Below are 61,874 nucleotides of genomic sequence, written 5' to 3'. Positions count from 1 at the left end.
AATTATGAATAAAGCAGCAGGCATGGTGACCATGTGGAAGATCTAAAAAAAAGTTCAAGAGGTTGAGCGAGTTCAGTACTGGTGCTAGTCTAGGAAGCCAACATTCCTGCACTGGATTCTAGGGCAACGTGGTTCTGTAAAGGCCATTCACATTGATCAGTAATTTAGTCATAGGTAGTGTCTTCTCATTTACATCTGGCGTTTGGAGACAGCACATGGTCGATCTAGGGAGCAGAGACAATGACACAAAAAAACACAGTCAGTGAAGCTGAAATGGTCCCAGTCGAGGGTATTACAGGCATTTAACGCTGCCATGGAAAGTATTTGTTTGAAGCCTCTACGTTTTGGTTTGCTGCTCTTTATATCCGGCACGATTTATCGCTGTTTTGATTGCCCTTTCTGTTATCGGACCGGCAGTGTTTTCACTGGCCGTGAGGAATTTGAGCAGGAATGTGTTGATGTTACTGTAAAGCCCAACACGCATCTCATACTCAGCACCTCCATCTCAGAGCGATAACAGCCTCTATCAGATTGGAAAGAATGTAACTGGCACAACCCCCCAGATGTCTTGCTGTAGCCCATGAGAGTTAGGGGGCCCCTAATACAAATGCTCAAGGAGCTGATACAAACTTTGCAGATAAACCTTTTGAGTAATACAGAAACTCAAGTAAATCAAACCATCAAATGGGACCTTGAACCAAATTCAAGGCAGTAGGGAATGATGAAAAAAGCATGTGGACTGTTCAGCTGACTCTAATGCACTGTGCCAAGTGAGCTTTAAGATAAACACTTAACTGACTTGACTGATATTGAACATGTGATGTTTGGTGGGATTGAGTACGGTGCACCTGCAGTAGTCTTGGCCCCAATAGCGAGGGTTATCTATAAAGAGTTGCTGGGTCACTATCATGCTTTAGGTCTGTATTTAACACCCTTGCCTTGCACATCCACACATGCATGGACACAGGTTCCTTGTTGATGAAGCACAAAATACAAGTTGAACAGGTGAACTTTGCAGCAACGGTGTCCACAAGACCTCAGCTCTGCAGTTCATCTGAGAGCATATCGTCGTGTTTTGAACGCATCCAGACTCGAGAAGAGAAATGACATTCCAATTTCTCTGCAGGTTATTTGTCATGCTGCCACCTCCGCCTGCTGGCATCATAAATCAAGGCCTGCCATTGGAGGATGTCCATTCAGGTCGCTTTAATCTCCAGCCCCTTTTATCAAATAAAACCGTCCCTTTTCATGACAGTGAAGAGTCCCAGCACTGGGCTACTGCATCTCACCACATGCTTCAAGTTACAGCAGACGTCTAGCCACTGAGAGAACTTCTAACTTGCCGGCAGGGGAAACCGAGGCTAGTGTCGGGTGTCTCAGCTCCAGGTGTGATGTTCTTTTATTGGGGCCTCCTCCTTTCTTCTCTCTTGAACACTCTCTCTCTCTCTCTCTCTCTCTCTCTCTCTCTCTCTCTCTCTCTCTCTCTAAAGATGGGGTGCCTCTGGAGTGGTGTTTGTCTTGAGGTCACAGTACAAGCTGTTGTCTCCAAATGAGGCCGTAAAACACATGATGTAAAACATTCATCCTGTGTATCGCTCTGTCTCTACTCCTGCCAAGGCTGGGTGAGCTGTACCATAAAACATCAATGCTGTTGTCTGACTCATCGCATAAGGACATGGAAGAAATACACACACACACACACACACACACACAGTGATCACAGCCATATGTGTCTGTCCGTGTGTTACCGAAAACACATCCGACAATTATACACACGCCGTCTAAAAAGGTTGATAAATGATGTTGCATAAGAACAGGAAACATTGACCAAGTTTATAAGATTGCACTGAAGTTACATTAAGCAGATAACTGTTAGGATAAAAACATATGTTCAAATTTACAGTTAGCAAAATTTGTGTGACATGGAGGGAGAAAATGCATTTATCTTGATTTTTACAAAGGCAACGTAGTCATTTTGAATATAAATCTATGTAATTATCCAGTCGCTTGGGTTGAAAGTAAACTAAATTGCTGGTTGTAATAGGCTACAATGCTTGCCATGAGCTGATACCTGGGGAGGCTAAGCAGCAAAATAATTCTGTGGTGGCTCTTAATACTAGTTTTATACTTAATTTTAAGATTTTAATTAGGATGCTTTGCACAGTAATTTCAGGCCAGGTTATTGAATCACAATCCAAGTGGTATGCCTTCAGTTTTAACACATAGGGATGTTAAAAACCCATTTGTACTTTCATAATGTTTCAGTTTTCATTACCTGTCATAGATTTCCTTTCCCAGGATAATAATAATAATAAGGAAATGGTACAAGCTTGTAAAAAAGATATGTGGTGGGATAACCAGGATTAGTCCCGTGATTAATCCTGCTTTGACTAACTCCACTGGGAATTCCATCAAAAGGCCAGCGATTGTTTAATTGCCATCCCTGTTTTTCCCAATGCTTTACCTCCCTCCTTTCTGTCGGTGAGGGGGTCCTGCTGGAATCCGGCAGCCCCCACACACAGACCTAGAATTGCTTTCAGATGTGTATATCGGGTTTGGGAGAGGGGGATGCCAGTGTATCTAGTGTGTTTTAGGACCGGGTGAGTGCTCTTCAGAGCACCAGGGTTCAAGAGCCATGCCAAGGGCTAGAGAATGTGAACATATTGGTCCTGGGGAGAAGACCTTTGCATTTGTCCCCATGTCCCACTGCTGCTTCAGTCTGATCAAAGAGGCAGTGAGAACTGCAGATAAGACATACAGATTTGATTTCAGCTTTTCTTCAAACGGCAGGCTTTATCACGAGTCCCAAAACCATCAGACTAAACCCCTCACAGTGGTTCACCTCATTCATCTGGACTGCGTTAAAGATAAAGTCAATTTTAGGGCCATTCTACCCACTTTTTTACTGATGATCCACTGGGGGTGGGGAGCAGGATAACATCTTGTTTGTAGCTATTTGTAAACAGTCTTTCAGTGGCAATGTAACTGATGTGGGAGTCTGAAACCCACAGACATCAAACTACAGAAAACTGAAAGAATGATATCTCATCATGCCCCCCTCCACCCCCCACAGAGAGGCATGATGAGATATCCATCTTGCTTTTCTCTTTTCCAGATATCAAAGTGAGAAAAACTACATTGTGGATGAAAGGCTGCTACCATGTTGCCATAGATTGGATGCAACTGTAAAACTTGTCCAAAGATTGGCAACAGAGGAATAATCAACAGCCGGATCTTTTTTTCCTCCCCATTTTCATTTTTTATTAAACTTTTGATAAACATGATTACACTCATGATTGGGTAACATTACAAACTGGCAATTTAAAAATAATAATAATATCACAGATAAATATCAAACGACTAAGAGGGCAACATCTGTGACTAAAACCATGTTAAATTGCTTCACCACTTGTGGAGGACAATTGCAGAAAGTCAATGTAAGCTCTGGAAAGTAAAGGAGTATTAACAGTGTGTTAGCTGAAACAGCTTTAGTGGTGTATGGTATGAATCTTGTTATCCAAAACTGAGGTGTCAGATAATAATCAGCAAGACACCTGCTGAGCGTTCCCAAAAGCCCCTCTGCATGGGGCCAGCATTAAATCCATATAATAGTCAGTTTTCAAGTGAGACTGGAAGCAATTTCAGCTTCTGATAAAGCCAAGCATTCCTATAGGACGCATTTTTTAACGATTATTTAACAAGCATACATTAAGTAACAGGCTTTTAATCTGCCGGGTTCTTTGAAGAAGTTGTTCACAGTCAAAAAGAGCTCAGAATAGAAGCTGCTTCGGGTGCAGGTTAATTTGTTTACTGTTGTTTAACAGGAATTCAAGCAGTCGATATTCTCTCCTCTACAACTCCCGCCTAGCTGTTTGCTCTCACAACAGCCCAAAAATGATTCCTTTACACATTTTACTGCCAAATAGTTGCAGGAAAACAGTTTGCCAAAACACATTTGGCAGTGCAAAACACACACTCTAAAATGACAATAAAAATGTTTAAGATGCTCCTGAGAACCATTTTAGACTTCCCTTCCTCTACTCTCCACAAGTGCCAGTTCTTTGGGGCCAAAGGGCAAAAACAAACCCCACAAAAAGGCTTTTTGGCTACAGATCTGGACTGGTTTGAGTTTGAGTAGCAGCAGTGTGAAAAACAAACACATGCTGCTTCCTCACGAAATTAAACAGTATGAATGCCACAACACATATGGCCAAAAGCACAGAGCAACAGTTCTCTTCTACAGTGACCTTCTGCCAATTTTGATATTAAAAGAATGCACCAAGTTTATTGTAGTCAGCAAATACCTGCATGTTTTAAAATTGCACATCAAATTTTTCTTTCTTGAATTTTCTACTTTTGAGTTTATAAATAGTACATGATGAAATAAGATCATTTATAATAATCGGCAGACAGGCAGAGTATGAAACAAAAAAATATGTTCCATGATACACTGATAGTGTCAGATTACTTATACAGTACATTCAGAAATGTTTCTTTTTGTTTGTTTACTGGGCCTGCCAACAATTTCATTTGCAATGTATTTTTTAGATTTGCTGTAATTATTCAGATTTGTGATTAGGTTTACAAACATCACTGTTTTCTATTTTTACTTAGTACATTTTTCCTTAGAGACCAAGCCAGTGGGCCATCCTTATTGAACTGTGCACCCAGCACTTCTATCTGGGAGGTATTCCAGACAGCAGGTTATGCGTCATAGTCATTCCCAGCTATGATTAAGGATAAGTCAACGGATAACTCTCAGCCTTTGGCAGAACCGTTGGTTGAATGTATGATGCATAAGGCACACAAAATGGGAAACACTTTGGGAGTTTCAAAGTCGTCATCTGATTGGTTGAATCCTACGCCTGGAAACAAAGACGTTATGATGCCAGACCCTCTCATGGAAGAAGAAATATGTTGTGTTTACAACTGTGACAATTTATATATTTAGCATCAAACAAACAACATAACATTCTTGTTCACACTAATAAAAAGACTGTAAAATGATTGCACAACCACTCAGTAGATAGTGATATGTACTTGAATGTAAATCACCATTAAACACAAGACGAAGAAAGAAGAAGTATGGCACCAGAGATGGTGGCTGGCTTCAAAAGCTTAAAAAAATGCTGCCTTCGGATGATGCATTACAAGCTAGGAAGGCAACAAGGCACAAACGAATCCAGTGTTAACTTCACTTCATATCTCCTGAGATACCTTCATCTGATTGATTTTTGAAGGCATCATATATGTATTCCTCGCTGCCTTTAATATCCCACAATCCTGTGCATTCCATACATATAAACATGCATTGACCCACATATCAGTTATGGTAAATGGAAGCTCAAGCATGCTTGCTTGATGTGCGAGAACCAGTGAGGTTCTCTACAACTTAACCAGTGTAACATTTTATTAAAAGCCGTAAGAAAACTATGTTCATGTGAAGTCACATTGAGGCGGGGCAATTTGAAACTTCCATGCTACCTTCGGAGTCTGTTTGGTCCGATGCCTTTATGTGTATGACCTATTATAATGCCTACTATAACCAATGATCGAAGCACATGGCGTTTACGGCTCGTAAAGGTCATGTGCACTTTAACCAGTGTTAACTGTTAGTCTCAGATTTTGAGCATACATGAAAATGACATTTCCAAACAGGGGCAGATTGATGCATAGGTTATGGATCGAGATTAGTCTCAATAATAATTCACGCAAAAGACATGATGCACACATGCATAGCCAATTTCACATGCATGAAACCTAATTCACGTGCACAAAAATCAATTCACATGCACAAAAAAATAATAATTATATATTCACAAAAAGCAATTCATGAGCATAAAATAAAATAATATATTTATAAAATGCATTTCACAAACCATAAAACACAATTCACAGATGTACCATATGATAGGCTATATACCATATGATTTTAGATTCATAAACTCCATAGAAACATCACATGTTTTGAATAATGAGTGATGATGTATATAAATAGATGATAGAGAGACTATTTTTCAAGCTGTCTCTTGTAGTATTATGTAATGAGGATAGGAAAGTGCGGTCACAGCAGAGTGTTTTTACCTGTCCTGTCTACCACACATTCAACTGATGATGACAATGTATGTAATGACGTGCATACATTGGATTATGTTTTTATGTTTTGTTTTAAGCTGCATATATACAGTGTGTAGTTTTATTGTTTCAGATTTCTGAGGCCTATGAGGTATGAAGTTGCCTGTTACCTGTACCGACCTTACCATTCCTGCTTACATCCCCTGTCCCAATGCAACCCAATGCAAGTCATCTCAATGGCAAAAGGTGTCCAAATCACCCTGAATTCACCCCTATATAGTTTGAAAATGGTTTAGAGATTATAGAAATATGTAGGCTAATAGCAAACATACACCCCACAGGTAAGATGATGACAGAAATGCAATAAAACAGATATATTAATGTAGTTAATTCATGTTTTAAATGAATGTTTACTTGTGAATGGAGAATGTGGTTGAAATTAAAGAAGACATTAGTGTTTGATTTGGCATTTCCTCTTAGGATTGGTTGAAAGGTTTGAGAATTATCCCATTCCGGTACCGACAGCTGTTGTCTCTTTACAATAACAGGCCAGATAACATAACTGAGTGATGGATCACATGGCAAAAACACAACTGACTGTGGAGGGAAATACAGGTCAGCAGTGCAAATGGGAAGAAGGGACATATTTCTCTCTATTCAGTCAGTTGTACTATAAGATCTTGCATGTCATTTCAACTACTGTACACCTTCATTTAAGCAGGCGTTTATGTGAGCATGCACTGATCACTACAGTCATATATATATGTTATAATATATAACACACAGCACTCCCGCAAGGCTAGTTTTCTTTCAACGTAGTATGAAAACCTTTAGCGATAAATGATCAATGGAGACACACTGACCTGGTCAACAGATATCAGACGTTTTATTAGGCAGAGAGAAAGTGAATCTCACTCCAGCACCTCCAAAGGCAACATCTGGACCTTGTCAAAGATGAGAGATTAGTGTAAAAAAAAAAAAAAAAAAGGAGTCGGAAAAAAATAGGCGGAGGGAGACCAAAAAGGTTTCAATAGTTTATATGAAAAACATGTCATTCAGGTTTACCCCAAGGCTGTTGTTTTGTACAGCTGTGCCAAAATCCTCATCCCAAAATCAGGAGGTGCTGAACCGGCCATTGCGGAGATGAATGGACAAAACAATGTGGCTTATGTTAAGGGCCCTCAGTAGGACACAATTTCATTGTACAGACTTTGCTCCCCTGAACCGTGGCCTCTTCTACTGCTCATCTCAGGGAAGCAGCAGGTCTAGAGCTGCAGATTCTGAGAAAATTAGGCTTTTGTTTAAACAGAATTGGGTTGGCTCAGTTGCTTGGAGGCATAAATGTAACCACTAACCACATAATGATATAGCATGACTTGCAATGAAACCCATCGCTATAAATTCACTTAAAGAGTAGCTGACATGATTTTGTCATTTTTGGATCCTCTAAATATCTCTGGATCAAATCGCTATTTTGTAAACAGCGTTTATTTGTCTTAGTGTGTGATCCTCTGGCCGTGATTTGTTTGCCGTTGTTCTTGTTTCAGGGCTTGAATTTCAGAAGAACGCTTAGTCTGTAGAAATCCAATCTGTGATTAAAGCATACATTAACTTCACTAATATGGACATAATGGGTAGATGGTCATTATGATAAAAATAAAGATTCTCTGGCTGTGATCTCGCGTTGCCGATGCAGCGTGTAAATTACGAGACTGTATAAATAAATATTTAAACAGTATTGTCTGGTGATTACGGCTGCATTTAATTCTAAGAAATTAAAATGATGGAATATTATCTGACTTCAAGAAGTTAGATATTTTATTTCAGCCTACCATTCAGACCGTGTTTCACTTATCCAGTGTTTATGGCTGCATTTAATTCTGAGGAATTAAAATGATGAGCAGCGAACGCACGCTGCTCTGTCTGTCCCGCAGGCTTGCGGCCAGGCAGTGTTCCATCCGCACATCGAAAATCGTTTTCGATTTTTCCCTGCCGGTCCTCCGCTTCAGGGTGTCGAGAATGAAACCGAAAGAGCCTCCCCTCTGGGGAGCCCACAGGAAATCGATGTCTGTATCCCGCCATCAAGTGCACTTCGGGACACATCGGTTTCCAGCGAACGCATGCTGCTCTGTCTGCCCCACAGGCTTTCGGCCCCGTCAGCGCTCGCATCCCTACATCGAGAATCGTTTCGACCAAACCTGCCGGAGAGCCGCTTCAGGGGATCAAGAACGAATCTCGAATAATACCCGAAATTATTGAGAGAGGCTGGTTCCCTTAGTAGAATATTTCAAAGCATGGCAAGCCAAATATTTCTCCTTGGTTCCTGTGCACAAGAGAAGGGTTACAGGCTGCAGTACGATTCCGCCCACCGAAATTCAGCGGGGAGGTCGGTATTGGAACAGGAAGGAAACTCCCTGCTGGCAAAGGATGGGGGGTTGCACCAATTTTAGATCTAAGGCACTTGAATCGGTCGCTGAGGAGATTCAGGTTCAAGATGCTCACTATTCCCATTATCGTGAGTCAGATCAAATCTGAGGATTGGTTTGTCACGATAGATCTAAGGGACGCATACTTCCACATATCCATCATTCCATCTCACAGGAAGTTCCTGAGGTTCACAATTGTCTCCTACACAATTGCCTCCTGCACGGATCGAGTCCATCCTGGCCACGGTGACCACTAAAGCTATGCCAAGCCATCACTGTAAAACATTTTCAGAGAGTGTTAGGGCTCATGGCAGCAGCGTCCAACGTCATTCCATTCGGCCTGCTGCACATGAGGGCCCTGCAGTGGTTGAAAACCAAGGGGTTTTCCCTGAGGGGGAACCCATTCTGCATGATCAGGGTTACGCGCAGATGGTTTCTCTCCCAAGGCCCCGTGCTGGGATCGTCATGTTGCCGGAAAGCCGTTTCGACAGACGCCTCCCTCACAGGCTGGGGCATGGTCATGGATGGCAGGGCTCTGAGGAGCTTCCTCCCAGACCTCAAGAGTCACCACGTAGACAATGTGTCGGTGGTCTCCAACTTGATTCATCGGGGGGTTCTGAGATCGTGCCCTCTATCCAGATTGGTGTATCAGATCCTCCTGTGGTCCCAGGGGAAAATGTTATCTCTCAGAGCAATGCACGTCCCAGGGGACCAGAATCAGTGAGCAGACATCCTGTCAAGGCAGGGGCTTAGGTCCGGGGAATGGAGACTTCACACCGAGGTGGTGAAGTTGATTTTAAAGAGGTTCGGCCCAGTGAAAGTGGATTTGTTCGCGTCTCGAGGGACCTCCCACTGTCCACTGTGGTTTTCTCTCACCCATCCAGCCCCATTGGGGTTGGATACCATGGTACAGACGTGGCCGAGGCTACACCAGTACGCTTTTCCCCCTATCGCTCTGCTCTCTGAGGATGGACCTGCTTCCACAGGCCGGGGGCTCATTATTCACCCTCGACCAGACCTGTGGAAACCATGGGCCTGGCCCCAGAGGGGGCTCAGTACCTAGAGGCTGGCCTGTCGGCTGGAGTGGTTGAGACCATACTCAGTTCCAGAGCTCCTTCCACGAGGAGATTGTATGGCCTAAAGTGGAATGTGTTTCCACTTGGTGTAGAGAGCGTGAGGTGGACCCAGTTAACTGCCCGTTGGCTTCCGTGCTGGAGCTCCTCCAAAATCGCTTCTCAGCTGGTCTTACACCGTCCACACTAAAGATGTACATGGCTGCCTTTGCATATCTTGCATCTTGCATCCCAGGCCGGGCTATGTTCCTAAAGTGCCATCTAATGTGGCACGGCCTACAGTTCTGCAGGCTTTTCATCCTCCACCTCACATGACGGCGGATGAAGAAAGAATTTGACAGAGCTCTCAAGATTTATGTCCAGAGGTCTTCTTCATGGCGGAAGTCAGACCAGTTGATAGTGTGCTTCGGGTCGCCCAAGAAGGGGCTTCCCGCGTCCAAACAGACCATCAGTAACTGGATCGTTCAGGCTATATCTATGACCTATCAGGTGCGCAGCTTGCCTTCACCTTTGGCCATGAGGGCTCATTCAACCAGAGGCATGGCGTACTCTAGAGCAGTGTTTCCCAAAATTTTTTTCTGGGGACCCACATTTTAAAGTCGATAAATCCTTGTGACCCAATAAATATTAGGCCCATATAGTTCATATATCACGAAGAGAATTTATGCATTAACAAAATATGTATGACCATTTTTAAGGTCAGTTAAGCTTCCACTTAAGTATTTAAAAGAGATACAGATATTTGACAAAGCACAATTTTTTTTTATTTACCTGTTGTTGACAATAAGTAAAATGCAGAGGTGAAATGAGAAAGGAAGAGTTGACAGGGCATCTCATTGTTTTCATATTCTCATCATTACAGTGTACACAATTTACACTTAATGAGACAAATTCCCAAGGCGTCATATACTGACGCTTTTGACATTTCGTCCACATGCAACCACATGGCACCCTTTAGCGTCAATATGAGACGCAGATAGATATGGGCCAGAAGGCGCCTCCTAGCGGTCTAACCCTAACCCTACCCATAACCTGTGCGTCTCATATTGACGCTAAAGGGTGCCATGTGCGTTGCATGTGGACGAAATGTCAAAAGCGTCAGTATATGACGCCCTAGGATGAGAACGCGTTTATAGCACACTGAAAAATAGTGCTCGACTTGGCGACCCATACAAAATCTCCCGCGACCCACTTGTCTTGCCACTAGCCTGGACATTCGTTCTATGCCAGGCACTCTAGTGCTCTTATCTTAAAGGTCCCGTTATATGCCCCTTTTCACAAGATGTAAAATAAGTCTCTGATGTCTCCAGAGTGTGTATGTGAAGTTTGAGCTCAAAATACCCAACAGATCATTTTTTACAGCATGTTTAAATTGACATTTTTTGGGGCTCAGAAAAACGAGCTGTTTCAGTATGTGCCCTTTAAATGCAAATGAGCTGCTGCTGGACGACACAGGGGGCGGAGCTTCATGAGCTCGCGCTCAGTCTGTCAGGACAAATTCATCTCACAGAATGATGATAATATCAGAAACTCTCAGTAACGGCGTTCATTTCGAGTCGGACAATAATGCCTACAGAGTCAGAGTGCTGTATAGAGATGAAACAGGTATGGTTTAGCAGTTTAATTACGGTTATTATAACGTATTTGTCATCTGCTTGTATGTATCCATTATTTATTAACAGCCTACAAGTCTGCTGTTTCGGACCAGGTCCGAATGATCATCAAACATGTACTGATGAGTTTAATAAAGTTTATTGTACATCACACAAAAGATGAAGCGTCAGTTTTACTTCAGAAAATCACCGTAAGAGCTGAGTAAACACAGTAGCCTAAGTTCTAAGAAGTGCGCAAGTAGCCAGTAGAGTTGAGGGAGCATTCCTGTGGGCGGAGGTTAGTCTAAACACGGTTCTGGTGATGTCACTAAAGAAGGAAGTAGAGGGGTGTAGTCCAATCGAGCCGTTTTATGTAGTCAACTTCTGTTAAATAAAATATCTCGCTTGGCATTGAACTTTGAGCTTTATAATTTTACAGATATTATTTATACTCTAACAACAACATTACACACTAACTAAAGTTTGAAACATGGGATCACGTAGAACGGGACCTTTAAGTGTGCCTGTGCGCAGCTTCACACTGGGACAGACAGGGCTCGTTGTGGCATAGCGGGTACTCGTTCCCCAAAGTGTCGTATCGATGCAGTTCGAGTTCTCTCGAAAGGGAACGTCTCGGGTTACGACTGTAACCCTTGTTCCCTGAGAAGGGAACAAGACACAGCGTCCCTCCGCCACGCCTTCCCCTGCCTGGGAGCAACTTGCTTTATCGCAGAAGCTAACTCTGTTGTGTGCCGGCGTCCCTTTGTAGCTTCTGTGTATGTCGCCACATGTTACGTCATGATGCAGCACCGATCAGGATTGGATTAGTTTCATTCATACTTCAGATGCGGAAACACTAAGGGTGTTCCCCAAAATGTCATATCAACGCAGTGTCTCGTTTCCTTCTCAGGGAACCAGGGTTACATTCGTAACCCCGAGACGTTTTTTTTTTTCAGACTAGCTGAAAAAAACTGAAATCTGAGTGCAGAGACAAGCAAAGAAGAGTGTAGTAAGTATGGTTTAATCTCATATCACCTCTGTTATAGAGATTTTTGAATCAGGCCTAATGGAAGGTGATTCGGTCAATCTTGGAAGGAAAATGTTAGCAAGGTGTCCATTTCCACGTGGCTAATTTGTGCTTCCTTTGAGTCATTCATGTAAAAATCTGTTTATTGCTGCAAATAACTATCAGTGACTTTTTGATGGAACTCTGCTCACTGTAAGTGGTGTTGGGCTTCTTCTAATCTTATGTTCAGTGTAACTCACAGAGTGCTGTATAGTGACGACAGACAAGAGGATAAAAATGGACACTCATGTCTAGCTTGATGAGGATATAGTCAAAGCTTTGAAAGGTAAACTGAGAAGACAACGGAATTCTAATGCATATCTATGCAAATTATAATACACATATTCAAACATGGATACAAAAATGTTAATCATTGGTTCAATTTATATAAATTCTTCTTCCCTTTCACAGATCCTATGATAAAGCAGTCTTCTACAGTTGTGGAAATGCAAGTCGTACTCAAAGATGTGACCGTCCACTTGGAGATGAAGATGTGACATTTAAACTCATCTGTTTCTTTGGTTCAGCCGTTTATAGGCCTAAGTTTGTAAATAATGCATTATTCACTTCTGCATATTGTTTTCCCGTAACTTTTGTGATGCTTATTTAGTGATGTAATATTAATAGTTTTCAGTAATACAGGAATAACAGAAATGTTCTACAAAAAATGTATAAAAATAGTACTGCCATAGCATTTCACTGATCTTTCATGTATTATATTTTGTTTAAGTTGTTATATAGTTGCTATATATATATATATATATATATATATATACTCTTGGTATTTATTTTGCAATGTACGCAACAAGGTAGTATATCAAATTAAAGTGTTATTGATTTCAAAGTGTGTGTCTCAACATTTATATTAAATTATTTTTGTACTTTTAATATACCATTTTGAATACTTAAAAAAAACATCTTTATAATAAACTAGTAGTGTAATGCTAATACATTTCTAATGAGCTCAAATGCTATTGAAATGTTCTAGAAGCACATTTAAATGAACTGTACTTGAAGTGGTTCCATTTTAGCACAATTTAATATTTTAAAATATATTGCGAATATCTTAAAATTGATCTCAAGCATCACTTGAAATACACTTAATATCTTGAAGTTGATTCAAAATAATACATTTAATTGGCACTTAGTATGGTATAAAAAAGTACAATTTAAATATATTTCCTTTTCACCTGGGTATGCTTCAAACACTTGTTTGCAATGTAAATACACTGAATGCAAAAAAAAAAAATCTTGTTCGCCCCATGTGTTGGCATCACTGATGCGTATTTTTGAGAACGCTGCCCCCTTGTGGACTATAATAATGATCTTCACCTATGGCATCCAATTTGGCAACCAAACAGATATTTTTGAGGCATGCAGGCAGACGTTAACATTGTTTGCTCAGGGATAAATCACGACCTCATGGGGCGCCACAGTCTAGAACGCTTTCACTGTCATGCCCAGACACTTGCCATTTACCACATAGTTGTTTTGTTAAGGCAGCTCAGTTCTGCTGAAAGTGCTTCCCTTAAATCACAATGGGCAGAAGTGAAATGAAGATAAAGACTCTGGACACACTAATCGAGACTGCAGGAGGGATGCATGGGGACCAGGATGTCCCCTCTCCCAGCCCCCTGCTCCTCCTCACACAGCTCACTTTGGAAAAAAGTGACGCATCAGCACTTTTATAGGCTATGGACTCACGGAGTCTGCCATTGGGCCACAATCTGTTTCCTCAGCACCTTCCCAGCAGTCCAATAATTATGAGCATTCTGAAGCCCCCAAATCCACACCCCCCATCCAAAGCTTGGTCATCAATCTCTCACACCACTCTGGAATGGAGCCTTGGTTTGTTAAGGAGCTCGACAAAGCTATTTTGGTTTTGCGTAATTCCACCACTCCTGTATAAATTTTGCTTTTGATTTATTGCATGTGTTATTGCTTGTCACACTTATATGCAAATCAATCAGAAGTAATCAAGCAATAAAACGCATCAGGAATTCCCATAAGAGCATGGTTTGAGTGTGTCTCAGATATTTTTGTTGGCTCTTTATAAAGAGAATTACATTCTATGATATCATTACATCTGTCAGATTAAATGAGGACATTGACTGGATTTAATTAACGACTTGAAACATAAAGCATAATTGATTGGCGTAACTCAAAGAATGCAAGGCATTTTTCTGGCTGCAATAGTCTCAGCTATTAAGGAATTGTTTATTACCAGAACATTTCTCAGCTAGAAAAACCGGAAAGCTGTTATGGCTATAATCGTTTCTCAATGGTTTTTTGAGAACTTTATGGAATGCAGCCCCTCTAAACATTTAGGCTAGTATTTTCCTGAGATTGATCAAGTTAAAATATAACATGTTTCTGAAGTTTATATGACGTGAAACATTTCTTCCTGTGTGGCTACATTTCTCAGAGATTCCTTTTCCATGGCTAGAATAACTACCGAGATTCCTGAGTGGGAAAAATAATTGCCGTATCATTTCTGTGGATGCCAGAGCGAAATGTACATTTGGCACGTACTCAAACATAAAACTCAAACCAATTTTTATAGCTGCAAAAGCCGATTACTGAATATTTTAGGAATTAAAGGTGGAACATTACGTGCTTGTCATAATATTTGCAAACTGTGTCCAAAAAAATGATTCCGTTTACTAGTTTTCAGTTGACTGCAGGGGAAACCAGCTTGAGAAATTACACTTCATACGGCCTGTTGATTAAAGAGGCCGACACTAGTTTAGAATAAGATTATACTACCGATGTGTGCTTACACAGGCAAAACAAGACGGATTTAAAATCATTCTGATAATCATTTTTAAGAGCCAGATCAGGTTAAAAAAAAAAAAAAACTTAAAGTAACAGCATATAGGCCTAACGTTAGTGACTTATTATGCTTGTGATATTAAACCGCAGATACTTATGGCAGAGATGTTGTAACATCAACAGCAGACCAGCATCTATATTACATTCAGCAAAACACTACTTTTTATGCACAAGTTAGAATTACAATAATAATGAATGTAAACAACTTGCAGAGCTCTTACTTGTACCACCTGACTGCTGCAGATTCATTTCCGCGTTGATTTGTTGACATAGAACCGCATAAATCCGAGTCCATAAATAGAACGTCACGGGTTGCCATCTCGTAATTATGGTTATGACGGTGTGAATGCAGCAGCTTGTTGTTTTGGTTCAGGAGAAACTGTCAAAGGCGACTGCTGTTTGTTTGTGGCTCTCTGTGACTGTCTACAACTCTGCGCTGAAGATGTGATGTCTGCGCGAGTAGGGTGTGTGGAGGTATGGAAATACATACACTGATAGGCAGGTATTGACATCGTATCATTGCATTGACCGATCCAACATTTTTTGGTCCTCAGTTATCCACAAAAGATATACATGTTTGTAACATTTTGACCACTTCTATAATTGATTGCTATCAGGATGTAATGAGTTTCAACCAATAACAAAAAGTGTTTATGAAAAACAAATGCCTACCCTTCCTTTAACAAACACATTCTTTTTAATTATCTCTGTGTTTAACTTTAAATCATATTGAACAGCTTGATTGCACAAGTCTGTCACTAGCTGGTTCAAATAAATCAAGGTCTTGGGTGAGGTGGAGGCATTTAGTGCTAGAGCATTACGAGGTTGTCTGGAAAACATCTAAATTAGGGAGAAAAGGAGTTGTGTTTTTCTTGAGAGGACTGATGGTGGTTCAGACTGATAAGAAATCAGACGAAACCGAGGGCTGGACCATATAATGGAGAAATGAGCAGAGTACTACATCTGCTGAACATTATGATCCCCAGAAGCACATCTGAAAGAACAGACTTATGAAGACACTATGCTCTTTTTATTAAAGCTGAAGTGTGTAATTTTTGGGATGTTAAAATACTTTTCCCTCACAGTTTAATATGCAGAGACAACTACAAATAAGTCATTTAGGAGTTGATTTCGCCAAAGAGTATAAATAATGTCGCAATGTTATTAAAACATTGCTGTATCCCAATATGCATACTTCCCTGTAGTATGTTAAAAAAAAAGTATGTGAAAAGAGTAGTATGTCTGAATTCACAGTACTCATAAACAGGTGAGTCTTTTGATTCATTAGATGCTATAGGTAAATTACTAGAAGAATAACAAAGTGTAGTAAACGGTAAAACTATTTGCGCTACAAACCGGTATTTTTGTGATTACGATGGTAAATTTGCAATAGTTTGCACTATCAAGCAGCATAATGGACTGTTTTTGTGTAACGGTCACCAGCTGGAGTGCCCTTGAGAGCCACCAGAGGGCACTCCACAAAAGACTATTATCACTCACAAACTACATTTCCCATAACTCACTGCCTGGACTCATCATCACTTATCACTGATGACATTCACCTGTACCTCATTCACTGATTGCATTCACCTGTGTCTCATCATCCTGTTAGTCTCAGTCTATTTATACCATGTTCATTCATTCACTCACCGTGAAGTCTTGTTTAAGTGTTTCACTGCAATTCCGAGTGTTTTCCCTGGTTTCTTGCCTTTTGGTTTATTTGGATTTCTTGCCTTTTGGTTTATTTGGATTTCTTGCCTTTTGGTTTATTTGGATTTCTTGCCTTTTGGTTTATTTGGATTTCTTGCCTTTTGGTTTATTTGGATTTCTTGCCTTTTGGTTTATTTGGATTTCTTGCCCTGTTCCCTGGATTACTCTTTTGCCTCTGGTCCCTGCCTGTTTTGTTTGTTTCTTTGTTGGTTTGTTTGGACTGCCTACCTGTGTTTTGACCTTTTGCCTGTACACTGGATTACGCCTCTGGATTACCCACAATAAAGCTGCGTTTGGATCTTAACCCTCGTGTCTCGGAGCAGTTTCGTAACATTTTGGAGGACACAGAAAGCCCCACACATTCAAGTTATAATTGGCTGTACTCGCTCTTATGTTCTTATGCACCTGCTCATAAATTAACTCTTTCTCCGCCAGCTTTGGTTTTATTATATTTTATTTATTTATTTTAAAGTTGCCAGTCAGTGACCGCATTTACTTTTATCATTTTCACAAAAATTTCACGGCCCCCAGAATATTTTGTCATTTGAATTTCTCGACATGGGTCACACATGCATTCTTTTTTTTTATCAACACTTGAATGTTGTGTAAGTTTCATAGCAAAGCAACATTTTGAACAAAATGCTGAGAAAATTGTGTTTTTGTCAAAATCTATGTTTGGATCGGATTCAGAACAATGATTAAAAACATGAAGTAGACTGAGTCCATCAACACCCCCAAAACTTGCACAGTCCTATAACTCATACTTGGTCAATATTTCATTTGGTAACATTAAGCAGTTTTGATTCATAAGCTGTTGAATGTTTGATGATTGCGCTATTTTACATGTGCATAGGCAATGCTTCTATCGTTTTTTTTTCTGCTTTTTTTTTTCCCTGTGTTTTGATCTGTAGATTCTGTACTCGTTTAGAAGATGCGTAATAGCGCCCCCTATCATATAACAGTGAAAATTAATAGTAGCAAAGTAATTACTTTTCACAATACGCGATTTCGGACACTGACCAGAGTGTTCAGAAAACAGGCTGAATTCAGAATAGCATAATCTTACTCTGTCTGTCATATCTTTAATTAATAATACAGTATATATAATGGGAGAAGTGTTCTGAAATAAGCCAATGGGGTTAATTTGTAGTGGTGGAGAAATGAATTATGAATTCACCCCCCAAATTTTTTTAATGCTCTCATCGTTTACTCACCCTCGTGTTGTTTCAAACCTGTACAACTTGCTTTCCTCAGTGAAATGGAAAAAATATATGTATTTTGAAGAAGGTTTTAGCTGTTGTTGACACTTAGATTGTACTTGTTTTGCATCAAAGCTTGTTTGCATTTTCAATCATCTCAATGACAGTTTCTTAGCTGATGAATTGCAATGAAATAATATAACCACGCTAACCAGCCAAACCTTGTTCCATTGGCATTTGACTTGGCGTTGTGCTCCCTTATTATTATCCCCATAACAGAAAACAAAAACATCACACATCTCATAAAAGGGCTTGAATTCTGTGAATATAGTGTAAAGTGCTGCAGTGATTCATGCCAGGACTAGTAATCTTTGATAAATCTCTCAAAGCATTCCCTCTTTCTCATTACAGAGCTCTTAAAATGCAGTGCCACAACAACAACACTGTCAGCAATAGCAACAGGGTAAACAACATTGACTGTGTGACAACATAGATGAATGGCCTTCGAACAGCGAGATGGCGGATCAAAGAGGAGAGCGCATGGCAACACCAGAAAACATACAGCGTAGTGTGTTATCAGCTGTTTGAGGGGCTCTCCCAGAACTTATCTCCCCTTCTTCTGTGAATCTCCTCCATAAGCAAGGTAGATTACACTCATCACCTGCAAACACTTCAAAGGTGTATTTTCCCTGCATGTGCTTTAGCAACAGTCGTCAGTGAGAAAAGCGGTCATTGTCAGAGGTGTTGTGCAAAGAAATGCCCTTTTGTTGACTCGACTCCTGTCAGTGAGATCTGACCGCAAAACGAGCGCGTTATCCAGCGGCGGGATCCAGATCGGGCCCCGTCACGCCGAGCCCTGTGTAGTTCATCCAGGGGGAACTGGGCTGACATCCTGAAAAGGGAAAGGAAGAGGAAAGAGCTGGAACACTGGCAATGATAGTCACCTTCCCTCCCTGATTATCTTTCGTGATAAAGGAAACGTGCCTCGCTGCAGTCTGCACAGCCATACGCTGTCAACGGAGGAAAAAGTATTTAGTGCTCCATTGCAAAAAGCTCTTTTGTCTCATATCTGTTGTCAGGAAAAACCAGGGTGTTGGAGATATGGTAAAACAAACACAAAAACGCACACTCCATCCTGGCCTGTGCTAAGTTTATGTGCAACAATACTGGCTGAGGTAACAACCTGGCCAAAGGTTTAGTCATTTTTAATTCCAAGTGAGAGAGTGAACATTAATGTACTGCGGGCTCTTTGCAGAAATGAGGCCATAAAAGATTAAAACATGAGGAAAGTAATCTCACGTAAAGGGGCGCAAAAAAACGAGAGGGCTTTAAATCAGCACACTAGTCATATAAGAAAATAAAGCACATTAAATTGGTATGCTTAATAATTTATAGAAACGACATCAATGTGGAATGCTTTTGCTGTGCTCAAACCTATACATTTTTCATGCTGGACACACTGTTGATAAGTATGGATCGTGACAGATGATTTACAGGTAGGCAAACCTAACGCAACATGGGACGCATATGGTGCAAAGAGTCTGTGCTTTTTTTTCTCTTACTTTAAATTCAGTTTCTCTCCTCTGAGACAAACCATCAGGCTGGAAATGAAATGACAAATGGTAGTTATAAAGCTTCTGATAATGCTACACAGAGTTTGTCACCTTGTCGCAGGAATAGTGTTTGTGTTAAGCTTGCTTTTCTCCCATAAATGCATTGTACCAGCTTGATGGGTGTGATTGGGGAACAACGCAGCTATAAATCTTCAATCCGACCTCTCTGCAATGACCTTTTAGACCTCTGCTTAACATGCCAACCCTGTGCAGTTTGACTCAGAATATTTCAATGGTTCGTTATTTTTGTCTTTTCCATTTTTGCACATTTACTTCTGTGAACGCTTAAGCGATGGGCATGTGTGTTCGTATAATTAATGTGTTGCGGTAAACATGATCTTTACGAGTGTGGTGGCAGAAATGTTCTGACTTATCCTGGCAGGCCCAGTGCAGCAGGACTAGACTGGAAAAGTGTGGAGTATGAAGTCATAACTCTGACATTAGAGTATCTTTCAACACTCATTAAATAGGCCGGTCAGTTTGAGTGACCTCACTGCTTGGTGTAGGCTGGTATAATGGTTTTGTTTGGAGACGGAATATTTAAAATCAAAGTAATGATGCATCTCATTGCCTGTGATCCAGGTTTGTGAGTATTACTCTCATGGGAAACATAAAGGATAGGATGTCAAAATAACAAAAATGATGTCTTTACCTTAAAATCAGCAGTCTCACATCACCAGAGTTTTGAATTGTAGCATAAAATCTGCTCCACTTTGCCACTTATTGTGTCCAGAAAAGGTCTAATTAGATGGTCAGAAAATGACATAAAGTTACTTTTTTGTTGTTTTTACTCTGTGGGGGTAAGGTTTTCTAAAATAGCTGATATTGCAGAAATAGTCTAACCAACAAAAAAAAAACATTTCAATAATTGCACAGCAGTGTCAGTCAGCAGGCGGCTATAGGCAGAATACACCAATTAAAATAGTATAAATAGTATATAGTATTAATAGGCTTTGTCAATCTATAATAAGTACATTTCAAAAAAACTCAATGTACAGTTCTGTTTATTCTGCCTTAAACACATCTTTAAATGTGTTTCAAAGCATTGATGCCTCTAATCTCAGCAAATTTTGGTAAATACAGTGAGTTTTGTTTCTCAGAAATGCTATTTTTACATTTTAACGTTATTTATGTTAGGGAAAACACGATTTTTCTATTTATTTATTTTTAGCGCAATTTTCCCCCAGAAATTGCGCTTGTTAACTCATGATTTCTGTTCTGTGCGTCTGTGCGCACCAATCTTTCACTTCTATCTACTCCTCAACCAGACCACCTAGAGACTTCGGGTTTTCGGCATTATGTTAAGGAAGGTCTAATCTCGGGAACGCACAAAAAAAAATCCAGGAAAAGATTTGCTATCTCTTAGTGTTGTGATCCCATGAGGTGAGAAAATTGCGCTAAAACACTCACCGAGTTTTTATTACTTGTTTACATTTTTCTTCTTTTGACAAACTAAAAGACGTAAATGACATTTGTATGTATTCTAAATAAAAGATATAGATTTTACTGAATGTCAGCTTGCTTATTTGGCTCAAGATAAGGTTTTATTAAGTCCACATGTCATGCAAACAAGAAACTATGCTTCTAACCACAGGTCGAGAGCTGTCGTTCAGACCACAAACTTTGCGATGCTGTTTGTGAATGTTCGCTAGAACTATGTTTTCGGGAAACACCGACTCGTTAAACTTTGCTGATAACGAGGAACTTGCGACCATAGTTGGTTAACGATGCTTTTGGGAAACGCACCCCTGATTAGTTCCTGTCTCTATGAAGCCCCTCCTTTAGAAAACCACACTGTGCTCTGATTGGTCAGCTGGACCAGTGTGTTGTGATTGGTCAACAACTGCCGAGCGTGTTTCGCCCCTTACCGTAACCGCGAGTTTCAACACACTAATAAACCCAACTCAACCCCCCTCTTTTACGTATGTATTTGGCGGGAATTATTTAAATGAGGAATATTGTGACATTTTCATTCCCAGAAGAAAATTCAAGACCTGTCGAGGCATTTCAAGGAGTTCAGAAACAGTGCGCACTGATGTAGAGTGTCGACTGCATCTTGCAGTATACTACAAACATGACCCTAAAAAAGTACGCCCCAACTACAAGTTAGGTATGATTGACTTGAAGAGGCGTTAAGCAGACTGATCGGTTCCTGTGTAATTTCTTTTATGTTTTACTAATTGCTGTTATTTCATACTTCATAAGCCTTGCATTTCATACATAAAGAAAAATAAATGTACTTAAAAAGATTGTTTCACGCTTGTTTCTTTGCGGGAGGCGAAACTTGTAGTGGCTGTAACTTGTAGGGGTGTGGTTTGTAGTAATGTGGGATGCAGACAGACTTCATGTAGTGTCTACTTTGGACATTGGGGGGCACAGATTTTTTCCTGTTATTGTGTCGTTTGTTCTACCGTGTTTTTCCCTTCCAATGTACCTCAAGTACGTAAGTGGAAAAAAAATGAAAGGGAGAAAAAATTTGCAGAAAATTTTAAAATCTTAAAAAATCTTGAATTTTTGTTTTGTTTTTACACACAGCAGAAAAACTAATGTAGGAAATAGGCTCAAAAATCACAGTTTCCAATGAATGGACTGTAAAGGAGGGCCTTTGAGAAGATGTCATAATCATTTCATAATCATAATCATGTCAAAAGATTTCCAAGGTTTCAATCAAAACTCGAGACACACACAAATGCACAAGCAAGCAACACTTTCATGAGTTAAACAATGACACATGAACATGTGGAGTGTCCAACAGTTGCCCATTGTGTAGGATTGGAAGACGGTCAATGCGAGAGATACATGTGGCACGGTGTTTGAGCGGTGACTAAGAAACCCACACGGTTGTGATTACGGTGTGTATGACCGCTCATTGAGTTTGTTAACTCGGCGTGGCTGTACATAGTCATTTCTGGGTCGGCCAAGGTACCCTCCGGCTATGTTGAGCAGAATGTAATGCTTTTACAACTTGGCCTATTACAGTTTAATACAGGTTTATTTCCCCAGCTCATGGTAAATCTCTCCCCTTTCCTCAAAAGCCCCCTTTACCTAGCAGAGCCAGTTTTCTGGGTACCTGGTTTTATCCAACTCAGATACAGATGTGCGGGAGGAAGAGCACTATGGCTGACCGATGCGTTTTTATCTGTTCTCATTCTGCATTCTCTACTCTGAAAGGCTGAGGTCAAATGTGCTCACTGAGAAACTCCTTGAAAGGGACCTGAAAATTGTGCTGCCAACCGCTTTAGATTATTTGTGCCCTAAAAGTCCCGAAAAAGGAAAAAGGCTCAAACCACAGCAGAAATTACTGAATTCTTTCATAAATGCCTACATTCGTTCTTGCCTGCACCATTACGCAATAGTGGCTTGGCTAGTTGTTTCTTATGCTGCAGGACATCCATTTTCACCTTTAAATGAATATATTGCATAGCAACTGACCACCATGTCTTTAAACACACTTAGAATAGCTCAAATTTACATTCAATTTCAAAACTGAAGGACGTTAGTAGGATTGGTTTAAACATTTTGATTAAACATGCTTCTGAAAAATAATTTTATTATAAAATGGCGTTCAAAAGTCTGAGGCCATATTAAAAATGTAAATCAGAATCTAAATATAATCTAAAACCTGGACAGGTTTATGTAAAATACAATAAAATAAAATAAAAAACAAAGAAACTTTATGACTTAATAATACTTTATTCTGGTCAGTCCTAACATTCTGCAGTGAATATCTCCTATTCATCCTTCATGTTCACCTTGTCACTAGGCCTATTGTTTTGTATATTGCATGTAACAGAATATTATTTCTTAGTTGGAGCTTTAAAATAATATATCATACTGTTAAAAAATTTGGGCTTGATAAGATTTTTAAAAATGTTTTAGAAAGACTCTCAAGCTCACCAAGGCAGCATTTATTTGTTTAAAAATACAGAAAAAAAAATTTAATATTGTCAAATATGATTAAAATTAAAATAACTGTTTTCTATTTTAATATATTTTGAAATGTAATTTATTCCTTTGATGGCAAAGCAGAATTTTCTGCATCATTTACTCCAGTCTTCAGTGTCACATGATCCTTCAGAAATCATAATAATATGCTGATTTGATGCTCAAGAAACAGTTGTGATGATTAATATTTTTGTGGAAACCGTGATACTTTTTTCATGATTCTTAGATGATTAGAAGTTCAAAAGAACAGCATTTATTTGAAATAAAATCTTTTGTCACATTATAAATGTCTTTACTGTCACTTTTGATCAATTGAATGCATTCTTGCTGAATAAAAGTATTAATTTGTTTAAAAAAAAAACAAAAAAAAAAAACTGACTGACATGTAAAATTATAAAATAATTTCATTTTTGCATCGAGGTCCTGATCGCCCAGTTGGGGTTTATTTAATGAAAATATAATGAACGGCTGACTGCACATTATTCCTTACATATTTAAGATTGGTACGGAACAAACATATTTAATAGACGGATTTTCACCAGTACTCAGACTTTCAAACCCCACTCTATTTATTTGTTCATTCTTTTCTCCCCTCTATCTAGCGTTCCCTGATTTTATTAAAGAGAACATGTTTGTTAAAGCTGCCAAACCAATGTACGGCATGACATGCACGGCCATGTTTCCCTACAACCTAAATTTGGACTAAGAGACAGAGTGTTGTGCTGAATCTCGATTATACAATTAGACAAGGCAATAAACATGTAACTTATATAAGCAAAAGCCATGGCCAGCAGGCCAGCAATATTTTATTTGACATGGATACCCCTTAGCTGCAAATAAACCACAATTGCCTCACATCAACCCAGACTGCTCGTTCACATCATTCCGCCATGATTGCTGGCAAACTACCAATTAGCAGCTTATGGGACGCGGCTATGCAAATGTGGGCTGACTGGGCTTATACGCCAATCAATGGCGGGCTGAATCAAAATCAATGACACAGTTGACATGTTTTAATGGGCTCTGGGTGAAGCCAGGTGTCTCTGCCAGCCAAGAGATTATTTTTGCTTGTGGTAAAATAAAAATGAAGCCTTACTCTCAAACCCAACAACCCCTAACTCTTCCTGCCCCAGTTCTCTCTTTCACTTATGACCTACTTCCTATCTGACCAAGTCTTACTCACAAAGAAATCCCTCAGGTAAGGAAATTGTGAGCCAGGGATATTCTTCCAATCTTCAAGCACATCTTCACAGGAATCGAGACAGCCAGGAGGAGGTTGTGGACCGTGCCTCTGTCTGGCAGATGAATAAAAGGCAGCTGTTGATATATGTTCCAATACTGCAGTGCCAATCAATCTGAACACCCACCCCTGAGGAATGAGCTCTCTGTTTACTTGCTTTAGCGTCGGTCGCTTCTCATTCACTGATATTTGTGTGTGTGGGTGTAGCAGACGTAGGCCAATAAGAGCTGTGCATGTAAACCTCACTCCCCTGGCCTCAAGAGGTGTGCTAGTGACTGACACTAGCATCTGCAGTCTTTAGCGTCCTTGTTAGCGTGTGCGCTTCCCACGCCGGAGACCCCAGTTCGAATCCGTGTCGAGTAGTACTGGTTACATTTGATGCCGTTGACAAGGATGTAAATGAGATTTAGGGGGGTGAAATGTAATAGACGTAGGCCAGTAAGAGCTGTGCGTTTAAGCCTCACTCCCATGGCCTCAAGAGGCTGCAGTCTTTAGCGTCCTTGTTAGCGCGCCCGCCTCCCACGCCAGAGACCCTGATTTGAATCCCGCTTGGAGCGGGTCGAGTATGACCCGTTACATGGGCACACATATTATGACAAAATCAAATAGAACATGGAAATATCTACATTAACAACGACAGCCTGCTCAATATGAGGCTCTCGCTCTATGGATGGTGTTTATTTTGGGTGTTTCGAGGGACTTTATGTACCGCAAATTCATATGTATGAGTCTCTCTGTGTGTGTTTATACTGTATGTGGTATAGTGAAATACAGGGCAAGAACATGTGGGAGAGCTGGAACAAGCCCTGGAGTGCATTAGTCCAGGTTCTCTAGTTTTTTTTAAGTTGAACTTCAAAGGTAGCCAATTCTTTCTTGACTCATTGGACCTGGCGTACCCTCACAAAGAAAAAAAAAGAATAGGTTTCAGTCTATTGCCTGTTGCAGAGTATGAAAATCAGTGGAGCGTATGAAAATAAATGGACGATCATATTCCATAAACTTTTTTTATAAACATAAACCCCTGATAAAATGAATCACGACTCTTTTTGGTTCAGTTAATTAAGGAAAGGCTGCGGCTGCTTCCAAATGCTTTTACTTGCTCATACTGCCCCCTCCTGGTGAACACAGGAACATGGGATGTTTATTGTCATTCATTGGCTGTCAGGGTGAGACTTTTTACATAAATTGACCCCCTGGTGAGAAACTAATTTCCCAGTGCTCAAAGGACATAATGGTCAGCACTTCATATAAATGACAAAGGTGACTCATGCTGTTGGCTATCACACTACAAATGATGGGGATCATCAGGAGACAAAGGACTAAATTAGCCTCTTCTGGTGAGTGATTCACCCATACTCATTTTGAATGAATGATTCTAAATTAAAGAAAATATCCCCTCTTAAGGGATTTCTGTTTAACTTTGTCCAAAGACAGATGTTCCCACCAAATATTTACAGTATGTGGAGAGTGGTGTTATCATTACCAAAAGAAATCGGTCATTTCATGTCTTGTTGTTTAGGCCTGGAACGTAAAATCATTATATATTATACAGTATTTTTCTAATGTTAACTTTAAAAAGCTATTTTTTATCGCTCTACTCTTGTTTAGTGTTGACTGCATTGGTGGTTAGAGGACATAATGACAGGTTGCTGTTTCTGTGCTGTAGTTTGTTTGATAGGGTTTGGCTGTTATCTGTTGCCATAGAAGTGTAAAACTGACCTATAATGTGTGCGCAGCCTTCATTCTTGTGTGTTGAATTGCTCTTTCTCGGAAGAAGCTACAATTTACCTCACCAATATCAATAACCAGGAAACCACAGCGGTTCCAATCTGAGTTGGAATCAAACATGCATTCATGGAAGAGTTATGTGTGGAATGCACTAAATGTCAGACAATTAAATGTGTGCGTAGTCACGACTTTACCTCATTTTTTACTTTGCGTTAAATGTCATGGCTAGCCTGTCAACTGGATGCAAAATTAGACCTTTCTAAGAACAATTTAAGAAGATTTGTGGTGCTGTTGTAGGAAAAGTAAACTGTTTAGCATGTAAAGGTAACATTTTATAGCATTTTTTTCTGTCTGTAAGCCTTCTGTAAATAACAAGCAAGGCAGATGGAAAATGTGAAAAAAAAAAAAAAAACTGTGGTAAGATTGTCTGGTTTATGGGGCAGTAAGAGGACAGGCAAAAAATTCACACAAATTTTAACGGACTAAATTCCAAAATGTCGGTCACACTTTACAATAAGGTTCATTAGTTAACAAGTTAATGCATAGCTAACATGAACTAACGAGCAAAACATTTGTTACAGTATTTATTAATCTTTGTGACTGTTAGTTGATACAAATACAGCTGTTCACTGTTTGTTCATGTGAGTTCACAGTGCATGTTAACAAATACAACCTTTGATTTTAATTAACTAAGATTAATAAATGCTGAATAAGTATTGCTAATTCTTATTTCATATTAACTAAGGTAGTTAATTAATGTTAACTAATGAACCTTATTGTAAAGTGTTACCAAAATGTCTATGTTTTATTTTAGTGTTAACCCACACTAGTGGAGTCAGTGTATGTGGAAACAGCTCTTAAGTAAGCTATATTTGTTTATACATCTTACTGTATAGAAAAAAAACTCTATTTTTTAGTCGAGACTTAAGATATTAACCACGAGAAACATAGCCTATAGGCCTATATAAAATTAAAGCCTGAAATATAAAATTAAAACATTGCAAATATTACGAAAACGTTATTGAAAACCGAATTTGAGGTGTAGCCTACTTACATCTATTAGATTCCATAAGCACTGAGCTGTTTCCACTGATCTATATATAGAGTGATACGTCTAAAATGAAAGAGATCAGTAGCTGTTACCCAGGCGTCCACGCGATGTCTCTGTTTCCCAGTTAACCTTTACCATAACAACGTTATGTCTTCTGGTTTACCACTACTGCGTGGCTACTAACATTTCTAAGAAATCAACGCATCAGATGCCTCTCTGCAGCATTCATCCGATTTAATATGCGAATGAGAAAAACAATATGTCATATTTCTCATGACTAAGCCACTCGCGCGGAATGATCGGAATGCGTGACGCGGGGCCTTGCGCGTGAACCTGTTACTGAGCGCGAGGACCGTAAGAACAGGTGACATTAAAAGCAACATCAGTCAGTCTCGCTTTCGAGGTCGGCTTAAACTTGGCAGAGCGTTAAAGTGCTCGTAGATGCGATGTTTCTGTGTTCTACGTCCGAGGAATCTCCGCTGTAAACACATTACAGGTAAGAACACAGGTGAGATGCAAACGTGTAATACATTTAATGCTACATTCGAGATTTCAAACATAACTTTAAAGGGACAGCTCACTCAAAATGAAACTCCTGCCATTATTTACACAAGCTCATTTTGCTTCAATCCCGTGTGACTGACTTTCTTACGTGGAAAATTAAGATGACACATAATGACAGACAGTCAGTCACCATTTACTTTAATTGTATAGAAAAGGATTTATGAGCTGTAGGCTAACTCTTACACGAGGGTGTGAAAATAGTTGCATAATTTCTATTGTTGAGTGAACTATTTGTTTTACGATGTTTAATGTGGAATTTTGTATTATGTGACTAAGTGAGGATTAAGTGTGTGAGTTCACATTTTAAGTTTAACCAATTTAATTTATTTGCCTTTTTTTCTTGTTTGTTTTGTTATTACTATAGCCTATGTTAAATCTATACAGTGTACTTTTCTTATTGTTATGGAAATAAATGAACTGAGAAAATATACCACTTCACTTCCCACTTAAGGCTGCAGTCTGAGGTTTTGTGCAGTTGATATGACACCTTAAAGGTATAGACCACCCAAAAATGAAAATTCTTTCATTAATTACTCACCATGTCATTCCAAACCTGTCAATGGAGGGACAGAAAGCTCTCAGATTACACTGTAAGACTTTCGTTCACCTTCGGAACACAAATGAAGATCTTTTTGATGAAATCTGAGAGCTTCTCTCCCACCATTGACCGCTACGCAACTGACACTTTGACGCTTCATAAAGGGAAAGTAAAACTAATCCATATGAACAGAAACAGAAGCTCAAGCAAACCCACTTGACTCGCAAGAACGACCCTCTTGCAGAAGCTCAAAAGTGCTGCGTAACACGAGAATGAACCTCATTGGTTCTTGCTGAAGCTCAAATGTGCTGCAATCCATAAAAAAATAGGAAATGTCAATTTTGATTTCCTGATGACTTTAAACAAAGTTATCTAGGCTAATACTTATGTATGTACATTTATTATGAGTACTTTAAATTTGGCACATGTATCCATCTATTTTTATCTAAAGTGATGTGTAGTGCGTTTAAGGTATATGTTTTAAAGTCTTTTTTTATTGAACTGCAAAAAGCTTAAAACAAATGGAGATCTGTCTCTAAAAAAATGTATTTTTTAAATGTTCTTATACAATTCAATACTGCAATATACATCAGTATTTTTTTCCTCATTATTAATTACATTAACAGCATAACAATGGGAAGACAAGTTTGCTTGAAAAAAATTAACAAGCATTTCTTAATGTCTTATGGTGCGGTCAAATTTACCATTGTTCATCAAATTTTCACATTTCAATAGGAATCTACGCGATTAAGAATTTCGAATAAAGGTGAAATATTTCCGCACACAGATTTTGCACTAGGTTCAAGTTGGTCATGCGGATTTGCCTCTGTGACGAACAGAAAACAATGGGGTTTCAAACTTGTATAAGTGTTATGGTCTCAATTTGTGCAAATTTTAACCTAAAATCTTAATGTTAAAAACACTTTGTGTCCATTTACATCATGAAGAATGTGTCTAAAATAGTTGGCTTGATGGCTTTTGTTTTTTAACAGCTCTGACCTCTGACTCACTCAAGTTGGCGTGTTATTTCCTGGCCACATGGGGCTTTTGTTTACTGCATTTGCTGCACAGCTGAGTGTGTTGTACACCAGTTCTTGAACTCCTGCCATCCAATCAGCTTCATCCTGCGCTGGCGTCACTTCCTTCCCAATGGATACTGCAGTCAATCTGTGTATTCATTAAAGTGTGTGTCCTATCCGGGATCCCCACTGCTAAAATCCCACCTCCCAGCTGACCCACCCATCCCCCCTTCCCTCACACACCCGTGCCACATGAGGCCCTGCAGTGTGACTCAGTGGACAAACTTACACCAGTCTGAGAGTCTGGCCTGGGCTTTCCCCAGCTGCACACCTCATTTTTTCCAGCGCAAGAGACTCCAAGGGTTAGTTTTTCCCATTCTGTAAAGGTAATTATGCATTTGGTTATTTTTTGGGGATTGTTCTTGTAGTAAACCTGTCATTTCTTTAGTCCTTATGAACGGGTTTGCCATACTGCAGTGCACCACTGTTAAAGCTCTTAGTGTGCGAGCGTAAGCTCTGCGCTACATGCTGAGTTTGTGGTTTTCGCTTTGAGTGTGCTTGTCTTGAGCACTTGTTAGAAGTATGTTGTTTCCTTATTAATGGCTACGGATGTGGTGAAATTTGTTTGTATATAGATGTGCTTGCATATCCTCTATGTGCTTGTGGGTATAGCTGGAATTGTAACAGAGGTGTTGATGGTCTATGAACCTTTATTTATCTTCAGTGACTGCGCAAATATCATAAAAGTTTGACAAAGTCAGACTTTGTCCTCAGTTTTGAGTTTGTTTCTTTTTTGGATATGTACGTTTTATTACAATTGCAATCAAAAGCTGTCTTTGATAGCATCATCCGTGGAAGTCTTCAGACACATGGTGTTTCACCCCCTCTGGGAGGTGACAATACAGAGCACTCAGCCCTTTATGGGTGGTCCTTATAGTGTGATCGCCGAGTCTGGTTTATGTGTGTAATAGTCTTGATTGATGGTCAGCTTTAGCATAATTGTGATGAATGAGCTTAAAAGGGAAGTTCATGCAGTTCATACAATCCAAGATCAGCATTCTTTTAAGGGGCGTTTACACACTGACAACTAATTGCAACTAGAAAGCAATCGAAAGTCATTATTTTTTAGTGAGACTTGGCTATTTGAGTTCAAATTATTCAAATGCACAGTGACTGTCAGTGGGAGTGCAAGTATGTTTACATGTGTTACTACCTACTGTGGGTTTTAGCCTAATCAAGCGATTGTTAACTAAAATGATTTAAAATTTGTGAAAAGTAGGGCTGCATATCAAAATATTGCAAATGTACAGATCACGATATGTATATCATAACGGCTTGCAGTAACTTGTGTTATGAACAAAATCCCTCACTTGACCGAATAACTTTTGTAGCTTTAATAAAAATCAGTATGTATTTAATCCATACAGTGAAGACTAAGCAGTGTTTTATTTTTACATTTGGTTATTCAGTTTCTGAATAAAAAAAAACAGTTTCACACTAATGTTAAAATGACACTTACTACTTATGCTACAGTAAAACTGCTGTACACTTTCAGAAGTTGAAGGGATGCTTTCTACTGACAAAAATAATGTGAAACATGTATGTAGGTTGTATCATTTTAAATATAATTTAAGTTTTTTACACACTTTAAGCTGTATCGCATATCGAATATCGCATTATTAAATGAGTTGTCGCATATCACGTTTTTATCCAATATCGTGCATCCCTATTTAAGAACTTGGTAATTAAAATGAAGCTGAAATAAAATATAAATATTAGATGAAAAACTTTATTTCAGTTAGTTGCCAGGGCAAAATGGCTAATTTTTTTACTATAATTAAATAAAAACAAAGCAGAATGAACTTAATAAAATGGCAAAAACACATAACAGAATTACTAAAACGAAAGCTGAAAGTTACTTCAGAATATTAATATAAACTGTAACAGTGTATAAAAAAAACACAAAAATTACACTGAATCAAGCTACAGTCTTTATTTTACTGTCCAAGTACACAACACAGAATATCTTAAGGGTTATATACATATTGTGCATTACCATCGGACAGGTAAGCCGTAAAATGTAAAAGCTGTTAAACGACTTCTATATGCATTTTAGGCATTCCTGCTATGGCGAATTCGCTGAAGGCAAATGTAAGATTGATGGCAAAGGACGATATCATAGAGGAGAAGGAAGGAACTAAAGAAATGAACGACTCCCTGGAAGAGCCTGCAGAAGAGGAAGAGAATGAAGAAGAGAGAAAGGCACGGGCCGCAACAGAGACAGCAGCCAGAGAGAGGGACGCTCAGAGGCAGCTCATGTCTATAGATGAGCTGGTGCAGACTGAGAGGAACTACCTGAAACACATGCAGCTCTGTACAGTCACCATCAACAGCAACCTGCAGAAACTCCAGGTTCACAAGTTCTCTTGTAGTCACTTTCACTCATTAAATATCTGTTAAGGTGCCACACATCTGTTATTTACATTATGTATTGCTTCCACCACCACTGAAATACCATTGAAGCACTCTATCATTCCTACATGAACACATTAACAATCTAATCAGATAATACAACAATTAGCCTCTAAACTCTACTTTAAGTAACTGTGTTCTTACATTATTGATACATTATTAAAAACAAGAACTTATGACATGATCAAAAACCAAGCAAACATAAACAACAAACAATATACAAAGAAGTAATATTAAAGAAATAAGATAAATAAAAAATAATAATGAAATCATATAATAAGAATAATCAATCGAATTGGGATTATACTTATATTAATATTTGATTCAAACCAGGAGGGAATGGGCCATAAAGCATAAATGGCTCATAATTGGGACTAAATGATTTTGCTTCTCTCATATTTGAAATGTATAACCATTGTAGGTAAACAAGCTTTAATGATATCAGATATTATTGGGTCCCTTGCAGCCTCCTCCACCGAACCTAGAGAACATGTTCCAGCACATTGATGAAGTGATGGATGTTTCCAGCAGACTCCTGAGCCTCCTGGACCAGGCACAGATACCTCACAGCGACCCAAAATACCTGCAAACTCTCTGTGAGTACAGCCGGACAAACTGGAATTTCCAGTCCACTTTCGATTTCCTCAGTTCTTTTGCAGTCATGCTGTCTGTGTGTCATGCCCACATGCGGATTAACATATTTTTTCCTTGAGCTCATGGTTGAAGAATCTAGAACTTGAATTTCAAGATGAGCATAATGATGTTTGAGGTTTAGAATGTTATGTGTAAATTCCTTCTGTTTGGATCTCTCTTATGCTGACTAAGGCTACATTTATTTGAACAAAAAGGCAATAAAAACAGTAATATTGTGAAATATTATTTCATTGAAAAATAACTTTTCTGTTTTAACATATTTTAGAATTTCATTTTTTCTTTATAATGGCAAAGCTGATTATTTGTCATCATTACACCAGTCTTCGGTGTCACATGATCCTTCAGAAATCATTCTAATATGATGATTTGCTGCTCAAGAAGCATTTCTTATCATCAGTGTTAAAGACATTGATGCTTAATATTTTTGTGGAAACCATGAGACTTTTTTCAAGATTTTTTTTAAATGGAAATCTTCTGAAACATTATAAATGTCTTTTCTGTCACTTTTGATCAATTTAATGCATCCTCTCTTTAAAAAGAAAAAAATCATTCTCACCCCAAACTTTTGAACGGTAGTGTACTGTATGTTGTATGGAAAAGATGTAAATATTGTTTTATATTATAAAAATGTATAATTTTTAATTATTAAAGTATCTTATTCTTTCTTTCAGGTGACTCTTTCCTTAGTCTGTCTCAAGATATAGAGATGGCCTATAAGGAATATCTTGCCAACTACAACAACATCACTGCTCTAGAGAACAGCTACAAACAGAAAGAGGCCCTGTGGTTAGAAATGACCCGAATCATCAAGTCATCTGCGTAAGTTCATAAACAACAACCATGTTGTGTATGTCTCGAACAACTCCTTGAGAGCACAATGACTTCCTAGACAAATACACCAGTGTATTACCCAACATTCCTTCCATTTTTGACCCCTGATCCCATCTGTCTTCAGTCCTGATGTGAATGCGTCCACTCTGAGTTTCTTCCTGGTGATGCCGGTTCAGAGAATCGCCCGTTACCCCCTTCTGCTCCAGACCATCCAGAAGCACACAGACCCCCAACACCCAGCCTACGTAATCCTGGAGCACACCGCTCACACTGCGGTCCAGATTAACTGCAGGATCAATGAATACAAACGCTTCCGTGAAGTGGGTGAGAACATGCACGCAATTTAGACAGCAAAGCTTACCGAAGCAAAGTATGCAAATCCATTGTTAATAATAGCGTGAAACCATGAATGAAATGCTTGAGGTTTTGATTTGCTTGATTATTCTCATTCTCTGACTGTCACAGCTGACAAGTACAAGAAGACAGAGAACCTGACCATCAAGGACAAGATCAATCGACTCAGTGGCCACAGCATTGCCAAGAAGACGGCCCGGTTTAGCCAGTACATAAAGCATGAGACAGGAATGGTGCCAAAGGTAACTGACAAACAGTTAGGGTTGGGTATCGTTTGGGTTTTTTTCGATACTTTTAAAACAGTACCGGTTCCTGAACCGATACTTTAAAAAAAAGAGAGCCTCAAAATGATGGTGAATAACATTAAAGAATGGCTTTTTTATTGAAAAAAATATTTAATACAATTAAAAACAAAACACAACAAATTAACATAACAAATTCACAATAAAACCTAAGCCACCTAACCCAAATACAATAATTTAACACTAAATAACACTACAGTACTAATAACAGCAAAGTAGTCTGTATTTGGTATGCTACAAAACAGCTTTAGATTCAATTCTTTTTACAATTTTTTGCCTTCTCTGGCCAAATACGACACCTCACCTGACTGCACAAGGTGAGCATTTAAGTGGGTGGTGAAGTGTGAGAAGAACAGAGTAAATTTTATAGTTACCTACACAATGTGTAGCCTATCTAAACACGCCATCAATTTATAATTGAAAGGATTGTTATTACCGCTTCCATAGACATCAGTGTGTATTTTACAAACTATAAATGTTATTTACTAGTACTTATGTATATTTAAATGTCTGAAACCCATAATAAACCTTATGTGGTTGAAAACACTGAATAGTTGTGATATAATATGACAGCGCTGAGAGCGCCTGTCTATGGCTCAGCGCCAGCCAACGAGCAAACGCAAATTTGAATTTAGAACTTGATGTTTTAATCCCAACATTCTAATCCCACCGGTGTGAACGATCAAATGCGTCGAAGGGTTAACGGGTGATGATGCTTATGTCCGTTTCGGAGAACCAGAGGGCAAATATTTCAACCGACAGATGAGGCATTAAAGTTGCACCAAAATCTGCATTTTGATTCGGCCCGGTTACATACTACTGGTTACTTAGTTACTGGTTCCATATCGGTGCCTGGTTTCGGTACCCAACCCTACGATACTACACTGAAGAACAATGCTTGTCGTAAACAAAGGAACAGAAATGTTTGGCATGTTGAAAGAACCACATTGTTTCCATATAGCATCAGGCACCATTGCCACATAAGATGACTTTTTACAAATAATTCTTAAATGATGATTTGTAAATCAATCCCATCATAGGTAAAGGATGAAGAATATGATGCTCTTGCCGGCTTTTTCTTTGTCCTGGAGAGGGGCATCTCAGAGCTTCATTATAACATGGAGGCTTATCTCCACCATCTACAGGTTTGCTTTTACTGTTCTTTCTCTTAATGGCTATAGTTACAAATTAACTTAAAGATTTGATCTTCTCATTTGTTTTGGTGTTCCCTCAATGTGAAGCAAGTACGCCCATGGATCAAACTCTTCAACATTTTCCATTGATATTCCAGCTGGTGAATGAAAGGAAAATAATGTGTGAGGGTTGATCCCAGGGCAGATGGAAGGGGTTTCTGAAAATTGTGAAGTTGAGATTATGGCTGTGCGCTTGGAGTGTTTGTAAAGATTTATTTAACCATCTGAGCTCTGTTTCTGTGTACAGCGGTTCCTCAGCTGCAGACCAGAGGAAGCTGATCTTGATCTGGAAGGGGAGAAAACTGCCTTGTTCTCTAAAGAAATCACAGTAGCACTCAGACAGTGGATTTACCCCTCATATGTAAGACCTTAAGGAAATTACAGTTCACATCCTTCAGAGACATTCGGAGAGATTTAGTTCTTGTGAATCTTTCAAACTAAGTTGTGTTTTTTGGGAGGGAAACTTAAAATCCTTAGTGTACATCTTCAAGCGTTACAGTTTCTCTAGCGAAAATTAGTATAAGAGTTTTAATTTAATTGAGTATAAGTCATTTTATTTGGCATGAATGAAACAAGGATGTGAATGGACAAAATGGCTGTTCAATAAGTTGTACTGTACCTAAAAAAATTAAGTCTTAGGCCATGTTCATTTTTTTTCTTGGAGATTATAACTGAGCAATCAACACCCAGGTGCATGAGCTTAACACATATATTAATTTACACATATTGGTGTGGTACAGGGATGATGTAATTTTGTAGGCAAACCGGATATAAGCATCACAATAGGCCAAAGGATTTTCCCATTGACTTTTGGATAATTGCAGAAAATTAGCTCTGTGACCAACAACTGACATGTTTTGTTTAAGTACCGGTGCTTTCCAAGACAACAAACAAAAAAGCAAAAAAAAAAAAAAGCAATCTACCAAGAGCAGTGCAAATTAACATCTGGTTTAAGACATGCTTTTTTGTGAGTTAAATAAATAGTGCGCAAACACCAGTAAATTGGCGAGCGCAAGGTCAGGCACAAAAATAACTGTCCACGCATTTTCAGTGCTTATTTTTTATTGTGTGTCTTTAGTAAATCCTGACAGTAGTTTTTTAACGCCAAAAGAGGGTTTGTGCCGGTTTAGCCACTTGTTAGCACCTTTTTCAAGACACATAAGCCTTAAAAAATCATAAAGGGGGATTACTGATGTATTTTATGTTGTAAGATAAAACCTCAAAATATCTTGAGTTTGTGTGAACTACAGATCTTATTTCAGGCATTTAACAAAAAAAATTTGACTTTAGAACAATTGAACGGTAAGTAATGTTAACTCGTTTCCAGGTTTTTAGTACTCATTCCTGCAGCTCTCTGTTACACACTGTACCTCTATCCCTCACTGCCTCATTTTTGTACATGTCAACTTTATTTATATAGCGCTTTTCACAATACAGATTGTATCAAAGCAGCTTCACAGTATTAAATAAAATAGTACATCAGTGTTTGTTTCTGGTGTAAAACATCCACGTTTGGTAATGCAGATCAATAGCACTGTTGAATCGATTAATCAAATTAAGTATCCCCAACTGAGCAAGCCAAAGGCAACAGTGGCAAGGAACCGAAAAAACTCCATTAGGTGACCTAATGGAGAAAAAAAAACCTTGGGAGAACCCAGGCTCAGTCGGGGGCCAGTTCTCCTCTGGCGTTTATGAAGTAGAGACTGGATTTAACTGTAAGATTAAAATATTATATGAATGCCTGGCTGAAGAGATGCGTCTTTAATCTAGTTTTAAACTGGGAGAGCGAATCTGAGCAACGAACAGTATCAGGAAGGCTATTCCAGAGTTTTGGTGCTAAATGTGAAAATGCTCTCCCTCCTTTGGTGGATCTGGATATCCTAGGTATGACCAGAAGCCTCGAATTTAGTGATCTTAAAGAGCACATGTCAAATTAAATATGGCATCTTTTACTAGTCTGGATCACCAACATTTGTCATGACACCATATTTCTTCTCTGTGGTGCCTCTATTCGCCACTTTAGTTTTCTCCATTCATCAATGTCTAACCCTGCTAGAACCAATACAGCTGCAAAAACACCATGTATCATGTAGGGATACAAATTGTGCCAAGATCTTTTAACTGTTCACCAGCCATTGAAATTATGGTTGCACACAGCACCCTTTTTAGCAGAATGCTTCTTATTTGAGAGGAAGACAGTGGTTTATGCATTAAAGTGACGTGTAAAAAAAAAAAAAATAATAATTATATCATCGATCGGTTGTTGGTTATTGATTAAATTAACCATGTACATTTCTTGTACTGTATCTTGCCTCCTGAACTTAATTTGTACATCTATTTTCCTCCACTTTTGCTGCTACTTACAGGAGAGTCGTTTGAAGACACTAGTCTTTAAGCCCTTGAGCTCACTCCAAGAGCTGATGGCAGGACCACGAAACCTCATCCGCAAACGTCAAGACAAGCTCCTGGACTATGAGCTAATCGAGGAGAAGAGTAGCCTGAGTTTTGAGGAGCAAGCTATAGCTAACACCTACAAGACCATCAACACTCTGCTGTTGACCGAGCTGCCGCAGTTCAACGGGAAAGCCCTTCAGCTCCTGTGGGCCACGCTAGAGGCCTTCAGCTGCCTGCAGAGAGACCTGTCGGCGGATATGGAGCAGCTCGCCACCAGCTTTACCCATCAGGTACTTTTTACAGGAAAAGATAAACATACTCAGGTTTTACTAAAGGCTGAGGACAAAATACAGTGAGCTTTAGTTCACACTTATAGTTTGGTTCTTGTGGTTCTTTTGTTTCGGACCAGAAGACCAAATGATACATTTAGTCATTTTTAACACTGAATCTAAAATCGTACATTTTGGAACTTCCCGAACATCCAAAACAATGTTGCCTGCTGGGCTAAATGCAGTATTTTTACCAGTTGAGAACTCGTTAAGATCTTATAAAATGTGTAAAGGGGTCAAAACAGCACCAGGAATTCCTTCACACACTCAAACAAAGATCTGCTGCAAGGACAGGGCGTTTCTGACACCTGTACCAAACTATAGTGGGCAACATAGGTCCTATGATGAGAAAAACTATGATCAGAAACGCGTCTCCTCGCAGCAGATCTCCGTTTGTGTTTGTGATGGAGGATTTCCTGCCACTGTTTTGACTACTTTACACATTTTATAAGCTCTTCACGAGTTCTTAGCTCCATCATATACTATCATATGTATGCATATACACTCTCAGAAAAAAAGGTACAAAACCTGTCACTGGGACAGTACCCTTCTAATATGTACTGTTTAGGTACCAATATGTACCTTTAAGGTACTAATATGCATTTTTTAGGTACAAAGGTGTACCTTTTGAAAAATGACCACCCCAGTGACAGCTTTTGAACCTTTATTTCTAAGAGTGAACAGCAAGCGCATTTGAAACAACACACAGCATTGTTTTGGATGTTTGACAAGTTCCGTTGCGAAATATCCGTCTTTTTTTGTTGTTTTGTTTCTTTAGGTTAGGTGTTAAAAATGACAGTGTGAACGCCAAGCGAACCAGTACTAAATGTGTCATTTTCTTTTTTGGTCTGGTCCAAAAGAACCTAGAAAACCAAACTACAAGTGTGAACACCCTAAATCGAACCAAACCTGAACACACCCTTAGAGATTACCAAATGAATATTTAATTTCTACAGTGCCTAATTCCCAGGTGAATAATTTATAAATGAGCTTACTACTTTCAATTAGATCCATCATCCTATATTCATTTTTTTGATCAACCACAAAAACAAAAAAATAACAATATTAAATCAGCATAAATTAAATGCAGTACATATACTACTATGTACATTTACAAATTACAGAATTATTTTTTTTCACATGAAAATATCACAATACAAAAAATCTTAATGGTGCAAAACGTATTTTATTTTTTCGTCATGCAAAATATTATATAAAAATATATAATTTTTTTTTTTTTTTTGGAGTAAATTATAACCTGGACATGTTCTTCATAGGTTTCACGAGATTCACCTTCACAGTCATGTAGTTATTTCATCCTCATGATTGCACTTGAATACCTATCAATTTCAGGAACTGTTGAACGCTCTATCCACCACTGAACGACACTGCAAGCATGTGGTTGGAAAAGTGTTATTAAATTTAGCTTTTTGCAGGCTGGCAGTGTTTATGAATTGCTCTCTGTCTCCTGGCAGCTCCCACACAGTTATTTGGAAGCTGGTGAGTTCTGGAAGTGGGCAGAGACTTCGGTGCTGGAGGGTTCGAGGAGGATGGAGAGCCTGTGTCAGAGTGTTCAAGATGAGCTCAATGCTCCCATTGTGCAGGTCAGTTCCATCACAGAGACGCACTATTGTCTGTTGCCGGGTGGAGACGTCTTCCTACGGGACACTTTGTCCCCTTACTGCAGTTTAACGGTGCCTGTGGACAGTGTTGAATATAACCATAGCTAAATGCAGCCATTCATTCATCTTGATGTAATTTAGACCTCATGTGTTTTACATCAATTCATCCATTAATTTCGAACATACCGTAGTAAAATATGTCATGTCCTGGGGTTACTGAATTACGGGTGGCCCTAAACAGCTGCTTTTTATTTAGTCAAACGCAAATTACAGCAAAGATATACTACCGGTCAAAGTGGTAGTGTATTTGACCAAAATGTTGGGGCTTGATCATGCCTCAGAACTTGATTGGTTTGTGAAAACCGAGCTATGATATTTATGGGTCAAGATTAATTATCAGAAAAGAAAAGCTGTTTGAGAGGAGATGGAAGTTTCTTTCCTAATGTTCACTGATGAATTAAGGAAATTAAGACTAGAAGCATTTATTACATTAAATAGTCCATTATGATTTCATGTTGTGTAAATATTTTAATATCATCGTCTTTTGTCAAGGTAAGCAGAGACCACACCATTGTCACGTTTCATATTTCATTCTTCTCTGTCTGTGATGTCATGTCATAGGTATTAGACCATCACTACAGCGTTCAGGTTATAGTCAATCTGCCATCACTAAGAAATAGGGCTGCACGATGTATCGTTTTAGCATCGATATCGCGATGTGTGCATCCACCTATAGTCACATCGCAGGGTGTGCGATGTCAAGAATAGGCATCATAGTTGATCCGTGATTCATGATCCGTACGGGCCAATCGTGGATTAATTGCAAAGTGTGAACGTCAAAGAGTGAAAGTTTATCATTTGCATGTGTTTTTAAAGTCCTGTAAGTTTAAACATCAAGCGCATGTTTAAGACTGTAACTTGCGCGCTGTTTTCTGTGTCAGACACAAAGTTCGGTGCTCTTTCTCTTATTTCTGAGCTTGAACGGGCACGAGAATTCAAAATTAAGTTAGAATGCCCGTCTTGGTAAATATCTTTATAAACAAGTCAGTTATGTGTTATAAACAATTGAGAAAGAAAACGGATGCATATCATTCATTATATTGGATTCGTGCATTTGTCTTAATATACCCTATAATATACTCGCAGCTGTTTGTCACCAATGTTAATCAAACAACAAAATAGAAAGAAAAAATGACATTTGCTGCTTTAACAAAGATAATTAATTAAATTAATTATATTTAATTTATACAGTGAAGACTATGCTGTGTTATTTTACATTTGATTATTCAATGTCTGACTCTGCACCTAAATACAGTTGGATTTACCTGAAAAAATGAAAGCACTGTTTATTTCATTTATATCTTTGTTCTATTGTATTTATCTATGCGTGTAATTTGTTTATTACTTTCTATGCAGATGTACTCCATTACAAAATCACCCCAGTCATTCTAGAATGATTCATTCTTTCCTCATAGTGCTATTCAAGTCATCTGGTGAAATTGTTTTCATATCGCAATATATATTGCAAAATATCGCAATGTCATTTTTTCCAAATATCATATTAAAGGTGCAATATGCAAGAATTTTGCATTAAAATATCCCATAATCTCAAGGCCAGTGTTATATATTTTGTTAAGTTGATTACTTACAATATCCCAAATGTTTCCAACTATTTTTAAATCGTGAGAAAATTAAGATTTTAACCAAGGAAACGGGGCGTTAGAGCAGGGGGTAGCTGGGAGTTGCCAGTCAGTGGCGTCATATCCGCGTTACCCTTGGTTTCCGCTCGTACTGCGTGGAGTGGAGTCCTGGACAAATGCGGAAGTTGTAGTTGTAGCATCTATCAAGCAACAAACGTTAGCTTGTTTCGTGCAGTCGTTATGGAACACAATTATTCTTTACCGATTGCAGCTGGTTCTGTCGACAAAGCATGCTTAATTTTATATTTTCCAACTGTAGCATTCGGTAATAGTTATGTTTATGTAAGGGAAGTATTATTGCTTTATATTTGTGTTTAGTTTATTGATATAGTTTATCACGTCTGGTGTTTATGGCCATGTAAATAAATATAGCATGTGTTATACATAAAGATTAATCAGTATTTTGGCAAATGATGTGAGTATGTTCGAAATGTACTTTTACAACAATTGTTTAGAACATGTAAAACTGCACCGCGTTATCACAACAATGAATTCGACATACAGTAACATCTATGATAACCAATTTAGTATTAAACCTTACTTTTTCTTGCGGTTAATTCATTTTAATGAAATAAAAGTGTTATGAGGTTCAAGAGTCAGGAAGGAAGAAGACAGGGGTCGCGTGACTGGGACTCGTACTTTATTAAAATAAAGCAAAACAAACAAAAGTCGTGCACAACGCGCATTCACCGTGGCAACCGAGTTCAAAAATGAGAGCTCGGATCCACCGGTTTTCTTTCTCTGCGTCCAATTTTCTCTTCAGTCTCTCTCTCGTTCCAGCGCGCGGCTTATAAGCGGTCTCTCCACGCGGATCACAGCAATAAGACACGGGTGTTCGTCATTTGCACTTGACCTACTTGCATCCCGCTCGTCTCTTCTCTTTCCCATTACAGACCGCGCTGAACCACAAAAAGCATGTCATTATATACATAGAACTTAGCCTCATCCATGAACATGATTTTTCGATTCCCGTCTGACTGATTTACATCCACAGTGGAGTTTAAAACGACAGTTCCCATCATTCCACGCTCCTTCACATCGTCATCAAGCTACGCCGTTTTGTTGTTTGGATGTACCGCCCTCTAGTGGCAAAAATGTTTTTGCATATTGTAGCTTTAATATAATATTTGGTAGTCTCAGCCCTGCTAAGAAATCTGTCCTGATAAGTTTCGAGTGAAGGCAGAAGGATCAAACAGAGAGATGGCCTGTAATCTTCAGCAGTACTGCGTGTTTCCTGAAAGGGATCAAAATGTAGATCTCTGATGTAAATCATTGGAGTATCTTCCTCTCATGTTCATTTCCTCTCTCTGTTTCTCAGTTCAAAGTGATCCAGCACTGTAATTACTGCACTTCATGTACATTTTCATTCTAAATGTAATGTATTTAGCTGCGTGAAATATCACGTTAAATCTGATTAGGTACTAAATAAAACATGTTTTTCTGTTTCATGTCTGTGACGTCTCAGCCGCCCAGTCCCGCGTGTGAGCAGCGTCTCAAGGCTTTGAACGCTAAGCATGGCTCGGAGAAGATCTACCAGCTGACAGGCCCTGTGGTGGGCACCCGTGACCTTGACCTGACCCTCAGTAAGGGAGAGCTGGTAGCTGTCGTCAGTGAGATGGACACGCGAGGAGACCGTCGCCGCTGGCTGGTTGATGCAGGAGGTAAAACTGGCATGTGGAAAACTGTGGAGAATTAACTCATAGTGCATTTAAAGACAACTGAGCTGGAATCAGTTCATACCTGAACATGTATTATTGGGTGAACAAGATTGATCCATTTGATTCTCTCATATTCTGCATGCAAATGGGCCTAAGAACAAATTGGAAAATAATAGTTATGCAAATTCAAACAAAAGGTCTTTTCTTAAATTAAACTTGCTTTAATGCTCAGAACAACCCCTCTGCCAACATAGATTTCACATTCTCTAATGCAATATAAAATCCATCTGATTAAACCGCTTTAAAGCAAAATATAAACCATATGATAATACAAATTACACTTGCCTTAATGCAGTGATATTTTCATAACATGTGGCATCTACAAAATGGAAAGATCTGGTCTAAAGACAATAATGGAGGTGTACTGTAATAATAGAGAACATAGTCTAAATGTATTTTAAACATTCATATTTTGTCTAAAATTGCTTTTCATATCATTTCTGTTGCACTGCTTAGCAGTTAATATTGTGATTTTAGTAAGTTCCTTGGACCCAGAGAGGTGAACATAAATCAGCCAATCAAATTTTAGGTATCGGCTTACAGTTAATGTCAAGTTCAGGCTAACAACAAGGGTTAGTGGGTTCTACACTTTTATACTCTTTACTCACCTCTATCATTTCCCTCTTATTTAAAGGGATAAAGTTTAGGGGTAGGAATAGGGTTCAGACTATGTTTTTGGACAGGAATGTTGTTCTGGGATCAACATGTCTTATTTTATGTAAGTATATATAAAAAATATCATATACCCAGTATAGATAGTATTACCAGTACAACAATTGCTGTGGAAAGCCTTTGGTAATGTTATGACTGACATCTGCTGGTCAAGTACAGTTAAAGCACTCTTTCAAATCAGCTTTCATCAATCTCCAGAATAAAGCTATTTAAAAATGCGTATTTGAGTATCTTGATAGGACTTTGTTTTTAATTTTCTTCAGGCCCGAGGGGATATGTGCCTGCTTCAAAACTGACACGCTACCACCAGATGACCGTTGACCCTCCACAGTCTCCTCATCTGAATGTCGTGCCCACCGGTCCAGGACCCCGAAGACACTCCTACACACCCGGAGCCCAGCCGCTCCTAAACAGCGTGACCACGCCCTGTTTTCAGGTGAGTGACACACAGGCACAGACCTGCGCTTTGACTGACGGGTCATAAGGCCGCCTAGTTACTGGTTCTGATTCGTGTGTCAAATAGAACGAGACCTTTGGAGATTGATGGCAGGTTTTCCGTATCTCATGATCATCAATCACAAGCTTCCGCATTTGTGAATTCAGTATTGGAAGAACAGAAATGAACTCCTTGTCAGAAGAAGTGATATACTCGATCACGGCCACCTACACACACACTCGCGGCACCCACACATACACACTCTGATTCAGTCATCTGCTTGATCTGACAGTCAAATGGTTCCATATCATTGTGGCTTCATGTTTAGGGAAGCAGAATGTGGGAGGCAGATTTTGACTGTGGGAGACACGCTGCTTTTGTGACTGTAAAAATGTGACGTTTTTTCTGAACAACCTTAACAGGTTGTTTATCATTGTGACTGTGACAGTGCAGAAATTCTCTTTCAGCTTGTGAGAAAACACGACTGGCTAACATTTACAGCTCCCAGATCAATTATATATCCAGTTTTTGTAGTCTCAAGTGGATTTTTTTTATAACTTTGCGTTTACAAAGCATTGTTTTTCAAGAAAAGAATGTGAAGAGAATGTGAGTTGTTTGCCCATGCAGAACTCGCCACAGTGGTGTTCTGGGTGGCTTTTAGCATATTTATGACGTTGCTTATTGGCAAAAAATAATCTCCCTATATATGATTTAGGGCTCTCTTGAATAGACTTTTTTTTTTTTTTTGTCATTTTCTTTTCATTTATTTAGACATTTATGCTATGAATTATAAATATACCATGTATCAAAACTAAAATGAGTTTGTCTATTTTTATTTATTAGTTAGCCATTAAAATATATGGTTACACTTTATTTTAAGGTGTAATTGTTACAGTGTAATTATGTATTTAAGTTCTGAGTAATATTAAGTAACTGCATGCACTTACAATAGGGTTAGGATTTGGTTGAGGGTTAGTTGCATGCATCATACTGTTATTACTATGGTAAGTACATGTAACATTTGTAACAAGGACACTAAAATAAAGTGTTACCAAATATATTAGTTTTATGTGAGTCTTTTTAGTTAATTCGTTTTTGTTACCAATATCACTTTGTGTAAAGTCGGCATGAAATTAATATTCTCCCTATTTTTTTAAAAATGCATGTTATTGATATTAGGATAGGTCTGCTGCTGCAACTTTTTCATTCAACTTTTAGGGCTAGAGGTTTGTTCAAATCCCTGGGAGAAGGTGTGATCAATATGCTAGCCTCAGCAAACACCACTAATGAACATGATTCATTAAGCATTATGGGTATTAGCCACAGGGGGGAGCACTTCATCTAATTTATCCTTTCAGATTTCCTTTTTTCCACCCAGCTATTTTTATTCTCTTATGAGCTGTAATATCATAAACATCCCACTCTTAACACTTGAACATGTCTCAAGCACATTGTGTAACACTAAATACCACTCAACTTTCAAATCTAAAAAGATGTTGCATATACTCGACAGAGCACTCAAAAAACACATACATTCTCTAGACAGATTTCTTATTCGGTTTTACTGTTTGTGTGGGTTTTGCCATTGGCTGAGATTACACTTGGCATTAACATGTGATCACCGTGATCCGATCAAGCAGGTCGGATCGTAAGCCAATTGGGACATGGTGGGTTTACACCTGTCCTCATCAAGTGGCTTCTGTATCTGGATAACAGATCTGATCTTGCATTCCCGCGGGAAAAAAAAAGAAAAAAAAAAGGATGTCTCTGGTGCAAAGTCGACCTGAAGTGGTGGGTTTTCTTTTAAAAGCAGTTTTCAGTCGGGGGACATTTTACAAATCTCGCAAAATGAGGAGGATGAAAAGGCTGCAAGTGCTAATAATGTGGATAGATGCTGTTATGGAAACGGAACAGAGAAACGTATGGGTCCGAGAACGTTGCCAGCTGTGCTGGGAAAAATGCACGTTCTTTACAGAAAATGAATGGTTCTGCAACGTTCAGGTGCGATGGCAAACATTTCAGTATATTTGCGATGTACTTCGCATTCGACTGTATCGCAAAACCACACAGCTACGTGCAGCAATTCCTGGAGAGAGGAGGGGGGGAATAATGACAGTGGGCGGGGTTTCGTGTGACGTCCACCTGTGAATGCAGACACGATGGCTGGATTGCGTTTACATTACACTGAGATCCGATCACAATGCGTCCTCAACTACCTCCAAACCTGGACACGCTGATCGGATAACATTCCGATCAGAAGCGCGTTTACACTTGACTTTTCAATGTGTATGTGGACAACATCCGGATACAGGTCGCATGTTAATGCCAAGTGTAAACGCAGCCATTGACTCTCAGAACTCACAGAAAATAACTCCTCTTATTACCAATCAGACTCAAACGCTCTCTGTTCTCCATTTGCAGGTGTACGCGGGCTATGACTTCACCGCGAGGAGCAGTCGGGAGATTTCTCTGAGGGCTGGTGAGCCGGTGCGGGTGGTGGAGCCTCACGATAAGCGTGGAAACAAGGAGTGGAGTCTGGTGGAGACGCGTGGCCAGAGAGGCTACGTCCCCTCCAACTACCTTGCCATCCTCCCCTCTGTGATCGCCTCACCCACCTTCCCTTATCGCTAGCTGTGGATGATATCCATGACATCATCTGCTGCTAGCCAAGTATCCAAACACACACAGACCATGAGAAGCACTTTCCCTTTAGGGCTCTTCATACGTGAGGGGGGCGGATGGCTGCTGTTTGATGCGTCATTTGACTGGTGTATGTACTGGAGTGGTGCTTGCGCCCTGCTGTGGAGTGGTCGTCCATATACTTGATCTCCGCTTTGCCCAGGGCTGTTACTGTGGGAGATAGTTTTATCCAATGGGAGAAGAGCTGCAGGGGCATGCAGACATGCTGTTGTAGCGCACAGCTACTGGTGGAGTGTGCTGTTTCCTGCACTTACCGCTTGGATCAACACCTCAGCCGTCCGTCGAAATGATGCTTTTGGCTGCCCTGGTACTAACTTGTCTGCTTCACTGTCTTATTATTGAAGAAACTGAGAATATGGATTTTATTTCAACAACAACAGGATTTTGAGTCAAACCTCATTTGCACTGGTTTACAGCTTACTTGAGATGACTAACATGCAGACTTAAAGACAAGATTTTACAAAATATTCTTACAAAATTTGTGCTTTTGCACCATTTTAGTAATACTTGATGGACAGTTTTATTATTATTTAAATGTATACAGTGGATCTGAAAAGTATCTGGACATTAAGGACACAAATTAATTGTCCTATAAAATAATGCATGTCATTAATGCATAGATAACAAAATATCAATCCAACTGATATCATAAAAACACCAAGCAGTACTTTTCACATAAAGAAGTTTGTGAGGTTGAACATTTTTAAACGATAGATATATGGTTCAATATTAAGGCAAAAAAGTGGTCGACCAATATATCGCCTATGCCAGTAATTGTCATTTTTAAAAATATATTTGCAACAGCTGAAGATTTTTTCTGTTTGCCTGATAAATGTTGGCAGACTTTTATTTTGACAGTGATGAGAATGCCTTAGGATCTCCTGTTCTCCAAATTGGATGCGGAAAAGAGAATTCTGTTGTCACTGGAAACGCATGAACGACAAACTTTTTAAGTTCACTTCAAACTATGCTGTGCTATATATAATATTAGCATCAGCAGGTCTTTATTTGACAAAATATGATTCCCAGTGCGCACAGATTTGCCAGATTACTGAGTTCACGTCTTAGTTTTTTTTTTTTTTTTTTAATACTATAATATGATTACAGAATCAAGAAGTTTCTATCTAAAGTATACATCTTTTTGTTTTGCAGGTTTACTTTTAAATTGTTCGGTCATTTTTTTCATATTGATCAATTTCAAAATACTTACAATTTAGTAAATATTGCATCATATAAATACAAATTTCATTGCAATATGTGATATTTACTATCTTTACATTAAATTGTATGATATCATATATATCGGTTTTATATCAGCCATTGGCCTCCCTGCTCTCAAAAAATATCGGCATTGCTATCAACCATTAAAAAATCTATATCAGTCGACCACTCAAAAAAGGATAGCACTTTATTTTACAGTCCTGTTCCCCATGTACATTCTATGTACTTATTATAGTAATTGTATTAACTGGTTAATAACTAGGTACTTACCCTGCCCTTACCCCTAAACCTAACCTTAACCCATGTAGTTACCTTATATTACCTAGTACTTTCTTAGGCAAGTACACTGGAAGTACACATAAGTGCATGTACTATAAAATAAAGTGTAGTGATACTTTCTAGTTGTCAAACATTAGTAGTTAATAGTTAATGTGATGAAATACACATGATTATGATTTGTTTGCATGTGCTGGTTGGATTGATATTTATTTATTAATGCAATGACATTCATACATTTTTAATTGCGTCTTAAATGTCCAAATACTCTTTGGAGCCACTGGGTGGTGGATATCAAAGACACTGTATGATGTCGAAACGTTAAGCTATCCGTATTGCTTGCATGCAGATTCAGAACTGCATTGTTCTTGTGTTGCTTGCTTCATAACCTCTGCGATGAAGGACTTATTGAAAGATTCAAACGTGCAGAGGATCTGCTGCAGTCCGTCATAAACAACTGTCTGCCTGCAGTTGCATCTGCTGTCCACTAGAGGCGCCAGAGCGTCCTCTGTGAAGACTCCTTTTGAAGTTACCTTTACTCAGTGTTGGATTAATCCCCCAAACAGAATCATGTATTATTCATCTGATCTTCACAATCGCCTTAACAGGGATCCATCTCCCAGCTGCTTTCCTCCTGGTGATATTACCCCCTGACTATTGCATCATCTGTACATGTGACTTTGAAGAGATATTTATTTATTATTCCTCATGTCCACTCTAAAATTGAACTGATTCAGTCTTGAATTAAGCCTTCAGAACTGTTGAAATCAGTCTTCACATGTCTGCTGTTATTTTGAGAAGGTGTACAGCGAGCAGCTTTGTCTGAAATCTTCTGCCTGACCTCGGAATGCTCTATTTGTGACCAGCAGATTAAAACACTGACGTGAACGAGGCTGAGTGTTTCTGTCTACTGCAGAGGTTTCTTTTGGAGATGTGCATTGGGTTAGAGGCTGCTTTTAGCCCAAGTGCAGCTATTCCTGTGAGAATGTGCAAATGTCACCACGGCAGGGCTGATGATGACTGTGTTTTGTCGTGCTGCGGGCAGAGTAGACACACTGCGGTTCCTTGTCCGAAGAGTGCACCGCCTGTCAGTCTCTCCTACTTCCGTTAAGAGCTGCTTGTCAGCTAAGCTTTGATCCTCTGAACCCCTAAAGCTACTGCTTCCTCTATGCGACAGAACTCAAAGCTCTATAAATACATTTCTCTATTCAATGGTCTAAAAATAGCCGCTTGTCGGCAGGATCCCTCTATGGCGCCCCCTGTGGGAGCTTTTTGGAACTGCAGCTGCTGTTCCTCTTCCTCCTCTGGGAGGTGGCGTCTCTCACATTACATCAGATCGTGTCCTGGCCCTTCTCTTCGTCTTCGCTAAAGAGCCATGGGGAAATGCTACGGTAATTAGATATATGTATCCCTCACAACATTACATACTATGAAGCATTTCCTAGTCGGAGAGCAAGCAAACCTAACACCCCTATTCTAACTCCCTGCTTTAGATGTTTGTTTGTGTGTGTATTAGACGGAGATATAACGGAGGATAAGCCATGCAATAGGGGTTTATAAGTATGCAGTAAATATTGGTTGTCTTTGTGGCACTGAACAACCTTAAAGCTTTGTTCATTTTCAGTATTTTTGTCTTAGACATTAGAATATTTTCACCAATATATCAATGGCTCGAAGCTAACAGCATTCAGTGGAATTTATGGTTAAAATGGAAAAATTGGGGTTGGGGTAAGAAATTAATTAAGATATATAAGATATATTCATGTAAAATAAGTCTTACTGCCTTAAAGGGATAGTTCACCAAAAAATGAAAATTCTGTCATCATTTACTCTCCCTCAAGTTGTTCCAAACCTGTATGATTTCCTTTCTTCTGCTAAACACAAAAGAAGATATTTTAAAGAAGGTTGGTAATTAAACAGTTGCTGGTCCCCTTTGACATCCATAGTATTATTTTTTTTCCTACTATGGAAGTCAATGGGGTCCATCAGTCGTTTGGTTACCGACTTTCTTCAAAATAATCTTCTTTTGTGTTCAGCAGAAGAAAGAAAGTCATACAGGTTTGGAACAACATGAGGGAGAGTAAATGAGGACAGAATTTTCATTTTTGGGTGAACTATCCCTTTAAATATAACATAAGTTAATATTATTTTACTAAAAGTAAATATTATTATTATTGTTATATTAATTTCTAAATTCATTGCGTTTTCCAGTAAATATCGAAACTGTTAAAACGAGGTGCATTTACAGTACTCTTATGCTTACAGTAACATATTAAGATGTTTTCTGAGAATAAATCTTAAAATATATCTTATATAATAGCTAATACTTTTTTTTAAGCATAAATGAGGAAAACAAGAAAAAAATACTTTTCCTAATGGGTTAAGAAAAATAAATTCACAATGTATTTACTCAAAATAAGTCTTAATATCTTATGTAAATATTATGTAAATGTTATATTATAAATTTTAAATAAATCTATTTTTAATTATTTTAAGTAAATGTATTTTAAAATGTTTTACTGTAAAACAAGACAAAAATACTAATTAAGATTTTTTTCTGTAGGAGGCAGGGATTGGTTGCATATTTTATTCAATATCCAGTAAGACTTTTTGTCCCGGCACAATCAGGAATCCTCTTGCTGCCAGAGCCTGAGGTTAGCAAAGAACAGCTTGTGTAAGTTGACCTGTCAAAAGCTGCTGTGTAGAAATAGACACTGTGGCCTTGTCCGGCTTAATGCTCAGACTGTATTTAGTAAATTTTTGGCGCTGGTGTCATGATTGTGTTAGGGCTCTCAGCTGATCTTTATAGTCCCTGTAAAGTCAAAATTAAGTATGTGTTCTGAGTTTGTCACACCACAGAAAAATGTGTTATTAGCCACCCAGTCAAATTTTAATGATAAAAAAAGCCGGCAAGTACATCAAATAAGCGATCAAAATCTTGAAAAAATGAGCAGTAGTCTCTGCTCTCAAACGCTGGGGGCGTGTCCGCTGGCTGCGCTGAAACCACGCCCACTCGCGGGAAATCTCGCTGCCGTCGACTCACAACAACACTCAACTGTCACCGCTACAGCCGGAAAGGATGCTCCTAGCAGCTTAATTTGTTTTACAAAGCCATACATGTTCGAGCCTGGACTACCTACTATAATTATGACATAAGCACACAAGGCAACTTACACTCATTGGTGGGCACGCACTGCCGACGATGGCACCAGTTGTCGGCGCGACGGGAGGATGAAGGCCGAGGCGGGAGATAGTCGGTTCGGCCACATTCACCTGTAACAGCGGATTATCAGTGAATGAATCCCAGTTGTCTGCGACGAAAGTTTATAAAACTATCCCGTGTAAAATGATCACTACAGAGGCGGGTTTTGGCGGTGATCCTCAGCTCTCCATCAAGGTGGCTCTTCACAAAATTAATCCACCTCTTGTTGATATGATAGTTTTTCGGAAATTTAAATAAGGACACCGATCTGTTTTGTACGTGATCGCATCCAGGTAATACGCATTTCCGTGACGAAGGCATAGCTAGCTAGCAAACTGTAGGATGTAGTAAATAATCGTACTGACAGTAACTCGCGATTGAGTTGCAAACTGATGTGAATGGGGCTCCAGTGCGTCATCAAGTAGGGGCGTGTCCAATAGCTCAGGGGGCCTCAGTGCGTCATCGAGCCCCCGTTTTAGCCCCGCCCAAAAAATCCGGAACACAGCAACGGTGAAAAACTGTTTAACGGTCTAACTCCACAATTCAGTACTTCACAGTGCACAGTCTTTGTAATATGATTTAGCAATACATTTCTAACATTTATAATGTGTTTAGAACTTTTTTTTTGAATTGCCTTTACAGGGACTTTAACCCACACCAAAGCTTATCTTGGCTAGATGTTAAAGGAACACTCCACCATTTTTTGAAATGGGGCTTATTCACCGTTTTTCCTACATTTAGATCGGTGGGCAAACGCATTTTTGTCTCAGTGCATGCATTGTTTTAGTTTGGCAGCGCCGCCGATAGCATATCTTAGCATAATGAATGGAATCCTTTGTTGCCAACTAGCATGTCATGAGTAAAAGTGATTAAAAAACAAACAAAAAAAATTACTCTTTGTGGCCTGCGAGTACAAAATGAGTACAAATAGCAATGCAGATTAAGACTAGGCGATTTCCTAGGCAGATATTGACTTGGGACTCGTTGTACTCGTTGCGAATACCCAGGCAACAAGAAGGAATTCGTTTTTTAAATTTTTTATCACTTTTACTCATGACATGCTAGCTGGCAACAAAGGATTCCATTCATTATGCTAAGCTAAGCTAGTGGTGGCGCTTCCAAACTAAAACAATGCATGCACTGAAACAAAAATTAGTTTGCCCACCGATTTAAATGTAGGAAAGATGGTGAATAAGCCCTATTTCAAAAAACGGTGGAGTGTTCCTTTAAAAGCAAAGTATAGGCGATTTGTTCCAGAAAACTTTTTTGTTATGCTGGTTGAAAGTCTCTTCACATCCTGATAGCAATCACTAAGTTAAGTGGTCTAAATGTATTTATATGTATATATCTCATATGTGGAAGGTGTAGGACCATAAAATATTTGTCCAATCTTTGCATTCGGTCCGAATCAACATATATATTATCATATACTTTCGCACACCCGTCACACGTCATCAGTGCGTTTCATGCTATGAGTTAGACAGGCATCAGTCACCGAGCACCGAAACTGAAACAGCAGCCGCCTTTTACAGTTCATCCTGAACCAAAACAACGAGCCTATGCTGCGCTCTCGCCATAACTATTGTAATTTAGAAGAGATTCGGAAGAGCAGTTTGTGACTCGAATTTATGCCTTTCAATGGCAACAAAATCAACGCTGAAATGAATCTGCAGCAGTCAGGTGGTACAAGTCGGTGCTCTTTAAGTTGTTTATGTTCATTATTATTGTAATGTTATGTGCTTTAAGACATGAGGTAGTTTAATGCCGTCACTCGTGATGCTTTTGTTTGCTCCCTGCTGTGTCTCATGTGTTTTGAAGGAGAGGTGGTTTTGGAGACGCTCTGAAGGGAGGGTGGGATCTTATGCTTTCAAAGCTAGCTCGCTATTGCTAGGCTACCTTTTAAGCCCAACTGAAGCCCCTCATTACGGGGGACTTGGTGCACAGTTTACACTCAAAGTCCCTTGCGGTCCCAATGCGAAATACAGCAACACTTCTCAGACACCTCCTTTAGTGACCTCTGAGCGTGTCTGTGTGAGTGGGAATGTAGACTCAACAGATCACACATCTGTTTATAGGACTGAACTCTAAGCTGCTTAAGTTCAGAGGTCATGGTCATGCATATCTGACATTAGAGGCTAGTGTATTTTTAGAGGGTACGATGTGGAAAGTCTTGCCATTTTTACATGGAGATAAGTTGTAGATCTTGTCAAGTTATAAGTCACGTGCATAAACAACATATTGGCAAATAGAGATGAATGTGTTGACTTTCTGTTGACCTACATGCACACTGGGCTGTTGAACTTTCGTCCCCTTAAATCCTATTGGCCTTTTAGTGTGAGACCACGTAGTCATGGAGCCCGTCCAGCACAAGCAGGCAAGAACAGATCCAAAAAAATCAGCTCACTGAGGATCCAAACATGGGGCCTCCATTTGCAGTGGTCTCTGATTTTCCCCAGGTTGGCATAATGTTTTCTCTGGATATCGAAAAACACACTCCTTGCCCTGCGAAATGTTGCATCGGAGTGTCATTTTCCTTAATTTTGTGTATGTGTGAGTTCTGGAGAAGAACCATGTTGAGCGCCACAACCATTAAACTTGAGACTTGCATAATTTTGCGGCCACCTCTATTTAAACCATGCATATGTAACCTGTATATAGATTCCTGTCATTCTCTCGGATCTCTCTACCTTTGCTCTTCCCTTTCAAGCTCTTGTAAACAGAGCTGGCCTAGAATGTCAATGATGTCAGGCATCAACGGGGGGCGGGTGGGAAAAGAAAAGAAAAGGGTGGAGCGGGGTTTGTATGTGTTTAGGGGTCATGTTCATGAGTGCTCTAGTTTGTAGCGCATTTTCACCTCTGGTAATCTGATGAGATACTTAATCACTCTTGTCCGATCAACTTACAGGCTGTCAATTATTTTTATTATGTGGATTTCAAATATGTCGCGGCTGAATGCTTTGATCTGAAACGCGTTTCTGTGTACGAGCTTTCACATCTATATTGACCTCTCAGTGTTAGAAACTGCTGTGGTCAACAAGAACACAAATATAATTATTATTTAAGTATGTTATAATCATATTGATATATAATAAAGAAATCGGGCCAAATTGTGCAGCCCCACAAACAAGCATAAAACGGTTTTTTTTTTTTACACTTTTTATCAGAAATTATCACAAAAATCTCCATTGTTTTTCCCCCAAAATCATGTAGCCCAAATGCCAGACTGATTCTTGTCTACTAGCACAAAAACCTCTTCAAGAACATCTAGTAATTGTTCGATCTCACTCAATGTTGTTTACTGATTGCAATAATCTTAAAAGTTTTATATTGTATCATATTTTTTGGGCTGTCAAGCTGAGAACACTTGGCTAGGCTCAACATATCTTAGCGCCTTAAAGCATTGATTGAAGAAGCCACTCAGCTTTGCAGGCGGTATTTGCGCTGCATGATAATGCAGTTTGTGTAGAGACCCTATCCTATCTATTTGAAAACACATAAAGCAGATTATAGCCATAAAGGAAGCTATAGCCACAAATGGGGATCATAATGGCGGTGGGAATGAAGTGACCCATCCGCTCGCCCACGCAGGGAAGCTCTGTTGACCTTTCAGAGTCCATTTCACGCCCTCGTATCCAGTGTTCCTGTGGCTGTCATGTTATGGAAACCTGTCCTTCTTCTGATCATCATAAGGACATATGATGCATCTTTTTTTGCTCATTTTTTGTTTAAAAGAGGTATCTTAATCTCATTAAGACTGCATTTATTTGTTCAACAATACAGTAAAAACATTAACATTGTAAAATATATGTTTTGAATGTATTTTAACATGTGAATTATTCCTGTGATCAAAGCTGAATTTTCAGCATCTTGAGTGTCACACGATCCTTCAGAAATATGCTGATTTTAAACTCATGAATTTTTTTCATCAATGTCAAAAACAGTTGTGCTGCTTAATATTTTTGATATTACAGCAACATAACTGAATGTTTGTTCAGGATTCTTTGATAAAGTGGAATTTCAAATTAACAGCGTTTATTTGAAATGGAAAATTTTTTACATTTTGTAAGTTTCTTTATGGTAGCTTTGGTTTTGAATCTGTGTCCTTGCTGTGTATAATTCTTATTTTTATTTTGAAAGTATTTTATTTTTTGTCTAATGACTTTCTTTCTTCTGCTGAACACAAAAGAAGATATTTTGAAGAGAGTCGGTAACCAAACGACTGATGGGCCCCATTGACTTCCATAGTAGAAAAAAAAAAATACTATGGAAGTCAATGGGGACCAGCAACTGTTTAATTACCAACCTTCTTTAAAATATCTTCTTTTGTGTTCAGCAGAAGAAAGGAAATCATACAGGTTTGGAACAACAATGATGACAGAATTTTCATTTTTTGGTGAACTATTCCTTTAAGGCCTTTTACAGTTCACTAGATTTGCCAAATCATTACTTACCTTGAATCCTCTAATTAATTCAGAGATATTTACACTGTGTATTAATTAGGAATGCTCATAATATTGGTTGCGTGCTGCTTATTTCTGTTGTGACAATCCCCTCAGTGCTGGCGAAGAGCTGTTATTGCTGGCAGTTCAAATACCAGCAGCCATCATTCTTTGAAAACTGACATGCGCAATCTTTTCATACAAGTGTGAGGAAAATAGCCCTGTCGTTCACCTTCCCAAAGGCGGGTGGCTGGGAAAGCATCCAGGCGGGAGAGGGGAGGGAATACTGCTGCTGCAGATCCCATGTCTTTACCCAGCCCAAGTCTGATCTCACGGTTTGTTTTGAGACACAGTGATCATGTGCCCAACTCCTGTCTTCCCGAATCCATCATCTCCTTTTTCTTGAGTTAGTAGCTTTTCCCATCCTCACCTTAATGGGCCTGATGGGAAACGAATAGACATCATTTGGGTTTAGCTGTTGTTGGTAGACTATGTTTTGTTTAGATACAGCCATGGTGATGTTTTGAGAACTTGCTTGGAGGAACTTTGAGAATGTTCAGAGGAGATTAACAATGAACAGAATGTAAACACTGAAATGTCTGCCATGGAAACTCAAGGGAGCTGCTCCTAACACACTTTTATTAGACGTCAGTAAACCTGTCTGTCCAACATGTCGGGGGGGGGGGGGAGGTCGCAAATTCATTGCAGTGCGATTTGCGAAGATGTTTTCAGTGGGTTTTTAAATTGCTAATGCATTGATAAGTGGTTGTTAGGAAGTTTCTAGGTGGTTGTTCTGGTGGTTAGCACATTATGGTGGTTGTTAAGGTGTTGGTATGTGGTTGCTAGGTTGTTCTAGGTGGTGGTTAAGGCATTGCCAGGGTGGGTTCTAGTTTGTTCAGGTGATTTTTAGCACTTTAGCACTTTCTTTTGGTTGCTAAGGTGTTGCTATGTGGTTAATAGGATGTTCTGGGTGGTTTGCTAAATGTCTTGTGGTGATGGTTAGTGCATTATGGGGTTGCTATGTAGTTACTATGGTGTTCTGGGTGGTTGTTAAATGCTTTCTGGTGGTTAGCACTTTCTTTTGGTTGCTAAGGTGTTGCTATGTGGTTAATATGGCATTATGGGTGGTTGCTATGGTTTTCTGGGTGCTGGTGAAGACAGTGCAGTTTATATGGTTGCTAAATGTTTTCTAGTAGTGGTTGATTAGAGCATTCTGGTGGTTACTAAGGTGTTGCTGTATAGTTGCGAGGGTGTTCTGTGCTCTAGGTGGTTGCTGTGTTGTTCTGGTGGCTGTTAAGATCTTGGAAGGTTCATCTGTGTAGTCGCTAGGGCATTGATTAGGTGGTTGCTGGGGTGTTACTAGGTAGTATCTAGGGCATTGATTGGTGGTTGCTAATGTGTTACTTGGTGGTTCTCTCTCTCTCTCTCTCTCTCTCTCTCTCTCTCTCTCTCTCTCTCTCTCTCTCTCTCTCTCTCTCTCTCTCTCTCTCTCTCTCTCTCTCTCTCTCTCTCTCTCTCTCTCTCTCTCGTTTGAATGTCCACTGGGTGAACATCGCAAGCCATTTGCGGTATCATTCATGTCTGTAGGGCAAATTGAGTGGGACGAGTTACACAGTGAAGTTTAAATCCTTAAGCATGAGCAGTAGTAATGGTGAAGCGTGCCTTAGCAAGCACCACCAATCATTCTTCGTTCCAAGAACAGCTTCCTCATTTCACACGTTTGTTAAGCCATTTAATCAATTCATTTCCCCCTGTGGGTCTGGTATCTGTCCATCTCATTAAGTAACCTTTAATTTTCACATTCGCTGTAGCAGCTGCCCTGCTGCTTCTTGGTCAAGGTTGCTCAGCAGTTCAAGGTCAGCCGCACAATAGCGCTGACAGTCGAGGAATGCAACTGCAATAAAAATGCCGTTGGTCCCTGTCATGAGGGCAGTGTCCATGCAGCCTGCAGCCCAGAGAGATTACGGCTCCTCTTGGGGATGCGATAACCACGAGCCACTGCAATGGAGCTCTTTTAGACCTCTCTGTTTATGGGGTCACCTCTGGCTTATCACACAGTAATCACTCTTGCCGGAAACACCTGTTTCAATTCGCCAAAATAATCTTTAGTGCAGATGAAGGGATTTCGAAGTCTAATCTTGGCATTTACTGCCTTTTTTTTTAAACCGGCCCCTCTGCACAGATGTACAAATACTGCAAACTTGGGACTTATTGTTTTGCCCCTACTGTAATATGCTTAGTGTGTAAACACAGCCCGCAACAAAACCCTGTTTTCAGTGTAAATAATCTGCAGGAGACAACTAGAAATGAAAACACAGTCTAAACCAGTTTTGATTCAAACATAAACTAATCCCAAGAAAGTCATGAAGGAAAATTAACTTTCTTTTTTGAATTATTCAAAGTCCTTTTGCTCATTTTACCTCAATGAATTTTCACAAAGACAGTCAGGCAGAGCGAATGTGTAAATCCTATTGTGCTTGAATATAAAATAATAGTATATTAAAATGTGCCGTTTTTGTGTAATAACCGCCTGGCCTTTGAGCTGAAGCAGGAATTGTGAATCCCCTCAGGCGACCAGTCACGTGAATGATTGGTACTATTGCTGTCTGGAGCTGTATTCATGGCCTACTAATGTGACCACTAGGGGGAGTTTTGTGCTGCTCTGTCTGCCATTGCAGCAAAACAAATAAATATCCTTCCTTTTTATGTCTCATCTGTAATAATCTGCCTGCAAATTCTAACAAGCAGATAATGCTTTTCCATAGTGGCTAATAATGAAACGCTCCACACACTTGCTGAGGCAGCGCGCCATATCTGAAGGTTAAGGTGTCCTCGACTTCCCGCCTGTGGCGAATAGAGATTTAAATTAACCAGTCATTTTCTCCACAGCTCTTTGATATTAAATGGGGGGGAAAAATGACGAAGCAAAGAAATGAAAAATCAGAGTTGATATCTGTGAGCAGAACTCTGAAATCATTCCGTTTTGTGGAGCACAGTGTCACTAAAAACCAGGAACTTCAGAAGAAAATAATTTATCAGCATGAAATGACATCAAGCGGCACTCGTCTTCGGTTTACTGTTATTGCTGTCAATATGGAAACAGAGGGGCAGGTCAGCATGAGTGCAGTGCTGAAGCACTGGTGAGTTTTCATAAACTGAGACAGGGTCATTTCAGTGCCCACAGTTGCTTGACCTCTGTTCCCTGCTGCCCTGCTGGGATTTGCGTCAGATTATGGCTTGCAAGGAAATTGCTCTCCATTTCTCCCTCCCTTTTTGCGTTGTGCTGCTGCAGATGCCTGAAGTCGCCCAGGTTTGTTCGGTCTATGGCAAACCGAGCCCTAAGAGTCTTACGCCTAATTTAATTACATCATGATCGACAGCACTCATGTCTGACACGAGTCCCGGAAGACATTTTTCCGTCCTCCGCTTTAACCGGTCCAGTGAAACATTGACACAGTGGAAAAAGGATGATGAAATTTAGTTTTGTCAACACTAAGCTTTTGGTCCCATGACTATATACATCACCTGTCCAAATGTCACACAAATATTTGGGCAAATTCCCCATGGAGGCACATTCTCTTGGCCATGGACTTGTCCAAACTATTCTGTTTTTTTTTTTAATTTTACATTTATTTTTATTAGATTTTTACCATCTATATGCTAAAACTATCTTATTTTTACAGTATGGATGTTGTACACAGTATGCACATTTTCTTAACATTCTGCCAAAATGTGATGTACAACCAGAACCCTCTGGATATGGGCTACCGTGTCCCATGATGCAATGCGCTTGGAAGAAAAAAATAAGGACGTGTAGCACCTTAGCTCCGAATTAACCCAGAACATCCAAATATCAAACCTTTTATCCCATGACAGTTTAGCACCCCTAATGTAAATGAAGTTGCTTGTGCTCTGTTTGTTAAGTTCAGACTTCATGTTGTCTGAGATGGTTCTCAGTTTACCTCACCTGCTCCCGTTCTACAGTTGATAATCATTTGCTCATGGTGTGATCCACTCAAATGGGGCATTAAACAATAAAACTGGTTGACTTTGTTCTTCTCTATGATAATAAAGCCATTTTGGGGAATGAGCATGATCAACCGCTTATCTTGGAGTGGAATATGGGTCGGGGCAGACTATAATTTCTTACACACTTCACTTTACCTTTTATTTCTGTGAAGAATGAGCCAGCAGTGATATCAACACTTTTAGACATCTTGTGGATTAATTTTTTTATTCAACATGTCAAAATTAAGACAGTTTTACACAATATTGGAGCAATATGCAAAATCATGTACACTACCATTCAAATGTTTGTGGCTTTTTTTTTTTTAAGAAGTCTCGTATGCTCACTAAGGCTGCATTTTTTTTTTTTTTTTTTGTATTACAAATACAATAAAACAGTAATGGTGAAATTATTATAATTTATTTGAATATGTTTTAAAATGTAGTCATTAATCCAGGATTCAATGTCACATGATCTTTCTTGGTGAATCTGACCCCAGACTTTTGAACGGTGTTGTACACTCACCTAAAGGATTATTAGGAACACCATACTAATACTGTGTTTGACCCCCTTTCGCCTTCAGAACTGCATTAATTCTACGTGGCATTGATTCAACAAGGTGCTGAAAGCATTCTTTAGAAATGTTGGCCCATATTGATAGGATAGCATCTTGCAGTTGATGGAGATTTGTGGGATGCACATCCAGGGCACGAAGCTCCCGTTCCACCACATCCCAAAGATGCTCTATTGGGTTGAGATCTGGTGACTGTGGGGGCCATTTTAGTACAGTGAACTCATTGTCATGTTCAAGAAACCAATTTGAAATGATTCGAGCTTTGTGACATGGTGCATTATCCTGCTGGAAGTAGCCATCAGAGGATGGGTACATGGTGGTCATAAAGGGATGGACATGGTCAGAAACAATGCTCAGGTAGGCCGTGGCATTTAAACGATGCCCAATTGGCACTAAGGGGCCTAAAGTGTGCCAAGAAAACATCCCCCACACCATTACACCACCACCACCAGCCTGCACAGTGGTAACAAGGCATGATGGATCCATGTTCTCATTCTGTTTACGCCAAATTCTGACTCTACCATCTGAATGTCTCAACAGAAATCGAGACTCATCAGACCAGGCAACATTTTTCCAGTCTTCAACTGTCCAATTTTGGTGAGCTCGTGCAAATTGTAGCCTCTTTTTCCTATTTGTAGTGGAGATGAGTGGTACCCGGTGGGGTGTTCTGCTGTTGTAGCCCATCCGCCTCAAGGTTGTGCGTGTTGTGGCTTCACAAATGCTTTGCTGCATACCTCGGTTGTAACGAGTGGTTATTTCAGTCAAAGTTGCTCTTCTATCAGCTTGAATCAGTCGGCCCATTCTCCTCTGACCTCTAGCATCAACAAGGCATTTTCGCCCACAGAACTGCCGCATACTGGATGTTTTTCCCTTTTCACACCATTCTTTGTAAACCCTAGAAATGGTTGTGCGTGAAAATCCCAGTAACTGAGCAGATTGTGAAATACTCAGACCGGCCCGTCTGGCACCAACAACCATGCCACGCTCAAAATTGCTTAAATCACCTTTCTTTCCCATTCTGACATTCAGTTTGGAGTTCAGGAGATTGTCTTGACCAGGACCACACCTCTAAATGCATTGAAGCAACTGTCATGATTGGTTGATTAGA

At 39.3% G+C, this 61,874-nt stretch overlaps 1 protein-coding gene across 3 annotated transcripts; it reads left to right on the top strand.

Moving 5' to 3' along the window:
* Positions 1-27,919: 27,919 nt before the first annotated feature.
* On the top strand, positions 27,920-49,681 carry arhgef37 (Rho guanine nucleotide exchange factor (GEF) 37). Of its 3 annotated transcripts, none has more exons than XM_081382299.1 (14): positions 27,920-28,046; positions 29,645-30,033; positions 31,788-32,083; positions 32,610-32,739; positions 33,469-33,616; positions 33,753-33,952; positions 34,094-34,224; positions 35,325-35,429; positions 35,725-35,838; positions 37,844-38,161; positions 39,676-39,804; positions 42,988-43,183; positions 44,176-44,348; positions 46,770-49,681. In XM_081382299.1, exons 3-14 carry the CDS (start codon positions 31,799-31,801, stop codon positions 46,977-46,979), a joined length of 2,139 nt encoding a protein of 712 aa, XP_081238425.1. In that variant the 5' UTR covers positions 27,920-28,046; positions 29,645-30,033; positions 31,788-31,798; the 3' UTR covers positions 46,980-49,681. The 3 variants fall into 3 exon arrangements, with proteins under 3 accessions (XP_081238425.1, XP_081238424.1, XP_081238423.1); XM_081382298.1 differs by having other exon boundaries at positions 29,645-30,057; XM_081382297.1 differs by lacking the exon at positions 29,645-30,033 and having other exon boundaries at positions 27,949-28,046.
* Positions 49,682-61,874: the final 12,193 nt, after the last annotated feature.

Source organism: Scardinius erythrophthalmus (assembly GCF_964197995.2).
Source record: "Scardinius erythrophthalmus genome assembly, chromosome: 13".
NCBI lineage: Eukaryota > Metazoa > Chordata > Actinopteri > Cypriniformes > Leuciscidae > Scardinius > Scardinius erythrophthalmus.
The sequence above is the reverse complement of the archived record's forward strand: the minus strand, read 5'-3'. Positions and strand labels throughout refer to the sequence as shown.

Excerpts from the sequence above, each read along its gene's own strand:
- arhgef37 (XM_081382297.1), top strand. The coding sequence starts at position 27,992 with ATGCGATGTTTCTGTGTTCTACGTCCGAGGAATCTCCGCTGTAAACAC. Across the intron at positions 33,953-34,093 it reads CAAACGCTTCCGTGAAGTGG|CTGACAAGTACAAGAAGACA; the intron begins GTGAGAACATGC and ends TGACTGTCACAG. Across the intron at positions 35,839-37,843 it reads AGTGGATTTACCCCTCATAT|GAGAGTCGTTTGAAGACACT; the intron begins GTAAGACCTTAA and ends TGCTACTTACAG.